The following is a 72,089-nucleotide window of genomic DNA, read 5'->3' as shown; positions in this document are numbered from 1 at the left end:
ATGTATAAGATGTTTTTTCTTTTTGCATATGAATGAAATTATGACTTTAACCCCGTTGTCTGTCATTCTCCTACCATGCAACACTGTAAAGAACATCTGTTCATCTCCAGAATGGTTATTCTCCAGAATAACCTCTCTGGAAGTTTTAGATAAAAACTACTTGGTTTCTCATAATGCACCCTTTCCCCAGGCTCAGCAAACCTTGAACTCACAGCTGCTCCTCACAAGCCAAATATTCCAACCCCCAGCCATCTTGGGTGCCATTTGTTGAACTCACAGGTTTCTTTGTGCCTGCCTGATATTGAAGGGCCCCATACTGGCCTCAGTAATTAAGATGTGGTCTAAAGGGTGCTGAGCAGAAGGTTTTTACCAAGCTGGTTTTCCATCAGTTCAGACCGGAACGCCGTAGTTTCAATAAAAAAATAGCATGAGAGACTCTTTTGAAGAATATTCTCTTTTAAGTGTCTCATTAAGCTCATTCTAAACAACGTTCACTGTTTCTCCCTCATCCAGAACCCAGTCACTTTGTCATAGAAGGGCTGCTTGGGCAAAGTCTACACTTGGCACATCTGTGATGATTGCTCCCAAATGAAACTGCTTTTGTGCACTCAGGAATGTGCTCCAAGAGAACACACTCCATGATGTTTCTAAGAATCAAAAGGAGGATGATAAATTTGGATTGGTCACAGGATTTTCTTTTTGACCTGTTTTTAAGATGAGAATAATATTTGCTGTTTTCAGGGTCACTCCACCCTTCCCAGTCACGACTGAAAGGAGCTGTGCAATGATACTAGGTAGGGTTCCCAGTAGCCTTGCCCAGGTTGGAGATGTGAGGTGAATTTATGGAGCTCTTGCTGAAGCTGACAGGTGAAGTCTCAGTCTCCACTTCTGATGGGCTCTCAGTGTCACCAGTCTTTATGTTCCTGCAGGTTTCATAAAAGCAGTACAAAGTTTTGCTGCATCTGCCTCAGGAATGTTTTCTACTGAAGTTCTCTTTCAGAGATCACCCACATTGAACCCGAACCACATGAACAATATGAGAGGAGTCATAATAAATTTAGAGGGGGCAAGAACTGATGGGAACCACTGCAAGAGTCTCTGACTGCCTTCTGAAATGATTATGTAGAGAACATACTGGTGTGGTACTTGAAGGGTCACACCTGGCATATACACATGATTGATGGACAAGCATCATTTGATGGAGAGAACAAATTTCACATGTGCTCATTGATGAGTGCTTGTCAAGGTGTGGTTATGACATTATCACACCTCAGTGCTACATCCCTATGCTTTGGTTAAGGGATGATAGGAGAGAGAAGGGAAAGAAGCAAAAGCACAGAGGAGACAGCAAGTTCTGAGCTTGTTTTTGGGAGGAGGTTTTGTCCCAACAACTCTTCACAAATTTCTCTCTCCAAGATGTTCCACACAGAGTCTTTCTGGATCCCTCAGCTGAGCGTCCCTCCATCCAAACACTGCTAAACTTGTCAGTGCATTTCTTGTAAGAAGCTGGGTAGGTCTAATAAAAATACAACAAAAGTAACTGATTAAATACATCCACTTAAGCCTCACTGATACAGCCTTGGAGATGATTAAATTTGTTGTGTAAGCTAGAATTTGATATTACCATTTCGCAAAGACTTGTACTTTTGTTTCCATTTGATGAACCAGAAACTAATTATTGGAAAATTTTACCAAGAAATTTTTCATCAGACTGATTCTAGCAGGATTTTATTAGGAAGTAGTAGAAAAAGAGAGGTCCTATAAAGCAGAGCATGTTGTAAAATCATGGATTTAAATGGTTTTGAAGGAATTGATAGACTTTTTCCACCAAGGAAGTGGTAGAATGATAAATGAGTAAAAAAAATCAAATATCAGCAGCCTTCAGAAAAAAAAAACAAAAAACAATATAATGATTTAACTGTACACAGAGTAATAAGTGTGCACTTGAAGTCGCTGGGGAAATTCTGCCTCTGCGTTATGACATTATAGGATTTCCAAACATTCCCTTTCTTGTGAAAAGGCATTTTTTCTGAATTACTGCATGAGTGACTCACGGGGTATGAGTAGAAGCCTCTATGATTCAGCAGAAATGTTCGGGCAATATAAGAGTAAATACAACAGAAAGCTGACTTTCATCCAGCAGGGCTGCTTTGATTTCACCATAAACAGGAAATCTGTTCAAGTGAAAATGCCCTCCTTCTGCTTCTTCCACTAATATTGTTGTCTGAGAGGATGTGTTATCTGAGGACTTACTCTCAAGGAATGATACTTTCAGAGTTTTGGATTATCAAACTGTGGGTTTTATGCCTGGAAACACAACCATCGCTTGAAGGAAGATTAGTTCCTCTGTATAGTGCTAGGGTAGCTATACTGCATTGTCAGCTAGAGTGAGCTGTAGGCTGATTTACACCTGCCGAGTTCTTAACTTACCAAAATATTCATAGAACCATGCCCAGAAGCCATACAGACTTTTTAAAATCTGATATAAACCAATTGCCAAAAAGTTACTCTTCTTGCCACAGTTCTCTCTAGGTGTTACCAAAATGCTTCCCTTTACAAAAGGGCATATTTTTCCAGGGAGCCCAGGCTCTTTTCTCTGCTCAACTGTATTGTACCGTGCATATATTGCAAATGCTTTTCACTATTTTCTCTTCCCATAACATCATTAGACTCTGTCAAATAAAATCTATTGAAAAGTAATCTAAGTTCATATGAAGGATGAAATGTGGAATTGAACTAAATAACAAACTTTGTACTTATTTAATTGCATTAGCAGGCAGTAGAACAGAAAATACCAGTTCTTAAATAGCCAGGACAAGAAAAGCTTTTGGATTTCTACCCTGCAAAACCCTTTGGAATTACCATTTTATTAAGGTATTCTGTCTGTAGGTTGGAAAACCAGATGAGATTGCATAGCCAGAGCTGAGATTGTCCTTCAAACCATTCTGTCAGCAATTTGCAAAGCAGAGCCACACAAATTTCTTTTCTGACTGGTTCTCTATCTCTCTGCAGTGGACATTTCAAACCACATGCCCATATAAAACTAGGCAAAACAGGATGTATATTAGGATGGTCATCAGCTGAAACCCGTGCATCTGCCAGAAATTCTTCTTAGTATTTTTCTACAGAAGGGAGCAAAGACAGTCTTTGTAATTTAAATTAATTGAAGCCAATATGAGGTCGATGATTTTTCAGACTCCAAAGAGAGTTAAATTGAATTGGGTGATACCCATTACTTGAGGAACACGATAACACAATTCCAAGAAATCTCTCATATAAAGATTTCTTCAACATAGTTAACAATAGCAGAAAATGTCAGGCAAAATTTCAATGGAAAATACTTCTATTTATCCTAATCCAGTGAAAAACTGGTCCTGAGGAGTTATAATAGAAACTGACAAAACCATAAACCATTTAATTTTCTAGACTGAAGAACACTGAAAATATTGAATCATTGACTTGCCTGAAAAAAAAATAGTATATGTGTACCAAAATCCTAATTTCAAAGCCAGTTTTCTCTGGAATTTTTTTTTAATATATTCCATACAATCTGAAGTCCACAGGGATGGGCCCAATGGAACTGGAAATGCTATACATGAGAATGCTTTTCTTTCTCCCCACAGAACTCAACTGTCCTAAGCAAACAGTAGACATATTTGACGTATTACCATGATGTTCTCAAGATTCCCAAAGACTGGAAAGTTTACGCAGGTAGAAAGAAAATCCAGTTGCAAAACCAAAAAATACCCCCAGAGAAATGGATGGTTATATAAATATACCACTCTGAGACAAAGCCAATAAAAAGTGTGTAAGGTTACAGAGTAATCTACTCAGCTAAAACTTTTCTTTGCATTTCCAAAATATACATTCATTTGCTCTGAAGTATCTGGTGTTGCTTATTATTGGAGACAGAATGCCAACCTAGATGGTCTGATCAGTACTTCAACTCTTATGTGCTTTCCAATATTTCATGATTTTTTTCTATAGGGACAATAAAACTTTACAGCAATATTTATTAACAAATATTTTTGGCAAGCTACTTGGCTTTACAGGATGAAAAGTGAGAAATGTTTCCTTCTACTCTCAGGATGCCTTCATGTGATGCATCAAAAGAATAGATACATTATATATATTTTACTCTTATGTTGAAAAACAAAAGTAAAACAGTTTATTATCTCAACAACAAACTAGAGTAACTCAATTAACTGGCTACTGCATTCATCTAACTTAACTCTGCAAATGGAAATATATCAAAATGCTGTAATTGGAAAATCCTTTTGTTAGTGCTTACTGGGTGACTGCAAATAGAGAAAGAGCACCTCAGTACATCTCAGTCTAGAACCTCAGCCAAAAATCCACCGACCATAGCACTGGGAGTAAAACAGTAGACCTGGATTAATGTCATCAGGTACTGTACCTGTCTCTAGTATGTAAAGTCTCCTATGTGACTGGAGCATGAATTCTCATAACAAAAGAGAAGCCAAATACATCTTTCACAAGAAAATGTTCATAATATTTTGACCTTGGTGCTGACAGGAAGTATTTCAGTAATAAGAAGCTAGTTTTTTCTCTCTGTGCTATAATCATGATTCACAGTAATTTTGCCTCTTGCAAAGGCACTGTCTTTGGACTCAAAATCCTGTAGCAAAATGGGACCAATTTAACTAGGTATAGCAGGAGCACTTCCTCTTAGCAACAGTGAATCTGAGTTGGACTTTCCACTGGCAAAGAGGAAACGTTCATTTGTTACATTCTGAATTATACAGGAAAATTTAAAGAAACTGGATTTCCATGGACAAACTGGGAAGGTCCTTTCATAGATTATTTTAATAGAAGTAAAAAAGTTTAAATTGAGAGAATTTAAAACACAGGTTCAGTCTGAAATGTGGGCTGTATGAATTAATCATCAAACAGAGTCTATAAAGAGTTTATCAGCAGATTTAGTACTGGTCTTTCCAGTGTAAAATAACCCAGTTTGCTCAAGGTTGGCTTCAAAATTAGCTATTACTAAGCAGGAAAGAAATCTTAAAATTATTGTTTTCTGAAATTTACACCCATTAACTTCATGCTCAGGGACTCGTAAATAGAAGAGTAGGAATGATAAAGAAATACATAGAGAATGAAACTGAAAGCATCATTGTGTTACTGCAGTGTGCCCACATCTTAAATGTTGCATGAAGTTCTTGGCAAACCTCTTCTAAAAACTTAATAGTGAAGTTAAAAAAGGACAGAGAAAGGTAACAAAGACTATCAGATTTGTGGAATACATTCTACATTGTATGAAAGTGTAAATACAAGGACTTTATGGTTTTAAAAAGTCAGTGAAGAGGATAAGATGTAGCTTAATAGAATTAGGAATTCTAGGGAGAAGGTCATTTATTGTTCTTCAGAGTACATGGAAGAAATGGAAATCAGCCCTTTCAAAATCATCAGGTGGCAAATTTAAAATAAGAACTACATTTTTCATATGGATCTATTTAAATTGGAAGCACATTGCAACTGACTTTACACAGAATTTCTCAGAGTCATAGAATAAATTGTTCAAAATACATAAAACAAATTTATAGAAGTTAAGGTCATTAGCAGCTTTTGAAAACAGTGTTCTAAATGCTATCTCAAGCTCAAGCAGGTCTTTAACTGCTGATTGCCTAAATACATTTTTAAAACATGTAAAGGTCACCTTATTATTATTGGAGTGCTCTGATCTGATAATGTGCTCTAAAAGTGTGCATTTTATTGATCTTCCCATCCCAAAGATACATATTAATCACTAGTCATGACAACACCGAGTTACTTCTGAGCACACATAGGTACCCGGAGAACTTTAAATGTGAAAAATAGAGACAGTTCCTCAATAAAACAGTATCTTTTTTATTAAGACTCTTCATACACTCACTTGAAGCACCCTAGTCATATATTAGGTATCACAGATCCTTTTAATAGTGAGGTTGGGGGAGCAGATTTTAGCTCAAAAGAAATCTATGAACTCTCCATGAGAAAAACAACAACAACAAAACAAAAAACAAAATCCCCCAAAATATTTACCCAAAAAGCACACAGAAAAAGGTCACATTCCTAGATATTTCTATTGAACAGACTAACCATATACAGTTTCACTTTTTTTTGTGCAAAGGTCATAGTTTCTTTACCTAAATGTTGAGTACAGTGACAGCCATTAATGCCAACTTTATAAGGGTTTTATTTTCTCTACTTACTAATGATACCACCCCTGTAATGAACTTTAAAAAGCTTATTCCTTGTGAAAAATTTTAAGCTTCTCCATGGATGGATTTTTCTCTCTTTACTTGAAGAAAATCCAGTGGAAAAAAATCTTCACATGGAAAAAAAAATAAAACATCTCAATAGTATAGTTCATATACTGCCTCTGCAGTTGAAGCTGATATTTGTTTTTACAAAATGGAAGGACCCATTCTCCAGGCATATGATACAGCATCCTGAAATACAATTTAAACACATGCTTATCTAGAAAATAAATAAATTATTGGAAGAAAGTTGTATGTATTTTCTTAAAAGAAAAGAAAACACAGAATCTTAGAGTTACAGCAACTCTGCTCAAATAGGTTCACCTAGAGCCAGTTGCCCAGTACTTTATGCAGATTTTGAATAACTCTGAGGATGATGACCCTACTGCCTTTCTGGACAACATGTGCAAGTGCTTGATCACCCTCAGCAAAACAAGTTTTGTCTTATATTTTAACCATTCTTCTTTGTTTCCATTTGTGACCATTGCCTCTTGTCCTGCCACTGGACACCACTGAGAAGAGGATATCTCTGTCTTCTGTACTCTCCTCTATCCACACAGATGGTGTTCCCTTTCCCGAGCCCTCCCTGCTGTCTCACCCGCTCTTTGCACATCAGGTGCTGCAGTCCCTTGAAAATATTTGTGCCCCTTTGCTGATCTTGTTCCAGAGTGTCCATGTCTTCCTGATAGTGAGGAGCTCAGAACTGGAGTTAGGACTCCAGGTGTCTTTCTCCAGTACGGAACAGATGGGAACAATCACCTTCCTTTATTTCTAGTGATGCTTCTCCTGATGCAGTCCAGGAGGTTGTTGGCTTTCTTTGCTGCAAAAGCACATTTCTAGCTCATGTTCAATTTGGTGTCCAACAGCACCCCCGGCCTCTTCTTAAAAGCTGATTTTCAGCTGTCTGGCTGAAGACGGATGAAGGGACTGTACTTTCATTGAATCACAAGATAAAGTTGCCCAGAAAATGGGATTTCAAGAGAATGTGGAAAAATTTAAGGAGAAAGAGTAGTAGAGAGGAGAGAAGGCAAGGAAAAAGGAAGGATAAAGTCCACACAATCTGGTTTCATTCTCCTTCTGAAATAGAAAATGCAAATTATTCTTCTTCCTAGATGTTCATCCTTTTTGATCTAAATGTGCATCTCATATTCTAATTTCTTCCCATCTTCTGCTTTATTCACCTATTTGTGGATGGGTTTTTTTTCTCAAATCATGTTATTTCCTCTTCCACTAAATTTACCTGCGAGTTATTTTTCCCCTCCCAAGTTGCAGACTGAGTTCTGTGATTTCTGTGATCATATCTAATACTTTTCCTTCCTCTGCTTTTTTCACTCCCATTAACTCTAAACTGTTATAGCACTGGTCTGTGCCTCTCTGTCCCTTAATGTGATGCTCTAGCAATGGGCATTCCATCTCTGATGCAGATTATTTGCTACAAATCTTTTTCTTCTTTTCTTAAAAGATCTGGTAACTCTTGCTAGGAAAAAGTTATGTTGAAAAAATGTTATATGTTATGCTAAAAAAAGCTTATGGTTTAGTGTTTTCTTTCTGTAGATAGGTAGGTGGGTGGGTAGCAAAGATTATAAACTTCTCCAAAATATTTGATCCTGTCACACTCTCCTCTAATTGCCCATGTCCTTTTGTATTTTAAGCTCCTCTCGTCCTCCCTCCCCTCAGTGTGTTTTTCTCAGGATTTGCCTCTTCACCACCCAGTTCTGTGGGATGAAGGCAGGGGAGAAGGGTCTATTAAAGGTCTGTCTCTTTGCTTCAGACCTAACTTGTGTGTTCACATGAGCTGTCTCTTCAAACCATCCAGTGCTGACAAGGAATCAGAATGTTTTCCTTTCCATGAAAACCTGGCAGGACCCAGGCTTAGAACGTCTTGCAGTCAAATTGTAGATCATAATATCTGCTGGTGAAAATAATAAATTCTGAATATTTTCAACCAATTTTATCACAAAACAGCTGAGCTTTCTTCCCCCTTTATTCCTGTACATAATACAAGCATAGTGTTTCCAATAGTAACGAAAAAAGATGGATTAATGACATTATAACTTCATTCATGCAAATGCTCATCACCATGACTGAAAAAATCTCCATGAAACTGACCATCTAGAGGACAGTCAGGGAACCAGCACTTTGAGACACAGGGTGGGAAATAATTTATCTGAAGTCACACAATAATCCTGTCAAAAGACGAAGATATGCAGACCCTAACCTCCTAGAAGTTCTTTCTTAATATAGAAAATAGCAAAATAAGTCATGGAGACTTGTCTGCAATCACATCTCATCCATGAGTGGCATTCCTGTGTGGGAGATCTGGTTCTGTCAGAGAACAGTCCTGCAAATGCCACTGCTTTCAGAATATTGCAAGTCATTACACTTGAAAAATTATTAGTTGGGAGCTTCTTAAAGCATTCACAGATAAATACTATTTTCCCCCTAATCTGGTTTCTTAGTTTCCTTTTTTTTCTGCTAATGTAGTCAGACATGGGAAATACACTTACTGAAAATCTGGGAGATAGAAATACTAGGTTAGATATAATTCAGAATACAATGGATGAAATGTTTGAAATCTCTCACTTAAGCCACTTAGTGGCTTACAGCAAAATTGAAAAAAAAATTGAGATAACACTTGATGAACATTGTGCTATCCATATGATGGTTCTTAGATTGCCATCTGACAAATCAAGCTGATGAACTGGAAATAAATTCATAATGGAAAATATTATATAGGTTCTGGTTCCTGAAGGCAAAACAGCCAGAGATGTTGAAATATAATCTCCTGCAAAAGATTGCAGATGGGCCAGGCATAGATAACTTTGAAATACATTTACAGTATTTCTTGGCCTATCAGATTTTCTCTTACAAATATAAATTATACAACATCTCAAACAATAGTGAAAAATCTTAGTCTGAAAAAAAAAATGTAGCCTGTAAGGGTGATGAATCACATTTTACTTTCACTATTTTTGGTAATCAGTATTGATAATGTAAAATTTAGGCGTTGAGAAACAGGAAAGGGAGAATATTAGTTATGCCTTAAATTTTAATTCTGAAGTCTGTGTTAAACTTAGAAATCATAAAATACTAAACTTCTGCCAGTAACTCCCATACCTATCACTAATGAGTATTGTTATCACTACCTTTCTAATCCTTACAGCACTATTTGTACTACGGCATTTCATCTCTTAGCTTTTGAACAGTCCATGAGAAATTATTTAATGCACACAAGCACACACACTCACATTTGAGAAAATCTGCAGACAACTCTGAGAAATCACCAGAAAATCCTGAACTGGAGTGAGGTGGGACCTGCTCCTTGGATGGAGTCCAGCAGAGTTCTCAGGGGGTCTGAGCTGCTCTGATATGGCTACAGCAATCTGCACCTGACCTTTACCTGAGGAGCAAGCAAATAGCACCCATTTATGCCCGCCCAGTCCTCTCTTCCCAACACCACGCTCAGTGCACCCTGCCTTGAGCACAGCATCGTGCAGGTCCGAATGCACCACGTCATCCTGGCCATCCATACCAATGCCATCAGCACTATGGGGGTCCCAATTACAGTCAGTGGGGTTTAATTCTAAAACACTATTTTTTTTTTTGTCAAAAGCCAAAGAATTTTAGAAAATTTTATTATTTACTAAGCTCTTTCTTGCCTCTCAGAACTCTGAAGTTAAAATAATTTATAACACTGACATTTCACCATCCATAATTTTCCAGCCAATTTCCATTTGCCCTTTGCATTACATTTATGAATAGTTGTTGGATTAAGTTTGATTCTTGCCTACTCCACTAACTGCATGAGCAAAACTGTGTTGAGCTGCAATTTGACTCACTGTTAATTGCTGACATATGGCATATTGAATAAGGAGAGGAGGGAAAAGCACTCCTGGGGGGTAAGTGATTAGCAGTCTAAACATGAGCATTACTGACATTCCATGATTTTCTGACAGTTCTTTCTAAAATCCCAGATTTCAGAATGTGCAGATTATCTGTTTATTTCAAAAGGAGGGTTCAGGAGACACTACAGTGAATTATTTCATAAGAAAGAAGTCAAAAAACTCATAAATCCTGCAAGTAAAGCAATGTGCTAGAGATGATCATGCATATTTAAAACTATTTACAAATGGAGCAAAGCATGAGCAGCTGCATCCAGTACTTTAAAGCTCTCAGATGGAGAACAGATCATTTACAAATGCCAATGAGCATTGCCTGGGAAACATGCTGTATATACACAGTGGACACCTGGAGGAGAAACTCCTCATTTACCACTCACACTTTCTCTAATGAGGAGGTTATTTGGAAATGAGAAAATAGTATATCACCTACACTCTCATATCAAATAGGTTCTGTTTGAAACATCCACCCACTACTAGTCACATCAAGAGCATAATAATGTGAAAAGCCAAAGAGCAATCCTTCTCTTAATCAAGAGAGTCAGTAGTTAGAATATTTTAAGAAATGACTATTTGTTCAGACATTTTTCATCCTTTTGGTGATACAGTTTCAATGGTAAAACATAGCAGAATCCTTGCAAACTACTGCTATATCTTGAGCAATTCTGTCTTTAAGGGCTGAGCTCTATCCATTCAAGAAGGATCAGATATACCTGTTAGACAAGGTTGGGTGTTTTACTACTATGGTAATCATCTGTAAATGTTGAAGTAGAAAACAAAATGGATTCTTCTCTAACATAATGAAACTGTCCCAGGAATTAACAGTGCTAAAACACTACCAGAAATTTATTTTAAATAAACTTATCCCCATTGTTAAGAGAAGGAAATTTCCTCACCTGCATAATGGCTTCTAATCTAAATTCTATGGCCTTCAATTTTGATTGCTGCAGGAAGTTGTCCCTGCCCTGGGGTATCACAACTCCTTACTGTCCTTTACTTTCCACAGTCTGAGGAAAAAATTTATCTGAGCACATAAGAGAAGAAGTGCATCTACAGGTGTGAAGACTGGACATTCAGGTCTACAGCTAGGCTCTACTAAATTTCAATAGCTTTAGTTCAAATAGGGTGATAAGAATAAGCCAGGTGCTTACTCAAAATGAAGAAGCTAGTTCTGCAGGTGTAATAGGCAATAAGCAGAAGGCCTTGTCAGAAAGAGAACTCACGTTCTCAGGGAAAAGAGGTATTGATATTTTGTTCATCTGCACGTATGAAGGAAATGAAAAATAAAGAAAATAAAAGGTAAAATAGGGACAAACAGAGAAATAGATGAAATTAATATAAAGCAGTAATTAAATTCTTCTTACAAAGTGGCAGGTTTTTGTCATACATGAACATGCTCCTTCTGGGAACTCCACAGATTCTCCTAGAATAGGATTTTTAAAAACTGAGAGGAAAAAGTGTCTTACCAGACTTGTCCTGTTCTATCAAAAATAATTGGAAAAAGAAACTGTCCCTACTAAAGTAAATTGCTTGGTGAGCTCCAGTGCCATCACCTGAACACAGGGACAGACACTGGGGTTATCTAAATGCAGGGGTCCTGCAGTCACTTGGCTGAAATCAGACCATTAAGGAAGAGTAGGTTTTAGGCCAGTTTTTCGATGATTAATTCACCCGTAGCCCAGTTAATAAATCTGTGCCTATGAATGATTGAAGAGCACAACAGAGCTTATCAAGGAAATGCAAAAACATACATACATACATACAAGTATGCAATACCTCAAAATTTCAGAGAAAAATTACTTTTCTCTGGAAGATTAAATCTGGGTTTGGCCTTATTTCCTGGGTAAAAAGAAATTCTAACAAAGGCATTTTTCAAATTTTCTATTCTCTTATGAACAATTCAGACCATTTAAAAGATTCCGAACACATTTTTAATACCCTGGTCTCACAAATACTCTCATTTAACTTATTGTTTTTTGTTTTAAAAACATACTTGCATGAAAGAATCTGCTAAGGATTATAAAATTTTAGGGTTTATTGCATCTGTCCCCGGCTACAACATGCTGTGGTAGTGTTGTCAAGACAGCAGCAGTCACCTGCTGGCCTTGCAGGCTGTGCTGTGGTGCTGCTCAAGGGAGATGTCAGCAGTGAAGGTACCAAGAGATTAAGTGGGTGGCAAAACCCCCAATCCCTGGGAAAGCCAGCTGAGCTCATTTCTGGGAAGACATCTAGGAAGCAATAATCTTGGAATATGGAGATAAACTTTACATTTTTCACTGTGTGGATCCCCTCAATTAAGAGGATTCAACATCAGTAAACCAGAATATAACCCTATTTCTGACTGGAATTCAACTGGAAAAGCCAAATCTACTCCTATCCCTGTAACACAGCCTGAATTGGACTTATTTTCCCTTTCAGCTGAAAAGCTACAACCAGTATATGTAATGATATGACTACTCTGTCTTGAGCCTTCAGATACAAAACATGAGTTTCTGCTCAGTGGCTCTCCTACATATACACACATGGTAGAAAAGGGAGCTTCTGCATCCAACTCATTGTAAAGCTGAACCTGCCTCTTTAAACCAAAAACATTTAGAATAAAATACAAAGCAATATTGAGGAAGAAGGAGAAAGCAAAATGGTCAAATAAGTGTCCCAGATCTATTAAATAAGCAACTTAAAGGAAACAAATTAACTGAAAGGAGATAAAGCCAAGGGTTAAATCTGACAGCTCTGTGCAAGCTACAGTCAAACTAAGACATGACTCCCAATCTTCTTGGATTGCAGTAAAGGACTCAGATGTTGGGCTTTGAAAGAGATCTCGTTAGCAGCAGGATCTGACTCACTGACAGACTTGTTGAACAATTTGGCTGGCAACCTTGAAGCTGCCTCTGTGCAGCAGCACAGAGCTCAGGGCAGGCTTATTTCCCTATACACCAATCCCTAGGACAATGACGGCTCTTTCTGATGAAGCTAAAGCACCAAACTAATGTCCAGTGTGGGCATTTTTTTTCAAAGAGTAAAAGCCATTCTTTTGTAAAAGTATTTTTTTGCAAAATTAGACAATTTTTTTCCAATTTCCTCACATATGTGACATGTTGAGTTGCTCACAAAGTCAGTGACATAACATATACAGCAGCCTTGGCTATGAGGTAAATACTGCAAACTATTTGGTAACAAATAGTTTTGGTAACAACCTATAAATTATGGAAGTAATATTTGTGTCAGCTGCAAATTGCATGGAGAGCAACTTCAAGCAAATCCATTACTTTTTTTACTTACTGCAAACAAGGAAGAATATGTATTATATCATGAAAGGTGTCCCCAAATAACACTTCAAGTCTAATTTGCTTGGTTATTTTTCTAACATCAAAGTGAATATGTAGTTTCATGAAGATACAGTGTGCAGCTGATTTGACTTAACTAGAGGTGTGAGTTGGCAAAGAGAAAAAGAACTCATTGCAGTCTTTTCTGTTCTTTTTCTATGATCAGAATTAAAATTATTCCTTACATAAAAAAAACAAACAGCAACTCTTTTACAATTTTCTTTACATAATGTAAGCAGAACACAAATGTAAGGAAAGTAAGCTCCATTTTAAATATATTGGTGCTCTTTCTCGTCTCCTGTGCTGCAAAGCCACAGACTGACAGACTCTAAATATCATGCAGGATTAATTGCACAGCATTATAGCTGGCTAGAAGCTAATTGCCTAGTCTAAGCTGTCCAGTCAGTCTAGTTATCTCTGCTCCCCACAGAGTTATCAGTGAAAGACAGGTACATATCTGAGTGCCATTCATCTGTCTCCCAGGGCTTAACCTGGAATGGTGTGTCTCCTTCTCAGTGGTGACTGTAGAGGAAGCCTGTATAACTTAGGGCAGACATCTACATTTTATTTAGGCAGTTCTCCTCAGCTGAGAAGGCCACCAGCTTCCCTCCCACATGGTGAGCTGACTGGGTGGTTATCAAATGTGAAGTATTTGGAGTGTCCAATCCTAGGCTGCCTCAGGCTGGTTGGTAAATTGGTTTTGAAAATAGTAGGGAACTGCACTGCCTATTTCCAAAAGAAAAAAAAAATCTGCATGCCATTGGGATAGAAAGGCACTCCCACATGGGTTTGGGCAGGTATCAAGCCATTTTATTGTCTGATTTTAAAACCTGTAAGTATACTCAGGACTAGTTAGTACACTCTTTCTTGCTGCAGTTCCAAAAGGTTCAGCCAGTCACAGCCCACAAGGCAGCCCCTCCAAACAGCCCAGGGAGCTGGGCTCCCACAGACATCCTTAGATAGGGCTGGTAGCCTGAGCAGAGGCTTCAGAGTCCTGAGAGCACTGCTTGCTAACAACCATGTAGGAGCAGGCTGAAGACATGCTTTTTTGTTGTTGTTGTTGGGTTTTTTGGTGTTTTATTGTTTTGGTTTAGGTTTTGGTTTTTTTTTTTTTTTTTGTTTTCTGTTTTTGTTTTTTTTTTTTTTTTTTTTTTTTTTTTTTTTTTTTAATTTCCATTGCAGTTTGGGCTCAGGGTAGTTATCATCCTGTGAATTCCTTGGATAATCAAATTTTAGAGGGAAACTTCTATGTTCAGGGTAATTGAACTCTAGTTTTACATTGGCTTAGTTTCTAAAGCAATGTGATCACCATCTGAAACAGGAGGGCATTCAACAACAATTTGATAATGACACTCCTTGAATAAATGGGTTTTAGGGAGAAAGGAAAAAAAAGTCAAGAGAGGACTCTGGAAAAAAAACCAAAGGTGAGACAGCATTCTCCAACAAAATTAAGAAAAAAAGGGCCTTAAGATCATGGCCAAAAGACACACTGTGCAAAAACGAACTGCAACAAAAAAACAAACATGCAAAACAAAAAGAGAAGAAAAAAACCCCAAAAACAGGCAAGCAGGCACAGAGATACAGAGATTAAGGATGAAAAAAACAATTTCTTTCCGCCTTGCACCCTGTCCTGAAAGAACCTTCTGCTGGAGAGACACACCTGGTTACAATCTGCGCATTAAGATAATTTGTCCTCCACCAGATAAAAACCAGCAGGACAATAAATAGTTACTTCTGGTCTTGAACAAGAATCAACAGGAGTTGTGGGAAATACCTCTAAGTAAAGTACTTCTTCCAGCTTCACAAAATTGACAATAAAAACACAACCATCAAGTCTAAACTGTAGTACAGACCCAGGTAATTACCAACCTGAATAACCCAAATCAAAACAGTAAACAGAAGAAATTTCTGCAAAAAGGGGAAAACTAAAATGGATCAGTTGGATGAGCAAACACAGATTTTGGAAATACCCAACTGCTTCAGAGAAAATAGGTTATTCTGTAGCACATTTCCTGGATAGAGAATGTATTCAGTGGCTTCAAGAACCTGCACTAGGAAAGACCACAAAACCTTGCTGCTTTGACAGGAAAACCTGCACAGTAGTTGGGAGCTGTCCAGACTGTCACAGCATGAGGGACTTGCAATATATTATGCAGCATCTATGGAAGACTTTAATTTTAAATAGGTCACCCCAAATATGAAAAGAAATACAAGGGCCTATGCAACTGAATTGTCACTGAATACAGTAATGATCACAGTACACTTCTGGACCTCTAGCTACTTCTTAATTGGATGAAACAGTCACTGTAAGTTATTTTGTATAAAAACTCTACAATTTTTTAATGCTTTAGTTTTCTTCAGTACTTATGTAAAGATTTGACTTTTAAAAGCCATCCCAAACAAAATGCATTCTTGTTTATATTTCAAAAAGAACGCTTACTTTTTCCACAAAAGTATTTCTTCCCTAGGCAAAGTGCCCTTACTACTGTTCACCTGACACATGCCCTGCACCTTACATGGAACTGTCAAAAGGAAGAATTTAGCTAGGAAATGGACAAAGCTACAAGTCAGCTAGGAAGGTATTACAAGATGTTCTTAAAACACCAATAACTAAAACAGCTAATATGGGATTTTTCCATCAGTCCTTCTGAGTGCCCAATTTCAAGCTCTTTTCCCAGCCAGAACAAAAAGAAGTGCTGAGCTGCTGAAAATTAAATCCAAGACTGCCATGTTATTACTTGGCTCCAGAACCTTTTAGAACAGCTGAATACGAGAAAACTCTTGATAAAATCATGAAAATTTGCAATATTGACAGTGAACCTGCAGCACCTTGAATGTGGGGCTGGTCTTTGATAACTGGGTAAGAGAGATATCTCAAGCTTCTCTCTGTGAGAAGGAAATTATCAGCCTTGGGCTTTTCTGAGTAGACACACTGGCTTCTGCAGAGCCTTGCAGTGAGTCCTGTATGTTTTGGGTTAAGCAGAACTGAAGTGATTTTCCTAAATGCCTCCTTAGGCAACGAGAAAACAGCAACTGAAGTTTTTTGTCCTGTCTTCCCTCATCAACTTGGTGCCCTCAACCCCAGCCATCTTTAGGGGGACAACTTAGAGAAATTCTTACTTCCAGGTTCAAACATTTTCTTACCTTATAAACATTTGTCTAAAGGGAAACTCTATGTGTTGAGAATATGAGATGAGCTTGAGGAACAGAAAAGAGTTTGAAGATTGTCCTTCCTGTTTTAAAGCTGTGGGTTTGGTCATGACATGAGATTGGTAGATGTGAAGCACATCCAGTACTGCAGAATTAACTCCTTTTGTTTCTTTACATTTCCTGCCTGCTTAGCGACTCTACAGAATTAACAGACAATGTGGTTAGTTTAGCTAGACAAAGAAGCTTAGGTTTCTTTATTCACATAGCAAATAGGTGTCAAACAACTCTAGCAGCTGGTGCAGAAGTTTGTTGCCATGCTGGAGCCATCCAGTATTTTGTTAGCTTGCTTTTCTAGCTGGCAGGAACAGAACAAGCTGGTAGGGGATACACTTTCTATCCAGACAGAGATGATTATGGTCATCCATCATTTCTCTGTCAGACCAGCTCCTACCACATCTTCTGCTGCACCAGCCGCAGAGAAAAATTATCTGACTGCTTTGGGTGACAGAAAGATGCCAGGTGGCAAAATGGTTTCATGCACAATGGCCATTAATAGAGTCGAGCCAACACTATGGCATTAGTAACAGGAGTGGCATCACGTGAACTCAGCAAAAGGGAAAGAACAAATCACACTCCCCAATGACACTGCAATATGGGGAAGCATTTAAAAATGAAAATAAAGTATCTCAGACCTCAAAGAACTGAGAGAAAAATCTCATTTGCCATTCCTTCCAAAATAAATCTGATTCCTTATTGATAAAAGAACTGTATTCTTTTTCTAGTTAGAGGTGCATCTTTATTTTCCATTTGGTTTAAAGCAGTAAAATGTTTCTCCAGTCTCCAAAAGGAAATTTTTATATCAAAAATCTTTGACCTTTACTGCAGCAAGAAATACCAGGCATTGGACACAGCAGTTATCTTCACCTTGGAAAGGAGGAGGGTTATTTTCTGCCATATTTGCCAATTCCACATCCTCCAGATTAACAAAAAAAAAACCAAACCAAAACAAAACAAAACAAACAAAAAAAAAGCAATTAAATAGAAATAGCAGCACCTTTGTCTATAGACGACAAAATCACAGAATAATCTGTGTTGAAAGGGACCCATAAGGGTCATCAAGTCCAACTCCTAGCTCTGGACAGCACCATCTCCAAGAGTTACACCATGTGCCCAAGAGTATAGTCCAAGTGTTTCTTGAACTCTGTCAGGCTTGCTGCTGTGACCCCTTCCCTGGGGAGCCTGATGTACCACCACACAATATTTCTTTAATCACAAATTGAAGTTTTCTGCTCTTGGCCTCTTCAACCAGTGAAACGAGCTGAAAAGTTAGTTAGCTGATCAAGAAATTTTGTTTCCAAAACACAGCCTGTCAAAACATTTATGGCTCTGCAGTGGTAGGCCAGAGCAGGAGGTTCTAATTGCACTGCTTGTTTTAGGTCAGCTCCTCATCCGTACCCACCTGCAGATTAAGGTTCTAGTCTATGTGCCAGTACAGCAGCTATACTGGGCCAGGATTACAAAAGATCAAGGCTTCAAGATCTTTTTTGTTAATTACACAAAACTTTTCTGTTCTACTTTACTTCCTTTTCATTGTTATTAATGGAGTCGAGCTAACATTACGGCTTAGTAAAAAGCTTGTCTAGTCCAAGTCGATCACCTTGACTCTTTTAATGACTGGACATAGACTCACCCTAGGTGATCACACTGGTCCTAAACACTCAAGGGAGGGTGGGATAAGCTGGCTTCCTAAGCCCTTTTGCTCTTGGCCTAAACTCTTCTACTGTCGACCAAAGAAAAAGCATAGAAGTTTAGATTGCAATACACATTTTAGTTTGTTAAAAGAGGCATGATACACTCCACCTGCTGTTTGCAACCTGTTTCAATCTTTTTTTGGTAGAGACTTTAAAACTGAGAGGATTGTTGAGGGAAGGGGTAGGAACAGAGCTAGAAAGGAAACAAAAATCATTTCTCGGAAAGACTAAGTCTTGAGTCTGCTGGGGGACCAGCTTGAAGAAAAAAGAAAAACCCAACCTTCTCTGTTTCTACCCCTTCCAGTCTTCAATTATTCATGAACAGTCCTGAGTTAACTTATTAAAGCATGTCTATTGAGGAGGGCAACATATGGTAAGATAATTAAATATGCCTGGAGTTCACCAGGGGTGGTATGTGGAATAAGAAGAACAACTCAGTAAAGGATAGCCTCTGCTATATTATTTTTCATCTCAGAGTTACTCTGAACTGGCAAAATATTTATAGATACAGCCTTCTTTCTGTTTTGGTGAATCTGCACCGTGTCAGCTGAGGATCTGATCCATGCTGAGTAATTTTCCTTAGGCAGTAAGGAAGACAAACTTACCATAATTACCTAATGTGCATCACTTTGTTATTTTGTATCAGACCCATTTAGCCTTCTCTTTCATTTACATTTCACACAAGAAATAGGGTGTGTTTGATATTTTCTGGTGCAACAACCAGAAACTTTGAGGAAACCACATTAAAAAAAAATCATAGAGTTACTTTACATGCATCTTTGTGCACAGGTATGCCATTTCTTTGGCACTGCTTAATGTGTCATGGCTAGAGTATCATCTGGTATTAGGAAAGCATGGATATAATTGTCACAGACTGTCAACAATGATCTAGCCCTCACTCAGCAGCAGAGCCAATCCCACCCCCACAGGTTAGTTGAACTCAGAAATGTCAAGCATCTGCTCTTAGTCTAGAATCCCTTGACAGCAAAGGGACAGTGACACATCCAGTACTTATCTAAAAAAAGTGAAAATTAAGTTTCCCAGGTGCCTTGAGTGCAGAGGGAGCACACTAGCAGACAGTAGTCTTCAGGGCAACAGATGGTAGGATGATGGACCCCAAGCATGGGAACATTAACAGACAAGAATTTCTCAGGAATATGGTAGATGAGGATCAGTAATTTATTTGTAGCATCTCTCTTTCTGCTGCTACATGCAAATCCCACAGCTTTTTCTTGTAGTACCCTGTTTGTGGTGCTGGCAGGTAATATGCAGCATTCCCTTGGACAGCTGCCTCTGCAAGCAAAAAAAACCTTCAAAACTCATCTCTGTATTTGAGTAAGAGCTAGTTATCATTTTATAATAATTTTCTCTTACCCTGACATAAACTGTGCTATTCTTTTTCAGCTCTATTTCCACATTTCTTTCTTGTTTTCCTTGTGATCTTTTTGTGATGTTCTAACAGAACTGTAACTGCCTATCATACCACTGAAATTCAGCAGACTGAATATTCTGAATTAATCCCACTTGGTGAGTTTACCTAAGTAATATAGATAACTGATTTATTTAAGATAAAATTATAGTTTGCATATTAATAAAAATAGAACTGTAATATGCAAAATCAGCCTCAAACACTTATATAACAAGCACATGTATTTCTTACAGAAATTAAACAATTTAAATTAAAAAAAATTCTCAGACCCTGCTCTTTTTAGAAGATAAAAGGAAGTCTTATTTCAAGCAGATAGGGTTCACTATTTCAGTAGAGGACAAAGAATGGTTTTTAAAATATTAATGTAAGGAACAACAGTTTTTCTGCTGCTTATGAACCTAAAAACTAGATGGCAGCAAGAGAGAGAAAGAGAGCTTTGAAAAATAAGTTTGATCATTTTGGCATCATCCTTCAAATTGCTGTTTTACTAACAAAGACTTAAACCATAACTCGGGAATGTTACAGGGTAGAATTAGAAAGAACTATTACCTGCTCAATAAATCAAAGACAAGTCTCTCGAGTTCTCTACCGGCTCTGTTAAAACATTAATTTTAATCATCTATGGCTCTTTGCTTAAAACCTCCATGTTAAAAAGGCTGGTGCATTTTGAGAGGTTTCAATGAGAACACAATTTGGCTAGTAGAATGCACAGTAATGATATTGAAAGTTTCTCTAGGACATGTAGTCTGATAGGCTGGAGAGCGGGGAAGTGCAGGGTCCTGCACCTGGGGAGGAATAACCACAAGTACAACAGGCTGGAGGCTGACCTGCTGCAGAACAGCTCTGCTGAGAAGGAAGTGACAGTATTGGAGGGTAACCAGCTGATCATGAGCTGGCAGTGTGTCCTTGTGGTCAGGAGGGCCAGTGGTATCCTGGGGTGCATCAGGAAGAGTGTGGCCAGCAGGTCAAGGGAGGTGAGGCCACACTTGGAGTGCTTTTTCCAGTTCTGGACTCTGCAGTGAAAGGAAGACATGGAACTATTGGAGAAGGTCCAACAAAGACCACAAAGATCATGAGGGGTCTGGACCATCTCTCTTATGAGGAGAAACTCCTTATGAGGAGGTAGGCCGGTTTAGTCTGGAGAAGAGAGACTGAGAGGGTGGTGCCCAGCAGCAATTTATGACAAATACAGTTGCCATAAACCAAAACACAAGACGCACCTCAAGGTCAGGAAGAACTTCCTTACACTGGGGGTGGCAGAGCACTGCCCAGGGAAGCTGCCCAGGGAGGTCATGGAGTGTCCCTCTGGAGACATTCAAACCTACCAGGACACATTCCTGTGTCACCTGCTCCAGGAGACCCTGCCTTGGCTGGGAAGTTGAACTGGTTGGTCTCTAGACGCCCCTTACAACCCTAACAATTTTGGGATTCTGTGATTTTTTTTCCTGATAAGTAAAATTAAGTGCTCCTATATAAGAAAATATTTCACTATATAAAAGATTCAGCACAGGATTGCAACCAGGTCTTCTAGACTTATCATCTAGTATTCCAGTGGTCAATAAACCATTAATTTCACTTATTTATAGATTTATTAGCTAAACAGGTACTAAAACTATTTCTGCAGATGACTTGGAATTAAGTCTTTCAGTCCCCAAGGAATTCTGAAATTTCATAATGTGCAGGAAAAATTGGAAACAACTAAATGTCTGTGAGGAATTTGATTCATTAACAAAAGGTAGGAATCTAGACAATACCTGAACTTGATGTGGAGGAAACAGCCAAACATGAGATGTAAGTGTTTAAAGTGTAAAATTAGTCAGAAAGGCTGACCATCACGTCACAACTGTAGACATCAGAATATTGATTATTACAAACTCTAATTTTCTACCAAGATACCAAGTGCTCTGCTGACTTATGATGTCAGGGAAAGTTAAATAATGACATAATCCCAGTCCATAACTAAAAAGAGGAACAATGTTTTTTTTTTTAATCTAACAGGGAAAAAAAAAAAAAAAAAAAAAAAAAAAAACAAACAGAAAAAAACACAGTGGCTGGAGACTAAGGAAAACTAGATTTGCATTGGCAATGAGGCATAAATTTGCAACATTGAAAGTAATTATAAGGGGCAATATAGCATGATTTACAGAGGGTTTGCTATATTAAATCACATTCTAAGCACTAGGCTTTTTTTAAAACAGGAGTTGCTCAAGTGACATTCTATTATGCAAAGGACTGAGCTAGAGGATTGTAGCCAGCTCTTTCTAATTTGTAATCTATTACTTCAGTGTTTAAGAAATGGAGTTATTAATTTTTGAATCAACTAGCTAGAAAATGTTAGAAGTTATTTCTGTACATGACTTGGAATCAGTTCTTCCCTTCCACAAGGAATTCTGAAATTTCATGTTGTTCACTTCAGTCAAAAAAACTGAAGAAAAATAAACATCTCAGAAGAATTCAAATAATTAATAAAACCTTTCATTTCAATACTGTCCAGGTATCTCAGATTTCAGAATTCTGCCTCAATTTACTTCAACTCTTATATTAAAATGTTAAAAAGACTATATTATCTTTACTAAATTAGTCAAATCAAATTTATATAAATATTTTAACACTGTAAAAGAGAAAGATGAGATATTCCCATGCTTCCATCACAGAAAGTTCCATGAAACATTAGATTTCAAAAGAACTATTGTTCTGGAGAAAACTGTTCTTCATCAATCTTGTCTGATGCAGTTAGTTAACAGCTTATTAAATTCTTGCCAAACTAATACTTTTCAAATCTAACCATTGTTAATAGAGACACTAAGTCTAAGAAGAATTTACAACATCAACAGGACAACAGAAAAACAATAGACTGACCCATGACTAAAGTGTACAGAATAATTCTAGTTTCCCTTAGCAATTTTCCCTATTTCTCAATTGTTTTCTTTTTTTCTGCATTTGAATATTTTCCTTTTATCTGTAATTTTGTCTTTTTTGCCATTTCTCTATTCTCTCATTATGCAATAAGTTCTAATATATCCTATATATTTCTCTTGCCTTCCTGTCTTCCCCAAACACTCTTCCTGTTCATCCTTTTCCCAAATCTTGCTAATCTCCTGCTTTCCCCCAGCCTTTCCCATTGTCATTCCACCATTTCACTTAAATTCCTTTCTTTCCTACTGTCATCCCACGGGCTAATATGTCATTCCATAGGTTTTCCCTCCTCCCTCTGTGCCAGCTGGTGTCTGTTTTGCTTCCCATTTTCTAGAAGAACCAGTCTGACTCTCCTGCTGGGCAGCAGCACACCAGCAAAAGATGCACATAACACTGCGGGTCAGTGACTGGGATAAATCCAGTGCTCCTGCAGCACAACAGCTTGAGCTGAACTGGCACACATTTATCAGCTGAAAACCAGCACAGAGCAAAGAGACAAATGACCGGTTTTCAGGAGCACTGGACAACAGTTTCATCTGAGTGTTTTAGTTGGTTTGGATTATTTAATGTGCTGTTGAATGTGTGTGCTGTCCTTGCTCTGTAATTGGCACCTATAGCCCCTCCCACAAAATCTTGCAAGGCAGTGTGAGAAGGGATCAGCTGAGAACACGCCAGACTGCTATGAGGAGGACAGTAAGGGAGTCAGAAATTATTCTAGAAGACACATTTTATAGATATAAGCAGAAAGGAAGCCTCTGCCATCTCAGAAGTACCTAAAGAATGAGAGGCTCAGCAAAGCTTGGGATTGGAAGGTGCAGAGAGTTCTTGGACAGTACAGGAAAGACTTGGCACTTGTCTTTTGGAGGAGGATGCTAAAATGCAGGTCAAACTGCTCTACAGTGTTTTGGTGGAGGCCAACCTGTGACACAGGAGACAGAAACAAATGGAGGGAGCTGCAGCCCAAGTTCTAGTATTGAGAATAAAACCTGAGCTGTTGGACATGAGCATTTCTGAGGTTGGCTGTAGCTCCTAAGTGACCAGCAGGTTCTTAAGGTTTGTTGATAGCTTGCCCTAGAGGCAGAATGTTTGAAAGGGACTGATACTAGCCTTCAAAGAAGCACAATCACAGCCCAAATAGCTGTTTAGTTATGAGACATTACTGGCAGAGATTCATAAGCAGGTGATAGGTCTCACCAAAAAGAGCAAGGACAAGCAGGAGCTGAACCAGTGTACTGCTGCTCCTCCCTCAAAGGCAGGGAAGCATATATATATATATATAATATAAAATAACATTTTTTCATGTCTACGGATTCTGGTTTTAATGTGAAGCTTGGATAAAGCCCCTTATCAATAAAGCAGAGGAATAAAGTAAAGCAAACTATAAATAATGCCTCGGACTTTCCTGTCCTCTAAATAATTTCCTGAGCTTGCTCCTACGAATTGGTACTCCATGGTCCCCAAAGACCTTACTAGAAGAAAAGAGAATAGACGAATATTAAAACCAGAAGTCAAGATAATGGTTTTATGATATGAGCTCAGGCCGCGGTCGTGGGTTGACACTGTTCAGATGCCAGGCACTCACCAAAGCTGCTCACTCACTCCCCTCTGCAGCTGGAGAAAATTTAGCCAAGGGTTCATGAGCTGAGATAAGAACCAGGAGAGGTCACCCTCAAAGGCAGGGAAGCAGGGCCAGAGGGCCAGTGTAGGAGCAATTGCAGTTGCATCACTGTTAAAGCATGCTAAGAATCAGGCAACCGGTCAAACCAGAACATGCTATTTGACTGCCAGGACAGGCTGCTCCAGCCTGGGAGCAGGACCCCTCTCCATGGGTCTCCCACAGGATCACGACCTCCTCCCAGGCATCCACGTGCTCCGGCCTGGGGCTCCTCCAAGGGCTGTGGTGGATTCCTGCATCCCCATGGACTCCATGGGCTGCAGGGGCACAGCTGCACCACGGCCTGAGGGGAATCTCGGCCCCAGCGCCTGGAGCACCTCCTGCCCCTCCTGCGCTGCCCGTGGTGTCTGCAGGGCTGTTCCTCTCACGTTCTCACTCTGCTCTTCTCTGGCCATAGTTACAACTGTGCAACCACTTCTTGTTTATTGTCCTTCGTTAATCTGTTACCACAGAGGTGTTACTACCATTTCTAATCCACCTGGCCTTGCCCAATGGCCATCTCACACCCATCTCTGGAGCCACCAGGGATTGGCTCTGCCAGACATGGTGAAAGAGTCTGGCAGCTTCTCATGGAAGTCACCTCTTTGGCTGCCCACTACCATAAACCAGGCCATGAAAAACCAATACAGCCACTAAATCCAGATCTCAAACATGGTGTCCATGCCCTCCCCTTGCAGCCAGCAAAGAAAAACTGTCTTAGGAAATTTCTTCACTAATGGATTTCAGTTGACATGTTAAGTTATTGAGTAGTTTCAGATTTCAGAAAAGCCTTAAAACACAACATATTTTTTAATGGAAGAGTTTCTTCCACTGTCCACTCTGCCCCCCTGGAAGATAACTAATGTTACTTACAAAAAATTTCACTTCAAAGAAAATAATAATAAAAAAATATGGTCATGAGCCAGCGTACCATTAATAATATCCTTTAAGTGTTTTCAAATTTCTTTCTTTTGCTAATAATACTGTTTCTAATGTAATATATTAATATTTCAGCCAGAAATAAACACTGAGGACAGCTAATAAATTATGTTCTGGAAAAAAACCCCAATTTATAAAATTCTAGATATACTTTATAAGTGAAGGCAATAGATGCCAGTATGATACCATTTCTGTAGTTTCTAGCTGATATTTATTGCTTTCCCACAGTTTAGGTAGCATATTTTATTCAATTTATTTTCTTTTCTTTATATAATTTAATTATATCTCATAGACCAGATGCAAAATATCTTTATTAATTTCACTCTTTGCTATTAAGTAGCTCTATTGCACTCCCTTTTTAAAAGATTATTAAAACAAAATGGATGATGAATTGGCCTGCTGGAAATAAATCTCAGCATAGAAACCCACAGATTAAGGCATCTTTAGAAGACAAGCTCAAGCAAATTGAAATCTTCCTGTTTTGCAGTCTTAATCCAGTTAATCTCTATCAATCAAGAAGTGGAATTTAGCTATATAAAATCCATTGTTCATATTTTTGAAACAAACTACAAGCTGATGGATTTTAATAAACCAGAGTAGTGCTACCAGCTGTACTTGTGGACATAAAACCAAAGGACAGCATCACTTTCTGTGTGTACAGGCTGTAGAATTTTTTAAATAATCTCAGTTAGAGTATATTCATTAGAAAGAAGTGGAAGAAAACAAAGTTTTATGAAGGCATTAATTTTTAATTGTATCATATCACAACATATATAATGTCATATTTCAAAATTTGATTACTGAAATTTAAATATTCAGCCACTGAAATCAGTCATATCCTCCTGCAGACAGCTGAAAAGTCTCTTTTTCACATCAAATTTCTTTTCCCTGTGAAGAAACTATATGTAAGCCCCAGTCTCCTGCAGCCAGCTTCCAGTACCTTTTTGTCAAACTGCTTAGGCTGGACTCCGTAAACATCACAAGGCTTGCTTCCCTGCTCCTGAATCCTTTCTTTACCTGACTGTTTACTGAGTGTTCTCCTGTATTTCAGTGTCTTTCTTAAGGGCAGATAAAAACACTTGGTTCTACTAAGGTTGGGTACAATAGGTATGAATCATTTCAGAATTAAATGCCATACTGCTTTGTGGAGGTTACAGGGCTGATAATGCAAGCTTATGTTTCTGCTTGAGTGCTATATCTCATGATGCAATATTTTTCTCCCTTTTGATCCAAGAGCATGACACGGGCTAGTATACACATTATTGTTCACCTCTATTACTTTAGAGAAAGTAAAAGCATCCAGATATCCAGCTTCAAATGCCAGGAGGTCAAATTCAGGCATGGTGGTGTTCAATTGTGATGTTTAGCTGGATGAACAAGGCTGTTTGATAACCTTCAGCCAAACATAAAATTTATGTCCTGGGATTTTAAAATGCAGAATTTTAAAGACAACATTGTAAGCACAATGTACCATTACTTTTTAAAAAAAAATTAATCAAATTCTAAAATGTTTGTGGTTTTATTTTTTTCTCCCATCTTATCAAAACAAGACAAATATTAGACATTTCCTTCTAAATGAAAAGGCTGGTTTCTGTTTATGGCTTGTTCCAACTAATTATAGTTTAAAGTGACAGGTACAGTAAATTACTTGCCATGCCCTTTACAAATCTGGGATGAAGCAGCACTCCTGTGCACAACTGGTGCAGGACAGCCTCGGTACCACTGGGCATAGAGATTGAATTTTTGTTCTATCTCCGAAAAGTCTCACCTCTGAAGAGTCTCACTGGCCAGATCTGCTAGATGTAAAATTTGGATAGCTGAGTAGGTTGGTCCAACACAGAATGCAATTACAGAGCCAGTACCATGGAACATGGATATGCCTGTATGTTCTTATGACAAGGCAACTGGTCTTAATTTATCTCTGTTTCTTATTCCTGTGGGTTTGGGCTTTTTATACAACAAAAGGATGTGATGATTTCCCTTGAAAATGTGATGAAAAGGTTTGGAAATGCTGGTACTCAGAAGACTATGGGGCTCCTTTGTTCCAGCCAGCTTTCTCTCCTCTCCCACCCTGCCTCAAGGATTTTAGCCTGAGTATTTGTGATCCAGGATGAGGGATGTGCTAAAAATAAGGCCAAGCAAAACACAACTGGGCAAAGCTTGCAATTTGAGAACAAAAAGGTGTGAGAAAATTATAAACCCATGAAAATCATGCAAACATTGAAAGTTTAAATAAAAGCTAACAAAATTTTTTAGCAAATATCGTTAACTTCAAATACTGTGTTCTGTGAAGAAAAATTTTATTCACACTGGGTATTTTATTTAATTTGTGCAACCAAAATTGTATCCACATATTAGAAATGCAATTTTGTCAATATTTACTAACCAGAAACCTTTTAATGTTTCAGCGATTTTAAGAGGGAATGCCTACACAAATCCATGCATAAATCATAGTATTTAATTCTACAGTATTTCATACCCTACTGAGAAAAGAAGGGGAAAGGAAGATAAAACAGGTAAAATGAGTTTTAAAAAGGCTATTGACCAGACAGCTTACAACCCCCTGTTCAAGTGCTCATGTACCTATACCATGGTTTCCCTCAGTAAAGAGAGAAGCTGGGGTGACTTTGCGGCTGCACTGTCCGGGTGTGGGGCAGGAGGTTGGGGCGCATCCCTGGGATCAGATCTCTGGTTCATGTCAGGCAGACCCAGGGAAGGGAATAAGGATGTTCTAAGCGGGCCCCAATGTGGGTCTCAAACAAACAAACAAATGAACAAACATAAAAAGCTGAATTTCAGACTCTGGACCATCACTTCATGCTGCTTGAAAGAAGATACCAATTCATTTTGGAGTCCCCATGGACACAGATCTGCCTTATGTGACACAGGCACGCAGGTCTACCGGGGGGAAGGCTGGGCTTGGCATGGCTCCATGGGTCTCCCTCAATGTGGGGATAGGCCCACATTATCAGTGAAGGTTTTCTCTGATGAGAAAAATAAAATATGGAGAACTCTCCACAGCACATTTTAAAAAATAGCAAGAAAATCAGCACTTCAATTTAGGATAGGATATATCTGGCTTTTTAATAATCTACTTTAGCCCACTGAGACACATAGAACTTTTTGCTTTGTAAATAACAGCAGTAAAAAATGAGAGATTAACTCAAACTTTCATTCCAAAGAGAACTAAAAACTTTATTTTATATGCAGACAATGCATCTAAAGGAAGGCTTTAGCTATTTATGGTTCCTGACCTTTAAGCTGAATTACCATTTTGTTTTTAAAAAAATCTTATAATAATGATGATAAAATAGCTAGCAATTTCAAAGAAATTATCGAGACATTGGCAATGCAAAGAAGGTTTTTTCATACAGAATTTTCAGAACACCATTGTTTCTCAGTAAGCTTTATCTTATATGTTATTATGATATCCTTCATGGTTGGTTTTTATTAGTTACCTTAGTCATTTCTACTTATGAGCTAGCCTTGGATTGCTTGCAGTTTTATCTGTGGCATTTTTACTGAGAGAGAAAATCAGAGTTACTCTGATTACTTATATTCATGTAAGCAGACTCTTAGAAATAGGGTAATGTAATGATTATAAACATTTTAATGACTGCTGAGGTGTGTCTTTCATGTTGTGATTGATGAAAAATTGATAACCATAGATAGTCAACAGTGACTTGTTTATAAACTAAAGAAAATAATATCTCCAGAAATCCACTACTGTTTTCTTATATTGCATAGATGATGAATATAAACATTACAGTGTCCTACCTCATTGCAAAGAATGATGAAAAATAAAATCTCAATACACATGCTCTCATTATTCCACCAAACACTCGGTTGCAAAACAAATGCCACTCTGGTTTACTGCAAGATTAAGGGCCCACTAGGGCAAGTTCTCCATGCTCAGAACACCCATCAATTTCAATGGCAGCTCCATACACAAAGCATTTCCAGGATTAGCCCTAAATTATTTATCAAAACCATGCCCTGGAGCTCTGAGTGCATTGCAAAGACAAATGGAAGGATTCATGCAGTAGATAATAGGGTGCATTTTTCTGCTCTCACAAGATATGTGAATGCTTTTATAACAGCAACTCACCTGCAGCCTGGTGAAAAAGGAGTTTATTGCTGAATGAAATTGCCTGGGCAGGTAAAAGAGTGGGCTGGCAAGAACAGCATGAAGTTTAAAAAAACCCCAAATTCTAAGTCCTGAACTTGGGACAAAATAACCAAAGATCTCAGTACAGGTTAGGATCTGTGTGGTTCAGCCTTGCTGAAAGAGACTTGTGGGTGCTGGTGGACACCAAACTGTATGTGAGCAAGTAGTGCATCACTGCAGCAACAAAGGCAAACTGGCTCCTGGGCTGCACCTGCAGAGGGCTACCAGCAAGAATAGAAATGTGAAACCTCTACTCAACCCAACATTTTTTAGGTGTGCCTGGAGTACTGTGTCCATTTACGGTCCCCAGAATTCAAGAAAGATGCAGACTGACTAGAGAAGGTCCAAATGAAGATCCCGAAGGTGATCCAAGGGATGGGAGATCAAAGGAATGGGGAACCTGAGGAAACATTGAAGGCATTCAGTCTTTTCTCCCTGAGGAAGTGAAGCTCTGGGGAGGACTTGATCAGTTTTCTAGTGAAAACTGATCCGTTTTCTGTCATCTAAATGACAGCTCCAGAGAAGACAGATGCTTTATGAGGAGCCACATTGAGAAGACAAGGAGTAAGTACAAGTTGTGGCAGAAGAGGTTTCATTTCAATGTATGAATATTTTTTGCCATGAGAACATTTGATCACTGGTGCAACCTCCCCGGGGGTGGGGTAGAGCTCCCACCCCTGTGGGTTTTCAAGATGCGGTTGCACAGGATACCAGAAAACCTCATGTAGTCTCCCTTTCCCAAGAAAGTCTGGACCAGATGATCTTTTGAGGTCCCCTCCAACTAGGGCAGTTCTTCAGTTCTGTGAAGCTTATTGCACTGAATATGCAAACTGCAGTAAGGTGCCAGGCATTTGAGGACGCCAATCAAGGTTCATACCTCCCTCCAATGTCTTTATGGTGATAAGGCAGGGTTTTCAATTTTTTTAATTTCACAATTTCACAACTGTTTTTTTTTTTTTACTTCTCATTAAATGCTCTGCTGGAACACAGCTTAAAATAACAGGACAAGCAGGATCATTTAAAGTGGGGTTTGAATGATATTGTGTGGACAGAGAAAGATTTTCTTTAGTCAGGTAAAACACTTCATTAGCTACCTCAGAGTAGAACCTTTCTTGAAAAACAGCTGCAACTGCAACAGACAAACTTTTCTTTCCAGAGGATTTAAAGAATATATACAATGTTATTACAAGGTTTACAAGCAGGATTTGCATGAGGATGTACTATTGATGTCTGTAATACATAAAGCTAAAAACTTATTGCAGTCAACAAGTGGTTTATTTTAATATAATGCTTTTCCCTTAATGAATACAAGAAAATGTAAATTACATAGACCTTAATCCCCTTGATTCTCTTTTGTTTCCATGGAAATTTAGAGTATTTAGAAGAGCACACAACTCATCAATACCAGGCAGGAAGGGGTCACCAGCACCCGGTCATCAAAGACTATTATTGTCACTTGGTCTTTGGTGCAATGGTTAAAGTGTCTGCATCTTTTGGTAGTTAAAGATGTCAGAGATGTCCAAGATGATTTAAAATCATTTTGAACCAGATTACAGATCCTGCATTTTTTCAGATGCATTTGAAGGACTTATACACAGTCAGAGATGTACACAAAGCACTGGGTTGCTGAGTTGTAAGAGACAAAAGAGAATCCCCAGGGATCCTCTCCATAAAACAGCAAGTAATAGCAGTACACAGAACTGTGTACCCAAGATACAGAAAAAAACCCCATCATTTCCAGCTGTCCATCATGCCCGACATGGGCTGTTTAATTATGAGAAGAACTGCATGCTCAGTTCATTTGTCTCATGGGAACAATTATTTGCCAATACACAGCAGCCAGATCAGCTGTCTCCCACTTTGCTGAATTACACATTTTAAACATAGAACAATGACTTCCATTTGCACCTTAGCCTTACTTTAATGGACCAGTATATAGCATGGGTGAACCTAACCATGGATGCTGACATACTAGTACACTACCATAGTAATACACTCTTATTTAGTCATTAAGAAGAAATCAACCCTCACAATGCACTGATTTATGGATCTGAATCTTGAGAATTGTAAAGATCTTCCATTCTAGACAGGAAAAATTAAACTTAAGTCTGCTATCTCAGACCAGCTTCTCTTCTGCTTCTTTTGTTGACTCACAGTGCACATCCACAGAGGACATAAGGATTCCTCCTCTATGTGATCTTCTCAAAGATGTTCCCCTCTCTGACATTAGTTGTAATAGATTTTTTAAAGTCAGGTTCTTTTGGACACAGTCTCATCTCTCTAGGCTGTCATGCACTTCATAAAGTCAGGCTGACATGAAGTCTTGCACTCCCATTTACATCTCTTGATGTGATCTCAGCAAAAATGTAGGTGAAGTAAAAGGAAAGCTCTAATTTCCCCTCAGTGGGTATCGGATCAGATCCCACCTACAGGACTTCAGTTTTCCAGCAAAGGTCATCGAGCTAAAAGAGACTACATGAGATACCAAATGCCACGTCAGATTACTTGTGCAGAACTATCTAGGATCCTGCTGCTGCTACTATTTATTTATTTATTTATTTACTTACTTATTTATCTTTTATTAAAGTCAGCATCTATAGATTCATTAGCCAAAGGGAGAAAAGAACTCATGGGCTCCATTCCCTAGGGATGCCTTGAAAATTCCATTTTATTCATCATCAGCAGCAGCAAGGACAGTTAATATTTACTTGATGAATGTAGGAAATCAGTGGCATAAAGAAGTTAGTCTTAGAACAGTTCACTGCTGTAATTTGAAAAGGATTTGTTCTTCACTTTTCTCAGTGGGTCATTTCTGAAGTGATCAGCTGTAGGACTAGAAAACTACCTTTACGGTCATCAGAGGAGCTATCAGTCTGTTGGTTTAGTAATTAAAGCAATTAATTCTAACATGGATTTTGTAAAACCAAAGCCAAGGCCTTATAAATTACTCATTCAGCTTTAATGTAACAGACAGCCCTCCCCAGGGTTTGATTCTGTTTATCAATAGTTTCATGCAGAGAAGGACCACAGAAATGCATATATTTAGGTAAGAGTCTGTGGATGTTTTGCACCTATTCCTAAATTATTCTAATGCCAGCATAAACCAAACATTTAATTCAGAGCAATAACCTATGCCCTTTCTACTGTTAATGAAATATTTCTGCAAGACACTAAATCATGCAGAAAAAATTTCCAGGTTCTCATGATACAACACATTTGTTATCCCATGGCTAAATCCTGCATGTTAACCAAACAACAAGCCCTTTGATACAAATTTTACTCACTGAAGTGGGTTTTTTTTCCTCCCAGAAATCAGCCCTTTCTCAGGAAAAATCCCAGCTTTGGCTTGTTTTGGAAGGAACAGCTCTCTCTGAGAATATTTTTCCCTTCCTGCATTGAAGATCTATAGCTGAGCACATATTTTTTCTCATTCCTCAATGGCAATATGCCTGAAGACAATTTACTTTGCATCTTGTCCTCTCTAGAACCACTTCATTGGGAACAACTAAAGAGGTTGACACCTGAGAAATTTCCTGTCTGCAGAGCTCTTGGTAGCATTCAATGCAGAGGCAGAGATCCTCACACAATTTCTGGCATTGGACATTTAATATCCTTACCCTTTGCAAAAAACCCATAATTTTTGTTTCTTCAGGGGAGGAGGGAAGGAGAAGGTTATGTAAGTATGTTTAGTTGCAAAGCACATGAAAGGGGAAATGGGGGAAAAAGATAAGAGAGTGATGGCAGATTAATAAATAATTATTCTAGCATCAGGTTGGCAAGTCAAAAACACTATGTACTAAATATTAATTTTTTGATTGATTGGATATAGTCTTCATCTTTGTCTCTGCCATCCATTCTAAATGAGGCAGATATTTTTATACTGAACAGTCTCTAATAGGAGGCACCACTGAAGAGATTCTGTTAAACCTTGTGGGATTAGAACACACACAAAACTGGAAATTCTGAAGGAAAAAAGAAAAGGAAAGGAAAAAAAATATTATATCTTTCTAGGCACCAGAAGATTTTGAATGAATTCCAAGGAGAATGAGGCAAGTTTTCTGAACAGCATGCAATACTCAAAAACCTTTTCTTCAATAACTGGTACATAAATCTCTACTTACCCCAAGTAATAATGGTTCTGGTATGAATTAGGTGATTTTAATAACAAACACATATTACTGATATGCTGGTAACACAATGTAAATGAGACTAGGAAAAATCTATGTAAATTTATTTTTTTAAAAAAGACACTGACCTCAAGGAAATCTACAGTGGAGGGATATAGACATCCTTTTGCAAAGAGGCTGATATACTTTTAGATGCTCTCATCCTTAGACTCCTACCTCACCTCTGCCAAAGTGCAAGTTCACTTACACTTCCATTACTGGGGTAATGGGAAGTGATGAACTAAAAGGGCTACAAAGGACAATTGACTGGACTGCAGAAGCTTCAAGGAGAGAGACATTTTTTTTTTTTGCTAAGTCTGCTGCAGTAGCACTACTTTGGATGGAGGGAGAGAGTGGGAAGTTGCAGGGAATACAATATTAAACAACTTCATGCATATTCACCATATTCCTTCTGTCACTGCTCATCCGTGCCTGCTTGCTCACCTCCCTGATGAGCAGCTGTGCTGCCCATGAGTAACCATGAGAAAATTTCAGCAGCAGTTCACTGATGGTTGATACCAGTAAAAATACAGTAGCCAGTCTCCTGCTCACACAGTATTTTGTAATTGTTTTCCTAACTACACAAAACTGTATCCCTTTAAAATCATGCCATGAGAATGGTCTATTTCCAGTGCCCAAAAGGAGCAGGAGAGGACATAAGACTTACGAGTATTCACCTGAAAAGCAGATGCAGCCATGGAGCACTCAAATGAAACAGATAACACTTGGGACTGGGAGAAGGAGTGGAGAATGAAAGTGGGGGCAACATCAAACAGCCATCACTCCTGTTGTCTTGAAAGTAAAGATTAATAAATAGAAAAGCAGAACAGGGGAAAAACCTCTATGAGAGCTAATGGGTCTTGGTCAGAATAGTGACAATTCTGCCTCTCTTTTTTCAAATTGATTGAGAACTACCCAGAGAAAATTAAATTCACCAGAGACATTTATTTGCAACTCTCAAAATATGAATTCTTGTTTAGACTACAAAAGCAGATAATGTTAAACATAACTATTATTTACTAACACAAATCTGAGCAATGTCTACTTGACTCTTTGCTTGCTTAGGAAATCTTCACCCCCTATAGTTAACAATTGACAAAAATAATAACAGATGTAAATTAATAAAAATTACTTTAAATCAAGGCAAGTTAACTAATCACTCACATTTAGGGTCAAGAAGAGATTTTTCTCCCAGTGCAGACTGAGATGTTTTTTTGAAAATTGTTCACAACCAGCAGCACAGGTTGTGAGGAAACTGCTCAAATCCCATGGTTTCAAGGTTTGAACCCTTGTGATACAGCCTCCATTGCATGTTTTTAGCCTTCTAGCACCACTTAATCTAACCTGGTGATAAACAAAATAGATAAATGTCATGGGATTTATACAGGGCCTGAATTGAGAGCTGTGTTATTCTGTGTTGACTGCAGCACCTATAAGTGCCAGTTCGAAAAAGTGTGAAGGGATCTGTGGCAATCAGCAAATGTTCCCAAGAAGCTCTAAAACTTAATTTCAAAATCAAATTATTTTCAATTCAATAGCAAACATTGGTTTATTGGGATTGGCCTTTGTTTCCTCTTCCCACCATTTCAAAGCAGAAAGAATTTTGGTGGAAAGTATTTGACCAATCAGTCTCTACACTGACACATCACTGAGAGCTCTTTTTTCTCTCATTTCACTTTGGTTTCCAGTATCCACTACTGAGCATTGAAAAGATGCTTAGGTCTTATTTCACACACACATAGCAATTTTCACCACAGTCTATGCACATGGCTTGTGAAAGGCTTAAAAGTTTTGAATTTTTAGCCAGGTCATGAAATTCAGGCATAAATTTCCTGGTAGGAGTGAGGGCATCATCATGTCCTGCTTCCTCAGAAGGCAGGAACTATTCAGGAAAGCTCCTCAGGATACTGGATGGTTGAAAAACACACTGATGTCACTTTATGGGCACCTTTTACAGATTTTTTTTTCCCAAGGCTTTTTTGTGTTTTTCCCTGGGCAAATTATGGAACAGATTTTCTCCTCCCAGAACAGATGATTGTCTAGAAGCAAGGATACTCATTTAGGACACAGAAGCCTCACGCTCACCTACAGCAGTCCAAGCAAAGGCTAAAACTTGCTTCATCTATATCTCGGCATCCCTTAAACATGACAGTACTAACCATTCCTAGGAATGCTTATTATCCACAAGAAGGCTGCTATTTTCCACTCATTATATTATCTAGCAAATTTGCATTATCTTCAAATTAAAGGAGAATGTGATTTTGCACCACACTGGAACAGACACTGAAGATGAAAGCTCTACATTTTGTGGAAAATGGTAGGTTGGGATGGTTCATAACACTGCAGCTCTCACCAGCCCATCCAACCCCACAGCTGAATCCACCACTCAGCAGAGTTTATGCAGCCTTTCAAGATAAACAAATGTGCAGATTTTTATAAAGGCCCTACCACAGTAAGCCAACATGGCACGTACAGACCCCTCTGCAACAGCTGTGGCTGCTCTGTACTTCTGTGCTTACAACAGACTTGATCTGGCAACCAGGATTTTTCACTCTAGATCAGTCCTTTCTTTTTATTCACACCCCTGACTTCTATTGACAGAATTTAAATTTCTTCCTTTTAATATTTCCTTATGAATCAGCTTCACTGCTTAGGACTCAAATTTTCTGTCCACTTACTCTAGAATGCTGAATGCTTCAGAGGAAGCCAGATGATTTGCCAAGCACTTCTGAGCATGTTCTTCAAGATTGCAATATTTTAATTATGACACTGGAAAAAACATTCATAAGAGGGAGCTTTGTCAGCACTGTGAGGCAACAGAGGAGCCATTTTGTTAAATGTCTTTCTCAATAAAATTAGGAAAAAAATTTCCCAGCATCAATTTGGAAAGCAAAATGCCAACATAGATAAGCATGAATACATGTGCACATGTGCACAACAGTTAACATATTGATTTGCTTATATGTGTCCATATTCACACATATTATTACAAATATGTGTATAACTACACATTTTATATTTATATTTATATCTATACACACACATATATTTGTGTGTGCCTATCGTGAGCTCATTAAGGATGTATCTATTACTGCCTGGCCAAGTACTTCAGAAAAAGCCATAGAGCTGTGGCCTTCACTCACTGAGATGTGCATATATTTCTCATCATGCAACGGTCCCCCACATCCCACATGGCCTTTGTGGTGGGAATTTCATATCCAGTAACTGTAAAGAGCTGTTAGGGAGGGAAAGAAATCCGTGCTGAATCTGTCAGTCCAGCAGTCTTCAGATAGCTGGAATTGCAATCGATAACTAACGAATGGCCATTCCACTTACAGTATAATGAGCCTTGTCTCAGCCTGCTTTTCCTACAGAGTTGCAGGCACTAATTCTAAGACCATTATCTTCTTCAGCTGGTCATAATGACAGTTAAAACATGTAATAACATTTAAAACATAGACTGTAATTTCTTTTTCTCTGTTCAGAATTTGTACTTGGACAGCAAATGTCTTAATGAACCAGTTTTGGAGACTTTCTAATTACCAGCTGACCCTGGAGGATTTTGTTGTTGTTGTTGTTGTTTAATTTTATTATGGTAAAAGTCACTAGACTAGCATCTATTTTCCCTGCTCTTGGAAATATTTTTCCTTCTGCAGCTGAAATAGATTGCATCTCACAATAGGTACTAAGGCAGCACACTAAACAGATTCAAAGTCACTCTTACTGGCTTTCCCGTAAACTCTGTCAGAGTGTCGGTGGGTCAGTTCACTAAGTTGGACTAAATTGTTTGTCTTTGGTAATATTTTAGTTCTGGGTCATAAAATATACTTGGAATCTCCAGTTTTTATCGGTTCAACAACAGTCCATTAAATTCTCAGAGAGAGAGGAGGAATCAGTACATATGGTACATTAGGTCTATTTTAAACTTGACTCCCTTCCAAGGGTCAGACTGAACTCCGGGTTTTAGTCTGAGCCTGCTTTTTTAGGTTTTTTTTAGTTAGTTGCTGATTTTCCATCACATATAAGAAGTAAAATTAAAAATCAAAACTCCCTGCGATTAGGATCAAATCACAATCCTTGTATGAGTGGCAGCAATTTTCTTTTTATCCCTTCCGGCTTAATGCTGACAATCTGCTTGCTCTTGGGATGCAGGCTCTGCTCCTTTCAAGCTGCAGAGGGCTGGAGCACAGTTTTGAACTCTTCTCCTGCACATTCCTGTCTGTAGCCTTCCACCATGGCTGGGGCTGGGGAAATGGGCTCCTTGCCTGCAGGAGGACTGTGCCGGGCAAGGGTCTGTGTAGGAGCTGCACAAAGGAGCTTCAGGAGCTCAGCAGGTTATGCAGCATCAGAGATGCCAGTAAGAAGGTCAGTTCTCCTTTGACACCCTGCAGCTTCACCAGCTCAAGCTTCAAATTGTACTGAAGGAGGGGCAGGCAAAGCCTGTGCACATGTTGGAAAATTGAGACTTCTCTGATGGTGAAGGCTGGGAACTTGTGGCGTTTGCCACCAAAGGATGCATGTGCAACAAATAGGAGGATTTCAGCATGGAGTTATAGGACAGTGATCTCATTGGGATCACAGAGATGTGAGTTAACTCACATGACCAGAGTGCTGGCGTGAGTGGATATAGCTCCTTTTGCAAGGACAGGACAGTATGGTGAACAGAGCAAGGTGCACTTTGTGTGACAGAGCAGAGAGGACACAGGGTATTCTGCCTTGGGACTGGTGATGAGCCAGATGAGCAGTGCCATCGTTGCAGCACCTGTCACAGGCCTCCCAGTCAGGAACAAGCAGGTAAGGACTTTTTCAGACAGCTGGAAGTCTTTTGCTCTCAGGTCCTGGTTCTTGTGGAAGCTTTAACCACTCCTTTGTCAGATGAAAGGTCAGCACAGCAGGCCACAGGCAGTCCAGGAGGTCTCTGGATAGTGCTGGTGGGAACATCCTAACCTAGGTGATTAAGAAGCTGGTCAGTGGAGATGCTCTGCCAAATCTCACAAATAAGGGATAACTTCTTAGAGATGTGGAGGGTGGGGGTGTCCTTAAGTGCAGTGGTCATGAAATTATGGAGTTCAGGATCTTCAAAGAAGAGAGCAAAAGGAAAAAAGCATCATCACTCTGTACTTCAGGAGAGCAGATTTCATTAATCTTCTTCATGAACATATAGCCTCAAAAAGATGAGTGGTTCAGTACAGCTGGTTGATTTTCAAAGATGCCTCTTCACAGCTCAGGAACTGTCTGTCCCAATGAGCAGGAAATCAAGCAGTGAAGTCAGGAGGCCTGAGTGGATGAACAAGGAGTTTCTGATTAAAGTGAAATATTAAAAGCAAGCATACAAGACACAGGGTCAGATCACCCAGAAGAAATATGAAGATATAGTCTGAGGGAGCAGGAACTGTGATTGCTGCCAGCCAGGATTTAGTAAGGAGTTTTCTCCTTCTGCCTGAACTGAAGAGTGCATCATAATTAATATTAACTATAGGCCTGTATCCTCACTATTTTTCTGCAGTCTATTGTACCTTGAAACAGGATCCTGAAACTACAGCCTTGGCCACCACAGGTGACCTGTGTTGTCTCAGGTACCTAATCATGTTCAAACGCTGTGGCTTGAATAACCAGAGCATATCCACAGTGTATTATTTCAACTGTTCCTTTGCAAAGCCACAGTGGCTTTTTAATTTTAGATTCTACGTAAACCTACAATCTTTCCATCTTAAGTTCAAATACCTCATCAACCATTACTCTAAACATTATCTAATTTAATTATTTCATAGATTAGCAGTGAGATGCAAGTGTTGAGTACCATTAACACTAATTTCAAGGGGTGTAACAGACTGTTACATTGTGGCCTTGTTTTGGTTATATCCTTCGTTGTATTGTAATCCTACACTGGACTAGAATTTGTACAGTTTGTTAGACTAATACAATTGGAAAAATTGTAAGTTTTGCAGCAGACAGAACTGTTGTCTTCTGCTCCAGTAAATTCCAAAAAAATTTGGGATATCTTACAAAGTAAGGAAAATCAAACAGTTCCTTCTTCCCTATTTCACTAAGGCAGCAAAATTCTCCTTGATTAAAATACGGTAATGTCAATATAACCAGATGTAAACATTTCCAGCAGGTACTCAGTTATGAAGACTACTGTTTGTATTTCAGACCTATAAAAGTCTGCCCCAAACAGCTTGGATTTTTTTGGTTGTATGTATTGATCTAATAAAAGATTAAATTTCTTCCTAGAAACCTGAAGTCACACATTCTTAGGGAATAATGTTTAGGTAGACATCTTGGTCTTATCAAAGTATCTGCATTTTTCATGCTACACTGAATTATCTTTCCATCTAAAATCAAACTCTCCTTACCCTCTTGTATGAATTCCTTCACTAATGTACTCATTGGATAGTGGAGCTGTAAAAAGAGTTCTGCCTGAAAGTCTGGACTTGGAAATCAGGATCTTCATGAGACAAGACACAACATCATCGTCTTTTCCAACTGATCCTCATATGTTCTGAAAATCCCAACAATTTTAGGTCAAAATTAAAATAAGGTGGAGATTTCAAATGTCCCAAACTTTGTACATTTTGTGAAAGCTAGCAGGGGGGCTGAAGACCTTTGTGAGCATCATACTGAGGGACAGGCAACTGTGAATCACTTTCAAGATGCAGCCATCTGCCACTGGCTCCTTTTTGCAGGATTAAAAATGTAGAGCAAATGGAAAAGCCTAGGAAGAAAGGAAGTGGAAATGATTCAGAGGTCTTGCATTAAAAACTTGGGAGAATTTGATGACCATATGGACAGAAGCTTCAGATTTTCGTCACGTGATCTGTTGTCCTCACTGGTAATGGCAGGTTCACGTCTCAGGCAGTGCATATAGCCCAGAGAAGCTTCTTTAGCTCTGCTCGTGGCAAGAAATATTGAGAAGTCAGTATTTTACAGTCTGATAAATAATTTGTGGCCAGACATGCATTGATGCACAGAGGTTTCTGAATTTTGGTTTGTATTTTGATTGTCAGATCACTGTGTGATCTTGGAGAATGGCTTGTAGTAGGCAGTGTTAATAAGTATACAGGAAGAAGAATCACCGTCAACAGCTATGATCGTGACCCAGGCAAGTGCCTTGTGATACTAAAGAAGAAAGCTGGCAGGAAGGTCAAGAAATATTCCCCACATTCTGATGCCTCCAGATTATTTTCAACAAGACAATTTATTTATGGCTGTTGATCTTTGTTTAGAGGGCAAAGTTTTTACAAAGCGTAGAATTTCCTTTTTATTCATGGTCTCTACTCTTTGACAAAGCTGATGCTGGCACCTGCAACATAACCAGCATAAATTTAAAGACAATATTTAGAAGCCTGTAAAAAGGTGACCCTGAGACTCTCTCATGACCCATGAATAACAAGTTAGTGTTTGTACCATATTTAATAAGAAGATTGTGACCAAGCCATTAACCTTTAGTAGTGGGCACTGAGTAAATGTGTCACATCATACGGAAGGCTCAGTAAATCTGTGCAAACAGTGCACAGTATGTGGAGTGGCTTCTCAGCTGCAAGCTAAGAGAAATGGAAAAATATCTATCCATTTATCTCTATTCCTTTAAAGTTTGGGACTTAATAAAGCAGACTCTCTGAATCTTATCTCATAACTTTACCCTTACAATGGCTTTTTTTTGATTGCCAATATTTTATATAAAAATGGGGATTTATCTTTACATTTTAACTTCTTTTTCTGCTAATTCTACATAACTGTAGTAGCTATTGCTCAAGTACTGATTGCTGTTGAAAAGCACACTACAGTAGATCTGAAAATTGAGAATTTAATATGCAAATGTTCATTCTAACACCTTGGCCTAGGAAACCTGGTGTTATATGTTTTGATGTCCAGCTCCCACAGTTTGTCCTTCCTCAGACTGTTTATATATATTTTTTTATATATATATATATATATTTACAAACTTTCCATCCACACTTCTGTTTCTAAACTGCAGTCTGAAGGCAGCCTCAGATCCAGCTTTCTTTTAAATACATAATGCCCTAATTTAATTGACAAGATAATCAGTCAGTTTAGGTAATGCACACTTCTATGTGAACTATTACTGTCAAAAATTTAGGAAATGTTCAGAAGTACAACACTGAAATTTAGCTGTGTTGTTCTGAGATATATATTTGCATCCCAGAAAACATAGCCGAACTGTCCACTTGAAATCTATAGACAGGTCTCAAAAAATTTCCTTTTTTTGTGTTCATCTAAGTTCCATCCATGTCAACACTTCAAAATTTTTTTCTGCAAAATAGATGAATTCATGCATTCATAAATGTGTGAATTCACTTAAATGAGCAAGTTACAATGCTGAATTGCAGGCTTTAAAGTTTCCCATGTTGCAGGAACATGGTATTCATCTTTTTTTTTCAGGCAGCAGACAGATTAGTGCTCCTTTTTTGAATCTTTTTGCTTATACTCCCTTTGGGCCATGTCTTGCCATTCAGCAACATTTGTTAAACAAAAAAGTCCATTTTGACTGTGACTTTTCCTCATAAAAGGAAAAACCTTTAAAAGAAAAACCTTTAAAAGCTGTATTTAGTTCTAGAAAATATTAAATACATCATCATAGACTAGATACTTTAACTGGCAAGATGAAGTCAACATATTTAGAGAGAAATAAGCTATGTTTAGAAGCAGAAGGGCACTCCTGTGTTTATGGCATTAAACAAAAGGAGAACAATGGTCTGGCTCATCAAATGTGTCCACTGCCTACAAAACTTTTCTGAAGGTGTCAGTCTGATTTAAGAGACTTGGAGTTACAGAGAGGATATTTGTCACGTTGAGGGGGGAATGTCAGCACACACATCTCTGGGTAGAAAGGGCAGTTTGTCCTCCTAGGTAAGACCCTATGTACAACACCTACTGCATACATGCTTTGTTGTATTTCCTCCATTAGGTTATTCTTAGATGAAACCTGAGAACTACACAAAGACTTTTATTTATCAAATATGAGCTTTGACTGACACTACCTCATAAAATCCATAACTCCAAACCACTACATTAATATAATACTTAAAACAGGATGCATAAAAACACACACATGAAGTATGAGACACATAAGTTAATTATTAAAAAGAAACCAGTGGCCGAGGTGACATATCCTTTTGATTCTTTCCTTGGACAGAACAGCAGGGAAAAACATTTGTAAAATCCAGATTCAAAGATCCAGGCAATTCATCTCACAAAGATCTTTCCTTGCTTCCCCTTGGTAAGCAACAGCTTCTTTCTAGCCCTTGCTTGAGTCTGAGGTTTTTCAGAGTTTGCAAAACCAACTTTTCATACAAGAAATGAAAACCCCAAGTGCTATGGTAGGAAGATTAAATGATGCAATTCAATGTTCATTGCCATAAATTATTCAAATGCATGTTATGTTTCAAGTTGGATTTTACAATATTTTATTGTGTAATTAGCTATCTGCTATTTTGTAATTGCTATCATTTTATAGCCAAGCAAGTGTCAAATGATCCTATTGCTTAAGTCCTGCATCACAGGAAGCTTAGCATGAAATTTATGTTCTATTTTCCACAAAGTCATTGTGAACATAAATCCACCTCATAAAATAGGACTGTGCAAAAACTGGAAAATTTCCTGCATTTGTTGCTTCTAGTAACTTTCAGTATTTCTTAATGCTTTAAGCAAGTTCTACATCCAGATAATTTTTGTCCTCCCTATTATGGCCTTATGTTCAACTAGAGAGTATTTATGCTCCTTTCAAATTTTCTCATTTGAACAAGTCTTCCATTTATTTTGGAATCATGACTTTTAATTCTAACAGTCTCTGAGGTTAATGATGTTAGAATTTTATTTATCATTTTGATTTTATGTGGTTCTTTCACACTCTTTTCTTTTGATAAGTAATACATATATATTTACTCAACAATTCCACTGTGATATCTGAAATCTCCATGCCACCTACAAGAATTTTATGCTTTCCACACTCTTATTCAGGCCCTTTTAATCAAACCATATACTTTTTTTTTTCTCTTCTAATAATGCTGAATTTTAGTGTATTTTTATACTGATGTTTAAGAAACTTTCATTGTGATTATGCCTTGAATTTTGCTCTATCTGTTCAGGACTTTATCTGAAACAATCTTACCTTACCTAAAGGTAAGTAGCTTTTCTGTTGTAGCTTTTTGAAATAATTGTTCCAAGAAACTCTGTTTATGTTGCCTAAAGTTGTTCTCTGTTCACACTGCATTGTGATGAGTATACTGCCTGTGCATAACATAAATGAAACTTCCTACTATTAGTTCGGTTTCTGCTCTTCAAGCACACAGATTTCCTTAAATGTAACAAAATTAGTGCCCCTATTATGATTGGGTTATCCTGGCTAAAGCTGTATGCTAACACCACATTCATTCTCCTTATGTCTGTGAATTCAGTCCTGGCAGTTCAGTTGGTAAAGAAGCTGTAGTTCTGATATTACTCAGATTTGTCTTCTCTAAGGTGTAATATCTCTTTGACATCAATAATATTTATTTCATCACTTGATCAAAAGGTTTAAAACAACCAGTCAGATATAATAAGGAATTATAATGGATCAAGCCTAAGATTAAAGCTGATCTGAAATTTTATGGTGTGATTTCAATAGAAACTTCAGGTTTTTTGTCATTTATTTCATTTATTAGAATGTTACATGAACTGTTGATTGAAAGAAAGTTCTCAGTTTCTAAACTGAATAGATTCTGGTGAAAAAAGGTAAAATGCTAACTCACAAGAATCAAGACAAGCATGCAAAACTGGCCATCCTCAGCATTGCTGCATCTAACAAATCTCACCATACCTGCCTCAGACCCGAGTCATACACACTGGTGCTCTGTAACTCACATATGCCTTATTTCAACTTTCAGCTGTTCTACTGCACCTCACTATAAAACATGGAAAAAACCTTAAATGTAAGAAGATGGCAGCACTTGAGAATTGGTTCTTACTTTGGTCTTTCTATGGTTGGTTGCCAGATACTCCTCTGACTGCCTATGCCTTTTCCCCTTGCTTCTGCCTTTCAGGCCTTTGAATCAGACTCTGTACACATGAGGTAGAGAGACCAGGAAGCTGCTTAGAGAGAATAATAAATAGCATGAGTCACAAGAACTGTCAACACTGCATTTGTGGAAAGGGTTTTGGAGGTTGGCCTAATAGGCTTAACTGCTTATTACTGTAAGAGAAAGTAGTGGCAATATTTACTTGGGCAAAATTCTGTTCTGTTTCTTGTATATGACTCATGTAGGTATTAATATTATTCATCCCCTCATTTCTGCAGGTGATCTATTTTACAAAACATTTAATACATCAATATGCATTAAGGAAAATGTTTCTGTAATTTATTCTTACCAGGAAAAACACAGTCTGGCTTAGTCATTGTTCTCGATTTTCTCCAGACATTCTGAAAAACTGTAAAGTGTAAAATGTTCCTAAGCGAGAATTAAATCTACCTTGTATTCATTTGGTAAGAAGGAGATAATCAATTCTGTTTCTTGACTAGAAACTCAGAGAGGAAAATAGAATAGATGGTGGCAGATCTAAAAGGAATTCATGAGTCGGCATTGTTGAATGGTACAGGGACTCCATGAACAGAACCAGGAAAGGTCAAGATTACCTTGACAAAAAAGTAAATCAGGTTTTTGAAAGGAGAATTGGTGGTCAACATGAAGTATGTGCTCTGATCACTAAATCCAGTGTGTGTGATGCTGACTGTTTGATGCTATTTAAAATGTAATATTTAACACTGGCACGGAGGAGGATCAAGATTTCTTTTTACATATTTCCTTGGAATCGATTGTAATGTGGTTGCCCTTGTTAGCTCTGCCCAGAATCTTTTTCACTGTAATAAATCAAGATAAATTTATAAGGCATCATGATTATAATATTGCATTAACATGACACAATGCATTTTGTACATGAACTCTAAATCGGCAAATTTTGTAAGTGTGGTTCTGTGTGTATGCCCATTCAGGAAAATGCTTGAGCATATGCTTAGCCACAAATATGCAGTACAATCCTGTATAGCAGTAGGAAGTGAATATGTCATACATGTTCCCAAATGACTGAATTTTCAAATTTGGACCTGTAACATATTACTCAAGATAAATAAGTATCTGGTTCATAGATATCAGTGTTGACAAGTAATAAATGGAGAAGTAAAGTTCTCCTGTGAGTATAATACTTATTTCAAAAAATGTATTGTTTGGAAAAAGCCCCAAACTTTATTTGCCTGTTATGAAGTGTTCCAAATCCTGTGATATTTAATTTTCTCTTAAGGCACATTAATCCAAACCCAATAACTATAGCAATTAATCTTAACTTTTGCTCATCTGAAACCAAGAAATTAAATATCTAATATTTCTCTAAAGTAATTTTAGTCACCTGTCCTTATCTGTAGAGGGTTTTTTTGCTAGAGACACCCAGGGACCAGGTGAGGCTGTTTTTCAAGCCTTGGGGTGAGAAGGCTGCTCTCTGCTGTTTGCATGTCAGGGCAGACCCTCTTCCTGCCCAGACCCCCAGTGGGTTACTGCATGGGAAGGCTCTGAAGGCTGCCTGCAACTTTGGTTTGCTCTCATTTGCAGGCAATCTCAGATCTGTGGAGTCTTTGGCACCATTGGGTACTATTAGGAGCAACAAGGCTTACTCTTTGAGCACTGTAAAATCATCAGCACCAAGGAAAACACCCAGCTTGTGTTATCACCCTCTCAAGGACAACAAGCTGGCAAGATCCCAGCTAGTGACCAGCTACTTAGGTCAGAGATACCCTACACTAATATTGTAGCTTTTGAAAATGCTTACAAGATTTTGATTTCAATGATTCGTGTTTATGTGCTAAAGTACAGTAATGCACAAAGAGGAGCTGGGTCCTTGGAGAGAAAAATCCACTTTGACAGTAAGAAATGTATTCACCATTTAATATTTAACTGTTATGATGTAAAACACAAAAAAACCTGAGGAAAGGTGAATGACTACTTGAGAGGCTACAATTTTCTAAGATTAAGTTTTCTGGTAGTAATACTGAATTTAAATGTTCCTGCCATCAGTATCTCCCTTTCAAATACACTGGCACTATGAACTGGATTTGAGAAGTGACATGCCTAAAACTAAATAGAAAAGTAATCTTTCTGTCTCAGTAATTTTCATGCCAGAAATTTTCTGTTCCTTAGTCCAGGTCAGAGAAAGAATCCAGTTTCTGCATACTAGGGGAGAACAAAATTGTCATCTGTAGTACATCAAGGGCAAAATGTAGAATGATTCACGCCAAAAAAAAACACCTATACTATACCTTAAACTGCCAGTGTAGATGTACTCAGAACAGATGAGTTTTTCTTCCACCAGATCATTCCAAACTCATGCAAATCCAATTGGCTTCCTGTGAGCAGAGACCCTTTACCCCAAATATTATTTTGATCAATAAATAATTTATGAAACACCCCAATGTGTTGCAGTACTAAGTGGTTAATAGGTACACTGACTATAAGGCTCAGTGTTAGTCTATAGTTGCCTGATATCCCATGAGACAAAAATATCATTTAAAAAAGTTTGCATTACACATCAGAAATTGTTTACTGGCAATAAAGTAAACCTGTTAAAATTATATTCTCCTATATTTAATGTTTTATATATTCAATATGCATTTTATCTTAAATGTTTTATAACACATAAAACATGGAAAGAGGAAGTTATGGCAATGCCATCGCTGATAATTTTTCATTTCATACTGAAACAACACAATAATTTCAGGGAATGCACTACCAAACAATGTTATGTGAAGGACATCTGAATTCCAAGAATACTGCTTGTAAAAAAGTCCATCCATGTCACTTCTGCCACATTTCTGATTTGATTTGTTGGCTTGAATTTGGGACATATGACAGTGTGAGTAAAGAGAGAACAGCTCCATCAATGAACAAGCAGAAGAGGAATTAAGGCTTAAAACCTTCAAAAAAAAAATTAAAAGACATCTTGAAAATGCAGCCCCAGTTGAGTGTCTAAGGTGCATTCTGCTGACTGGCAGGAGAAGTGAGAGAGGAGGAGACCAAAACAGTGACCTAGAAGACGGCATTTGTGATCTGATACTCTGTTTTTCTTATAACATTAAATAAAGTTTAGGAGATTCAGCGGCACTGGGAAATGTTAACCAGATTTCTCAATTTTATACTGCAAGATGGTAAGCAATCTTATTGCAGACCCGTGCTGGGAAAATGTCAGCCAGGATGAGACCACCACCTGGTTCCCATCCTGGGTCCAAGGGAATGAAATTCTTCCACATCCAGAAATTGAATTCAATTGTGTAGGTGGACTGAAAATCTTTTGTGACAGTGCTGGTCATATTATTGCTAAACCCCACTAAAATCTTGGAAATGAAGCAATTTTTAATAACTTCAGAAGAGTAGCAAGGACAGCATCACCTCTTAGTAAGGTTACTCAGCCCTTTTCATTCTGTCTCAGAAGGTGTTTGAGCTGCTAGTGGTGCAGTGCAATGGCAGGCTGTTTTTTTTGTCTGCATCATGCTTTATGTTAACATCAAAATATTTCTACATAAATCGGTCTTAATTATTATTCCTAAAAAAACATAAATTTGGAGAGTAAGGTATCTAAAACCAAGAAACTAAATTCAGATGGCTGAAAATAGACATGAAGGAAATATTTTGCATTTTATAACTTAAGTTCATACTTAGCAACAGAACATAGAGTTCAGCCCTTATGGAAATGGAAATTGAAAATTACATGCTTCTGTATAGCAGGAATCACCTGTAAACAATTTGGCTTTTTTGCCACAATTTGACTTCTCATGAATACTTTTGATAGCAAATTTCGTGCTCCAAAGAGCAAAAAATTTCTTTTTATGGAATAGGATTTTTTATTGGCTAACTTTTTGTGTATGGTCTTTGATCCAAATCAATACATTTATAAGGTGTTTTATTGTTTGCAAGAAGATAAACTGATTGATGAACAAGCCAGTCATGTGATGCCAAAAAACGAGTAAATGGAAGTAAGAAATATCATGATTTATAACTTGGAAATAATACTTTTCACTTACTATTTTCTCTCAGTGTGCAATACACTTGAATCAGAAATATTGATTGCATTTTGCAAGTGAGACTGAAAACCTGGTTTCTTTCTAAGTTGTTCAGGGCTATTACAGGTCCAGACTAGAGGAGAAATCCATAATGGGCATCCTATGGATGTGAGTTTTCTGATCAGAGCAGTGTACCTGAGTGAGGTGAGCAGAGTGCAGAGTGGGTCAGGTGGTTGTGACAGACTCCACCAACAACCCAGTAACCATCAGAGAAATGTGAGATGGTAGGTGAAGGATCATCAGTCTCAGGCAACAAGCCAGATCCACCTGCCATTGCTACGAGGAGATCCCTGAGAGCGCACCTCTAGAATTCGGTGTTCCTCAATCCTACCCCAACTCCTCAGTCCCATGCAGCCCATCCTGTGCAGCTAGGAGAAAACCACAGGGTCCAGGTGGCTTGGGGACGATGCTGGATCTGCGTCCAAGCTGAAGAATGGATGGTACTCATACCCTCAAGATTTTTGATGTAGGACAAATGAAACCTCAGCTACTCCCACAAGACAACACAGCTACTCTGTATTGGCAGAGCTGAGACTTAGCTCACATGCAAGTATCCACTGGTGCTGCCAGTTGTTTAGTCTTCAATCATAAAGCTGCTATTGCCAAAACAGGGGGAGCAGTTTAAGGGTTGTTAAGAAATCTTGTGCTGGGAGGTGTCAGGAACTGACACTTTATCTCCCACTCAAAGCTAAAACAACTTTACCACTTTTGAAAAAATACTGCACAACCTCCAGCCTTTCACAAGGCAAAGAACTATATGAAGATAAAAAGGTATTTTCTGTCCAAAACTGCAGCAGGTAGGAAAGAAGCTTTTGCTTATAACAAAGCTTTGCATTAGTTAACCAGGTTCATGCCACTTTTTGCTCTCTGCTGCGCTGCCAGGGTTTTCATAGGCAACAGAGTAGCACGTTGTGAGTCTGGGTTGAATATAAGTGTAACTGGTTACAGATATTCCATAAATCCAGTTGGATGCATCAGGATGACTGACGAACATGCCCCATATATTGCCTATTAGTAGTGCAGGCCATGAGGGATGGGTAGTGGAGGAAGCATTTTTAAAGGTTTCTGTGTTTTTCCTGCTCCTGAGCCTGGCAGTATCTGAATTCATCTTTGGTGCAATCTCAAATCTCCTTGCAGATTCTTTCACCTTTTTGAGGTTGCCCACAAGCCACAGGACAATAGCTCAAATCAAAACCTTTTTTCTATTTTTTTCTATCTGCCTTTTCAAGATGAATCTTCCCCATAAAACTCAGGCTAGCCCCAAACTCTGTGTGACTGGAGCCATAGGTACTGTCTGCATTGGTTTCCTTGGCAAATATTAAATAGTTCCAGAACAAACAAAAAGACAAAAGCAATTAAAAATAAAACAATAATAATAATAATAAAGCCTAATCAAAATGAATGTAATGTGTTCTACCTAGAATGGAAAAAAGAAAGATTATTTGGAGATAGGTAGAAAAGAGTGAACAGAGCCAAAACTGTTGCTTCCCAGGCCTTGCAGGCAGTCCACAGTTAGAGATGCAAACAAGAGATATGATCCAGCTCTTCAGTCCCAGCTACTACTCATATAAGATTATAATGTTTGCAAACACAACATAAACTTAGAAACTATGTGGGAAATAAGGTTGGTACTTTTACCCAAAAGAAATCACAAGCTTCTCACTGATAGCTGAAGAGCAGAAATAGAAGTAAAATTTCCCATGGATTTGTCATTCGGCTCCAGTTAACAGTATGACAGCATGTTAGTAATGGCTGCTTTGCTCATTTCTGCCAAGGGAATTCCACAATCTGTTCTACATGGGCCTCAGAGTCCTCCAGGTTAATCTAATGCATGATCTCCAGCCTGAAAAGCTTAAATACTTACAGCTCTTCTCCCCAAGAAACAAACACATAATCAAATCTTATGCTTCAGGGAATAAGCTGATGGCTGCAGGCTTGGCAAGGAATACTTCTATTTTATGGCTTTGCACAAATTGTGGGGTTTGCCTTTCCTCTGAAGCATGACACATTAGCTACTGCTGGATGCAGAACACCAGGGTTAATAAAGCAATGTTCAGAGCTAGCTAGCAGAGTCTGTGCTTTTATGTTTCTGTCAGCAGCACTCTGGCTTTTTTCTCAGAATTTTGAGGCAAGGGAAAACTAATAATTGGCAGCACTGTTTGCAGTGTTATGTCTGAGAGCAGATGCACCAAAAATGACACCCGTTGTAAAGCAAAGGTGATTGATTATCTATGGATCTTACCTATGCTTGGGATCTCCTTCAGGATCAGAGGGTGTGCTGCATGTAAATAGAAGCACAGCTTTCATGAAATGAGCAGATCACAGATGAACAGATCTCTCAGAGCATTTTATAGCTCTCCCATTATTATTTTATGGGCCAGCAACCAGCTTGTCCTTATAGCACAGAAGTCATGCAGTTGCTGTTTGGCTTCCAGACATCTGACACAGTACAAGAACACAAAAGGTTTTTCCATGGGAATAGAAATGCAGTTGTAAAAATGCCTGGTGCACAGGTGGGCTCTCCTGAGTGAGGCAGCCTGCCCTCTTTGTCTCAAAACTGGTGCTCAGAAGATAGAAATTCTGACTCATTTCCTCAAAATTAGGTTTCATTCCACCTTTACCCCTTCCCTATAAATTCTACACTGTGTCAGGACAAAATGTGGAGCCCAGGAAAGACACTGCAGCTAAATTATCTCAAGCAAGGGAAAAGCCTTGAATATTTTACAGGACTGAGTGGCCCTGCAGATCTTGTTAGTCATAAACAAGCACAATGCAAACTCACATCTGGGTTCTCAGCTTCTAAATATACTGAAAGTGCCAAGGCAACAGATGAGATTTCCCCATCAATAGCCATTGAGCAGACACTTATTCTGTGATCAGTTTTAGACCAAGAAGAAGTAATATGGCCTTGTCACATGTAAAGCTTGCGATTAGAAATAAACAGCCTCCATTTTATGCCAGTCTTTTTAAAGAAGCATGGCCACTGAAGCTGACAGCAATAACAAAAGAGCAGAGTAATGAGTTGAACTGCAGGTTCATGTAATACTTGAGTAAATACAGGGGCAGCTTTTTGGTAGAAAGCCAGGTTTGCTACAAGAAAATGGCAACTGAGCATGTTCAAACTATCTCTTCAGCTGCTTTTAAACTGATTTTCCTTTTAAATTCTAAATGTTTGGTGTAGTTAATTAATCTACTAGTTCCCTCTCAGCTGTCATCTTTGGAGGTAGAACTAGGAATCAAACATCTCCCTGAAACTCTAGTGAGCCCCTTAGGAGATTATCTAATGATCTTGACTCCCTATAGATGGTTACTGAGGAACCTCTGAATCTTGCATTTCAAAGGACTGATAGGGCCCCAAGCACATCTCTGCAACAGCCAGAACAGCCATCAGGAACCTCAGCTCAGGGAGTGCTCCAGCAGGAAGGTGATTACCTTGCATTTCACCTGTCTAGTTCATTTATGCGTCTGATGTCTCTCATTGCACACTTGATGCTGTAAGTTGCATAGAACAGGTGAGGTTCCCAAGGCAGATGTGAGCAGCAGCAGCCACAGAGCAGCTCCGACACTGGAGTGGAGCTCTGCAGCACACAGGGGAGAGAGGTCATAACAACGGCAAAGAGAAACAGAGTGAATTGCCAAAAGACACAGCCGAGAGCAAAACACCGTGGACAATCCAAAGCACCTCATAAGAGCAACATAAGAGTAAGAAAATGTATAAGAATTAAAAATATAGCTTCTAATCTCCTGGTTTGCAGTGGGAAAAAAAGAGGAGGAATTAAGACAGCAACACGCAAAGGACAGAATGCAATTCCAAGAGCAGGACCCAGGACATGAAAAACAAAAGCAAGTGATTTATGGTTCTGATTGCCAAGTGATAAGAATGAACATAATAAAAGTAGAACAGTAAAACTAGTTAGACAAGAGAACAAATCACCTTGATACCAATTTGTAAAATAAATAACTTTTTCAATAAAAATTGAAACTGGAAAAAAGTGCATTTTCACACATAGCTCAGAGATCACATAAATGCCAAGTGACATGACAGTTGCTGAAATAAATGCTCTTTTTATGAACAGCAGAGCAGTAAAGCAGGCAAAATAGATGCATAAAATGGGTAAATTTCCAGTGTATTAGTTATTGTTGCCTCTGAGCTGCAGTAAATTACAAATTCATTTTTAACTTTTTTTGTGTTCATGAATACATTTTTGGGACTGGTTTTCCACCCCCTTCTTTCACAATTCATTTCTTCAGAGATTTATATTCTTCTTTAAAGTCTATAAATAAGAAGTACCCAGGTCTCTTCCACGGGAAGGAAATGGGCTGAAAACTCAGAAGAAACTATTTATTATACATTTCTGAACTTTCATTGCATAAATTCTGCTATCTGTGAACACACTGTTTCCATAAAATTTGTTTTTGTCTGGATATTTTTCCCTTTATAAATGAAATCTAAAATAAGTTTAAAAAAAATCATGGACCTATCCACCCTGTGGTTTTCTCCTTCATTTTTTTGTTTCTTGTTTATAGTACAAAATCACAGTATGTTGTCTTTATTTACTGCTCACTATACCTATAAATAAAGGATGTTAGATTATCCAGACAGAATGGACTGGAGTAAAAAAGATGAAAGATTTATTTGAAATACAAGTTGGCTCCCAGCTGAAAGGAGGAAACTAGACAGTGACTCTGAAAGTGAATAAAGTACCACAGAGAAAATGTTAAACTCTGACTCTAATTGCATCCTCTACTATCACTCTCAAAAATAAAACACCAAACCCACACCTTGAAAAAAGAAGATTAAAGTTGAGGGCCATTAAGTTCAGATAGACCTTTGTTTTCATCACCTGGGTGCAAAGGTCTATCCTGCTTTGCATCCACATGGTGCTCATTTTGCACTGAGATCAACAAGCGTGCAGAGAGGACGGCAAACAGGAACCAGAGACAGAGTTTTTCAGCACATTTATGAGTTCATAAATACAAGGGGGATTAACTATTTACTGTGATTATATATGATACTGTTTAAAACTACAACACAGGGACATGATTATAACTAATGTCTGAAATTAATGTCTCAGGTGTAATCCAAAAATACTTGCCAATATCTACTCTTATTTTCAAGTCAAAGCAAGGGACTTAAATCCTATGACACTCCATTAATGCAGAAGAGCAACTGCCCATTTAACCACCCATATGTACCTGTTTTACAGAGTAGATTCCTGGTACAGATTCCTTCAACTTCCTTGACTTCTGTGGGCTCATAGTCATCAAGATGTATTACCTAAACTGGATAAATCTATATTTTAATTGAATTTCTAAATCACACCATTCAAAACTGATCCAGAACAGATTAATATACTCAAGCCCTATTCAATCTAGACCCTGAGTAATGTGTAGTTCTGTGACTTTCGCAAGAAATTCAAAACAGGCATTCCAAATTATCCAGCAACAGAAAATAATTCCAGCAATATTAAAAACATCTTGCTAATTTTCATTAAAAATCTCATTCACATTGGCACAAAATTAATCAAGTAAAATAAGAAGTACATCAAACTTCAAGGACTTGGGTTTCTTTTTCCTCCCAAACCACTGTCCCCCAGTGTTTTTTTACCTTTAATGATCATTAAATGTGAAAAATGTGCTGACAGTCGTCTACCCATGGAGCTGATAGAGGTGAAAAAGAGAAGAGCAAGGTCTAAGAACACTTTTAATTGAAGAGTCACTAGTCACTCTTTGATGGGCTCTGCATCAAACACACATCCAAAGGCATCCCAGTCCAGACAGCCACTGAAGGACAACTGATTGTTTGCCTTTTCTTTTCCCTGGCCATAGAGCACAAGCATAGCTGAGACTTGACATTAGAGCCAGGCTGGTAGCAGTTTTCAGTCACTGTGGATTCTGGCTACATCCTATTAAGGGCAAACAGTGGACTCTGGTACCCACACAATTTTGCTGCTTAGCAGTTTAAGGTTTTTCTTACGTGCTCATTCCTCTAATCCTAAGTCTAGTGTGCTATGAATTATAAATCTTATAGGAAAGGCCATCTAGGAAATTGAGAGCTTTGCTTGGGTATTATTTAGACTGCACTTTCAAATTTTACTGGTTTGTTTTTGTCTTTTTAAATAGAAAACAAACAGTTTCACTGACTGAAATTTACAACAAGACAATTTTTTTTTCTTTATGTGACTCAAAAAAGTAAAATTTTATTTCCTCCTGACAGCTATGAATCACACAAGCCACGAAATTTTTCCAACAATATGACTGTCAATCATAAGGTAAGCTAGATGTAGGAATCTACAGATCCAGTAAAGTTGATTCCCAGAAGATTTAAATTCATCATAGCCTTAAAATAACATTACAATCTAATTTTTTTTTAAATCTTTTTTTTTCCTGAACCAGATGACTGTTACCTCTTATATTATTTAAAGAAAATTTATAAGAAATTGAAACATCCTTCAACCTCATTGTTTTCAATTGTTGTTTTAAATATGTTTTAGTCTTTTAATTAGCTGTCTTTAGCCATATCATTCAGTTCATTCTTCCTTTCTCAAATCCTGAAACTACACAGCAAAGCAGCTACTTGATTGGTAGCATTGTAAAATTCATGATCTGGGATGTACTAATAATGCCTCTCAGGTCATCATTATCAAGATTTAGAAGCACCCTAAGGTCTTAAAGGTAACTCCACTGGCAAAAAAAAAAAAAAAAAAACAGTCATTTTAGGATATGTTTGTATGTAAAACGACATCTCCATTCACACTGAAATTTCTGGACACTGGACAGTACTGGAAAGTACTGGCAATATATTTGAAGTTCACAAGATTTGTCTCTGTTATCTTTTCTCACCATATTTAAAATAATTAAATGTCTTGGACATTTAATCTACAGTGAAAGATAAGAAACAGACAAGAAACTTTACAAGTTACAGATTCTCCTTCAGGGACGCATAATGAAAGTCCAGACTATCTAAGATATATGGATCTGTCATTTCAGGAAAATATTCAAAATATACTTCCTTAAAAGTTTCAAACTTTATTAATTCAGTATTGAGTGATAATAGATGGACAGAACCTAAGAGCTTTTCATGAAAATTGCAAGATCAGTTGGGAATAGCTTGTGTTGTTCAGTAATTGGATGTTCCTTAGGAGAGGAGGCATCTTTAGACATAATTCTATCAGGTACTTTTTAACACAAAGTTTGAAATTGAATGGAAATGGCAAGATAGAGCAATTTCAGTACTTCTTGAATAATCTTTTCAAAACCATGTTCTATTTGGTGTGATGCTACCTATTTTCAAAAAAAAAAGAAAAAAAAAAGAAAGAGGAAAAGGAGTGAGAAAAGATTGTGGCTGAAGAGATGAAAAATAATTTTGTTCAATTTCTAGAATCTGATTCAATGAAAATAGCAAATTAGATCAACCCATCCCAGCATGATTCTTTATTAGTTGGAACTGCAGTGCCACTGTGAACAATATAAAGGGAAGCAGAGAAAGACTATCCATAATTACAGTGAAGAAAGATTGACAGTCATTGAATGATTATTACATAATACCTGATTCCTATGCATTGCACAAAATCAGACATCACTCCCTTTTTGTTTTCCTTCATTACTGGACAGAGACATGTGCATAACTTCAATTAGATCTTATTTCACACTTTTAAGATAATGTTCTCCCATGACATCCAAAGGTAAACTAGATAAGGTTTCTAGTTCAGAGTTTCTACCTCAGAGTTGGTTTGCCACCTAAACCAGATCTAACCAGAACACTGGTTTGTTGCTGTGTACCCTATGCTGGGATGAAGGGTGTCCTGAAAACATGTGAGGGAATGAAAATAATTTGGTTTCCTTCTCATTTCTTTCACATACTTGAAGTGTCAATCACATCAGCAGATGTAAGGGATGAATGACTAAAGAAGAATAAATGACATATATTCAGTTTTATTCAGGGTTTTCTTGTTTTACATATTTATAAAGTTACTAAGAATTTCTTAAGTAATTTCTCCCTGTTTTACTTTAGAAATTAAAATCTGCAATTTTAAAGGCTAAAGAACTGAGAAAATGAGATCATAAGAATGAGGGAATGAGAAATTAGCCCTTCCTCAGAATGATTACACTTGTGTTTTGACACGACTTTGCTAGCAACAAATGATTTTTAATGACAGGCTTTTGAAAAAATATTAGAGTGAACATTCTCTAGTAGGAGACACTGGAAATCATAAAACACATTCTGTAGGGCCTCATACAGGCACGAAAACAAAGGCACATAATGCAATAATTGACATACCACTATTTGCAGGAGAAAACTGAACATGGTATTTTTCTTCTTCTGCTACTGCTTTATGCGTTAAAGGAATCCAAAATCTGACAGTAAATACCATACCAATCTTAAATAAATGAGACTACCTGAAAAGAAGGAGTCAGGTATTCACATCTAAAACAGATGCTAAAACAAGGAGAAATCTTAAGCAGAATGGTTTTGCTGGGGTCAGCTCTGATGAGAGTTTTTTGCGGCAGTCGTGACTTCTCATTGATGGTGGAAGAAAAAAGAACAATTGTTACATGTGCCCTTCAAGGAAGACATGACAGGCTAATTTAGGAACAGTTTCAATAGAAAAGAAAACAGCAGACAGCCATTGATCACTACTACAAGAGAAACTAAATTAGACATTCTGAGAAGCAGAGAACACGTGCAGGGAACGAGAGGACCAGGAGACTGACAGGTTGATTTGCTTTAGGCCAATTTTCAGACGGGATTAGCAAGTGCAATGAGGTAAGCAAACAGTCTCTGCAGAAACTTGACCATTGAAAGATCTACAGTTCACCTTGTCCCAGGAATATGGACATGAAAGTATGAGATTCCTTAATTATTCATAAACAAGTGGCCATGATCACACATGGCATGAAATAAAAACAAGGAGACCTCTTCCCCATATACTGTCAAGGGGAAAACCTACTCAGCTTGGCAACTTAGCTTATTTTACTGCTGAGTTATGTAAATATTGAAGTACTTATTCAGATATCAGAGAGGGGGAAAACATATAAAATATTTTTTTAAATTAGAACACTTAAGGAAAACGCACCCCTCCTCCTTTCCCAGGCTCAAAGTGACTCCTTTCCTTCCACGTGTTATGGTTGCAGGTAACGCTCAGTCACCTCAATAAAGCAACAAGGGGGGTTGTGCTCAGGTTACAGCAGTTTACCTCCATTGCTGGTCCTCCAGGGGCTACAGTGCCTTCAACAATATCTAGAGGAAGATGGCTGAGTCTCAGTCGACCATAAGAACAAATAGATATTTTCCCAAAGTTTGTTTTTGTGGAGTTTTTAGTGGGATGATTTTTTTTTTGGTTGGTTGTTTTTTGGGGGTTTTTTGTTTGTTTGTTTGTTTGTTTTTTATTTTTTTGGCAAGGGGAGATTGTTTTGGTTTTGGTTTTCGTTTTTGTTGGGTTTTTTTTTTTTTTGGCAAGGGGAGATTGTTTTGTTTTTGGTTTTCGTTTTTGTTGGGGTTTTTTTTTTTTTTTGCAAAGGGAGAAAGGAGTTGGGTGGGTCTGGCGTTTCTTTTGGCGGTGGGGTGGAGTTTTGGGGAAGTTATGTTCGGGTTTTTTTGTTTGTTTTCTTGCTTTTGATAGATGTTCTTTTTTGAGACAAGTTTTTCTTTAAGAACTGAAAAGTCTCAGCCTACCTAGATTTCATGAAGTCATGCTATGGTTCACTTTAAAGCTGCATATGTATGACGTACTATTAACTCCCTTCCTATCACCCTTATCATCACCCTTGAAATTATAAAAACGCATTTCAAGACAGGTCATTTTTAAAAATGTCAAGAATAGTCCAACCATTTTAGTGGTCGTCAGGTCTTTTAATTCCTAAATAGCAAGTGATGAAAATTACAGAACAAGCTGCCTCTATCTTCAATTAAAAGACATTGAATCAGAATTACAGTCTGGAAGTAGAATTTTACTAATGCATGTGGGTGAAAACAAATGACAAGAAATTCTGATTTTCCTGACAATTTTAAGGTCTTGAGAACAAAGCTCAAGGTTCTGAATGCAAATAATTTATGTTAAAATACTTTAAACACTTAGAAACCATCAGTGTTGAAACTGCATTCTACTCACAGCAGAAAAATAGGCAAAAAAAAAAAAAGGCTTGTAGAAATGAAGACATTACATAAATTTGATACCAAATGCAAATGTTTTTTGGAGGATTTCAGATCTATTCTTTAATTTTTGGCTAATCATTTGTACATGGATTTCTGTGTGAAATATGCACAGATGGCCAGGTATCCCATTTGCAAAAATAGCACCAAGTAATAAGTGTAAAAATATCCTCCCATGGAGAAATATAAACTAAATGGCACAAAGTCATTTAACATTTAAAGCATAACTTTTACAGTATTTGTAATAACTACCAGGTACAAAAGTTCTCAGATGTTTTCATCACTGAATGTTTATATCAGACCCACTCAATACTTGCATTTCTCTGAGAACAAAATAATAAATCAACATCAAGTACAGATTTGAAGACATTCTTAAGACTACAGTTTAATTTGTGCCATTCAAGTAGTGTCTTATTTCAAAAATTTGTTAGGAAAGTTTGCCTAGTCCACTGGACATTACTACTTTTCAACACCTGGCTGACATTGGAGTACATGGAGTAATCAAAATGAGGAAACACTTTGAGGGCCTCTTCCGCATATTTTGTTCAGTGCAGCAGAAGAAATACTGGACTTTGTGAGTAATTCTGGCATTTTTCACTACAGTATTTATTGAATATTCTCAGTTCCAGTGAAATACTAAGGAATGAATTAAGGTGGATCAGTACTCAGGAGGGACACAAGAGAAATGGAAAGGGTTTATATCCAGGTCTAAATGTTTTGTAATAACATCCTCGTAATCCACCCATCTTCTCCTAATCCACCCGTCTTAAAAAGTGTCTAATATCTCTGCCTTCCTGACTCTGTTTTCTCTCTGTATTAAATAAGTGCAGAAATCCCTCTCAAGGAGGTAAAGATTGAGAGTGAAATCATGAATCCTTTCAAATTCACAGCAGAATTCCCACAGACATAGCACAACAGGATATTAAGGCTGCATACGTAACATAGAACATCAAGTAAGTAAAGTTGTGAGAGTCATTAATTTGCCCTATCTGCACCCTATAAATTCTCCCAATCTCCTCTCCTTCATGAATAAAAAAAGTTTCTACTTTGCATCATCCTCAAAGAATGTATGTTTCATTTCATAGAAAAAAAAAATTCATAGACGATAAAGGCATTTTCAATTTGAAACTCTTTCAAAATGAAAATTTAATCTTTTTAATTAAAAAAAAACGGCAAGGAAAACATTTTCACCTTTTTTTAATCTTATCTACTTTTTTCATTTTAAGTTTTTCTATTTACAAATATTGCTCTAATGCGTAAGTACGTTCCTTTACTGAGGTTCATTACTAATAAATTTACTATCTGCAATTCATCCACTCCTGTAATTTTTTCTCTTTTCTCAGACTATTGTCTCAGAAATAAAAATATAGTCTTCTTTGTCTTCAAATGTATAAATATGTCTATTATGCAGTAGCTGAACCATTTTTGCATATTCTAAATAAAAGTGAAAAAGCTGTGCTGTAGATCTCAAAGGCAACTAACATTTCATGCTTTAAGTAACAGTCCCTCCCCTGTCATTGCTTTCACCTTAGCTCTTGATAATGATTTTCTATTCTTATGATGGAGTTCATAGAAACATATACATCCAACTGCCATATAAACAGCTCTTCTAAAAATATGCTTATTGAATATGTTAACAAGTGACAAATATAGAAGTTCTATTGTTTTGAGAAATATCCAGCCAGAAACAGTTTTCCTCGAAGTACGCAAACTACTAATAACTGAGAAAGTTCAGTTTTCCCAAACCAAGTGATTTTTGAATTGTATGAAGTCAATAATTTGCTGCAATGACTCCTGAAGGTTTACAAAAATTACACGGTATGTTATAAACATCCAATCAGCCACAAAAATTTCTCATTAAAATTCTGCATTGCTTTCTGTGGTACATTCTAGCATAAAGCGATGCATTTGTCCATTGATAAAACACAATATTTATGTAAATAGAGCTAATGGTTGCATAGTACCATAATTCTACTACACACATTGATTACACAGCTCTATAAACAAGCACATTTATCTAGATTAAACATCAAGGTTTCAGGAGCTGGCAAGCTTTATGTTGTTAAGTCATTAACATCCTTCTGTGACAGGATGATTTTTTAAAACAGCACCCAAGTGTCAGGATGCAATATAACAACTTAGTAAATTTTTTTTAACAGTCTTTATTATTGATCAGCAAAACACTGTATAAGTATTCTGTAATTAATTAAAGTACTTTCATTCTCTGAAATGTATGGTAGTTGTTCAAACAATGGGATCTGTATAAAGAGAAACTTATTTTTTACAAGCACATTTTTTTAATCTTTTTCCTCACTTTTCTTTCTCCTGCAATAAAATCAGATTATATTATCCTTCCTCCCTTCCTTGCCTTCTATTTTCCTCAAAATAAAGTAATATTAATTTATTACTGAACACTAAATCAGGAGGAATCACTGAGGAGGCATTTTTACTTTATTTATGCAAATAAATACAATAAATATTTATTTTTACTTTATTTTGCTATCTGCCAGATGAGACTGATTAAAGACCCACTGGGGCCAGAACACTTTTATTCATTTCATGGAGCATTGGCCTTATGCAGTTTTATAATCAAGGGCAAGTAATTTTTCATGTACAAGGTAGTTTGCATTAAGAAAATGAAAGGAAGACAGGTTAGTTGTGTCCAACTTAAAGACACTCATAATTGATGCAAATACTGAAGCATTAACTTCTGAAGAATGACCTTTTGGTAAGACACAGAAATGGCCAGCAAGGAACCTGCAACATGCAAAATGAGCCAGAGTCCAATTTTAGAAGGTGCTGGTGCTCATCTCCTAGTCCAGCTCATCTGATCATCAGTCCAGTTGGTGTTTGAAAAGGTGCTATAGACTAATGGACCAAAAGAGACACTGCTCACAGTAGCCAGTCTCCTGACACAAAAATGTTCATCAGAACATTCTTAATCAGTCACCTAAGGATGCTCAAAATTAGTTTAGTTGGGTCACTATTTAAACCAACCAAACCCTTTTTCCTGTTGAGATAAATGCCAGCTGTATTCACTCGTGGACTGTGCGGGCCTGCAGCTGTGTGGTGTATTACAATCCAGCCTTCAGCATGATACTTCAGTTTGGAGATCAGTGGAATGCATGCACTCTGACTCGACTCCCAAGCCTTCTGATTCTACAGCAGAGGCACAGTAGCTTCCTGTGCTCAGCGTGTGCAACCTATTTATTATTTGGTCAGCACACTCTTGTGCCTGTGTAAGGTGTTTTTAGCACCAAAATATGGACAAATTTTACATAATAGGTACATATAATATGGGTGTAACTCTTCAAATTCATTTCACTGTAACTGGAATCTATTCAATATTCAAAGGCATTGCACAGCTTGTTTGAATTCAGAATCCTGTTAAAAATAACTTTAGCTCGTACCTGTAGGAGTCCTTTTCACCTCTCTGATTAACAGTTTTTTGGTTCTGTTGTGGAATGAGTTGGCCACCAGAGATGACAATCCCCAAAGAAGTCTTCATGGGACATCATTTCAAAACCAGGAACAGTCATAATTCCTATACCAGATAACATTCTTCCAAATAGGAAATTCACATCTCATGGATTAGGGAGAAATGCCACAACAGAGTATAGGACTCCTGAGTTTGTGTGCCTCAGGACATGTCTTTTTCCACACAGAAACCTTTTTGGAAAAACCTGAGGACTCTGGCTTTGCCTACATCCATGGTGTGGAGATGCACAGGGCAGCTGGGACTCTGGGGCACGTGCAGTGCAGACTGTCACAGCAGAGCAGGCACACTGACCCTTGCCCCTGAGGCCATGGCAACAAACATGGCATTCCCTGGGACAATGGCAACAAATATGGCAATCTCTTGGGACAGTGGCAACAAATATGGCATCTCTTGGGACAGTGGCAACAAACATGGTGTGCCTTGGGGCCATGTCAACAAACAGGGCACCCATGGGGGCAGGGCTAAAGCTGTTTGGGCACGGCCATGTCCTTGTTCCACGCCATTATGTCATCATGGGGGCATAGCTTCAGGGGCAATAACACACCCAGGTAGTGGCACCATTTTGCCCTTTCTTCCTCAGGGAAGTTGCTGGGAGCATCCTTGTGGACTCTGTTCTCCCACCACTGCCCATCCATTCCCATCCCCTCTAGCCCTTTGGGAGAGAGCACAGCCGAGTTGCGGATGCTTCTCTGAAACAACAAACCAAGCTGAAAGGAGCCAAGCCCAAGCCAAGACGAGAGGAGCAGAGCTGAGCCCAAGCCAAGAGGCAGGGTTGGGTTGAACCAAATACTGCCAACCACAGCCGAGCCCAGCCCTCTGGGAGCAGGCAGCACAGTGTGGACAGTCTGGATTGTGGGGGGGTTGTCAGTCACTGTTTTCTGTTACCTTGGGCTCATCAACAGAGAGAGCCAGCCACAGAAGTTATCATGGTTGCCTGTCCTGGCAGTCATGCAGAACTAAGTCAAGGGGTGAACACCCTTTGTGTGTAAAACACCTTGGCTTTTGCACATTTCTGTTATTAATATTGTTGTCACTGTGCATTTCTCATTCCATTGCTGTTTGCTTCCAGTAAATTGCTATCTCAACCCATTATCTCTGCCTTTGTCCCTTTCACACTGGAGTGGGGCAGGTCAAGGCGAGAGGCTTGTTTGGGGTTTAATTCCCTTCTGATGTCAAACCAGCATCTACAGTACCTAAAAAAATACCAGGGAGCAGAATTGTGTCCAAGAAAGAGCAATATAACTAAGGAATATGACACAAGAGAAGGATTCACAGGGAGCATTTTGAGTGAAATAAGTAACATTCAACTCAGCTGAGATACAGGTAATCTTAAACTGGGTGCAGCCAAACACTATAAGGATATTCCTTGATTCCATCAGTACTGTCTAGCCTTTTAAATTGATTTCTTGTCACTAGACTGATTTTTATACCAATTTCAGGTGCTTTTTTATAAGCAATATTACTATTATTATAACACTTTGGTTGTACAGACGGATTGTATCTGCAGTCTACAATTTAGGATTTCAGGTAGGTGATGTACAAAATAGAGCTGGAAGAATTTTTCTGAAAGGGTTTAATGGCTATCAGCAAGTGAGTCATTGATCTTGAATGAGCACAGGTGCCTGTGTACAATCCCCAGACATTTCTTGATGTGAAGGCAATAAGTGAAGGCAGTGGGAAGTCTCAAGTCAGCAAATTCCATCCAAGTCTAAGCCACACTAACCAAAATGAGCTGGAATTATGTGTTATGTTTTGGAATTTGGTACTGCCCATGTGAAAGAGGACAACAAACCAGTTCCTGAGCTCTTCCTTCTCTCAGTGTCAAGTGATCCAACAGTCCTTTCATTTGATATCAACTACCCTCACTTGAAAGTATCTACCAGCATGGGATGAAATGGCTTCCTGGTTATAGTCTGTGCTGCTGCTCTTGGCTGAAAAAAAAAGCAATTGCAAGGGAAAGAACAGTCATGAGGCTGCCCCTGACAAGACAAGGATGCATGCAGCCATACAGGGAATATGGGAACAGGGAAATCAGTACAGCATCGCAGGATGGGAACACTCCTGCTAGAGCAGCCTTGAAAATGCTTAGCTCCCTGGTAACTGCAACCCTGCAAGGGGTAGAGCAGGACATACAAAGGACAACTTGTGCAAGAGTGAACAGCTTCCATTGCATTCAGAAATCCATGTGCAGTCTTTTAAACAGGAACAGATTGTGGCAGAGAATTACCTGACTCAGATCAGCAGTTTCCCTTCAGCAGAAATAATTCATCATGGTCTTGTGTATTGGCCAAAAGATATAGATTTAGTGACACTTAAAAGAAAAAACAAAAAAGAAAAAAAAAACCTCTCCCCCCACCAAAAAAAAAAATAAAAAAGAAAAAAAAAGAAATTAAAAAACCCCAAACAAAACAGCAAAAGAAAAGAGAAAGAAAAACAATCTCACTACACACACATACACATAAAACAAAGCAGAAACCAAAAATAGCCCCCAAAAAAGACACCAAACCTGCTGGATGTGTCTGGTTTGGATAATACAGAAAAGACAAGAACCAGGAAAAAACAATCTGTATTGTTCTGTTAATTAAGAAAGCAAGCACAAAATCCAGGGAAGGGCTGTACTGCTGACATTGTATTAAACCAGAAGTAAAAAAACAAAGCTACAAATGTACATTTCATAGCCACCTAAATACAGGGAGAACACATAAAACACTGGATAAAGGGTATAACATGTTTTTTAAAGATGCTATACTGCAGCTGGCCAATACTTGTCTAGCAGGGTTTAGTTCAGCACTGAAGACACTGGAGATGTGAGCAGTATTTGAGTCCCTCACACCTGAACAGATGTGTGTGGGAACTGCCTCGTAGGAAATATCTAGCCTGTCAGAATCTAAATTTGCATGGGAAATTGAAACACTGCTCAGGCGCAAGATTATTTTTGTGGTAAATTAGAAGAAGAAGGAAACTTGTCAGATTAACCTACTGGTTTGGACATGTAACTGAGACACATTGAGGACCGAATCCCTCAACTAGGCACCACAACAGCTAGTTCTGATCCTCTACTTGCTTAGTATTCAGGTCATCCACATCCAGGACAAATGCTGCAGATTATGAAGCAGGAACAGTCCTAGGACAGGATAAAAAGAACATTAGAGACTTTGATGGATAAACCCACCTCATCCTGGACAGCCTTATACATCACTGTACACAGATACAGATTTATTGAAGGTCAAGGAGAAATTTGTATTGAAAACTTCAAATAGAACAACATGGCATTGAAGTGACCTAGCTCAGTTTTCCTCAAACAGGATTCTAGTTTATGCACAACAAAACCTCTCTGTAAAGAAGCCAAGAAACAAGAGGAGATCTGAAGCAGAACACCTGTGTAGATTCAATCAGCACTGTTTCCATTAGATTTTATGCTTCCTGTGGTTCCTGATACATACCTGTTGCCTGTCAGGACATTTGCAAGTGAGGTGTCCAAAGCTACTGCTTCTCACCTTGGCATACATGGGATTAAGGTCAAAACAAGCCTGGCACAAACAAAATAGTGATGGGAGGAAAAAACCCCACCATTTATTTAAACACAGTGAGTACAGGCTGTCATTCAGGAGTTACCAAAAGTGGTTTTGATGGTTTCACAGTTAAGTCACCAGCAGACAAACACTGTGTGAGCTGGACTTACCATCCAGGAAGCCCCTGAACCATAGGGAACACGACATACTGAATGCTGTAGTTGCTTTTCAAGACAGTCAGAAAATGTTGGCTGAAAATGGCTCTTCAGCTGTGAGATACCTAGACAAAACTACACGTGGAGAAAGCACCACATATGTGAGCTCCAGAAAAAGTAACTCTGTGCTCAAATTCAGCAAATGCCCTTGCACATTTCTTTAAAATTTGTTTTGTGTTCTTGCCTTAGCACTTTGCATGCAGAATCTTTCATCTTCCATCACCTACTTCTTTTATCCAAGAAGGAAAATGTCATTCTAAACCATTTGGACTCAAAGTAGCTGCCAATGTTGCTGGTTTCAAAAAGTATAATAATTTTCATTAAGCTTAAGTAGAACTACTTCCTGAGAAAGAAATGGGACATCTTACAATGGGCACCTGGCACATCTGAGTTATATCACCTGCACTACAGGCTTATAACGCACAGGGAAAGGGAAGTTTATTTTCCAGGAGTGGAGAGAACATGTTTTCAATACCATTGCTGCTAGGGCTCTACCAAGCCCAGTGAGATAATCAAGCTCCTTGCTCTGTTTCCTTGCTCAGCCAGGGTTTCCCAGCTGAGGGATTCACAATGCTCTATTGGAGGTACCACTCTATCCTGTTTAAATGCTGAAGAATCAGAAGCTTCAAATATCACTATCATTTAAAAAACAAATTTCCAAAGGTCAAATATGTTCTTTCACCTTAAACGTGGTCATTTGATCTTCTACCTCAAACAACTTCTGCAGATGCAAAGTCATGATTCAATGGCTTTTTTATCAGCAGTCTTATTTTTGGAACCTAATTTTCTGGAATAGTCACCCTTCAAGAAGTCTTCAGTGAATCCTAGTGACTGAGCATCTGCAGATTTTCTTTATGACACCAATCCTTCATCATGTCAAATCTTACCTAGAAACTGCAACTGTTCTAAGGATCACATATTCTTTTTTTGGGGTTGGTTTGTTTTTTTATAAGAAGAAGTCTTTTGCCTTTCCCGCTCTGCCATGTTTTCCTGGACTCACCCCAGCAATAAAGTGGCAGTGCATGACATGGATTCCTCTTGCCAGATCATCTCAACCCCAGCTGCTGTGGCTGTGACTCTGACAGCGAACTGCTCCATTTTCTGGGGCTGGTCTGATGACAGGTTTGTCAGTTTTTCTTAACAAAGAGTCCCCAGTCACACAGATCTTTCTCTTTCTGATGGTGTGTATCTACAGTCCTTTCCCTTCTGCTCTGCCTTCTGTCTGCAGATCTTTTACCCTTCTGTTCCCATCATGTCACACAGCCTTCTGCACACTGGCCTCATTTTCCCTCAGACTCCTCACTCTCTATTCTTTCTTGTGTTTCGGGCTTTTGCTTGTCTTTGGTGGGAGATTTATTAATTTATTTATTAGCATAAGTGTTCTTCCTTTCTTCCTTTCCACTGTAATATTTTCTCAGATTCTTCAACAAATCTTTTTGTTGGCTGTTGCTTTCTCTTTTTTTCTTTATCACAGCATTTCCCTCACTTCCCACCAAGGAACCTGTCTCCCACAGGGAAGTTCCAACTTGTGGTAGCACTCTCAGAGTTATTATTTAGATAGCCCAGGCACTGATATTTATTTTACAGTGGATTTCCATGAATTGTCTTTAATAGCTGTTAAACTAGGATAAATAATTAGTCATTTGTATACATCTGTTAAATTTACAACAATATACATTATTTAGATTTCTGGTGTCTTGGTGTCCCAGGGCAATACTAGCTTACAGATTGAAGCATTCTTGCGCACTGCTACAGGATTACATCATCAAGTTTTTTTTGGAGGTGAGCATTTTCATGTCTCAGTATTGAGCAACATTTCATAATGGGCCAAATCTTCCTAGCTTTATTCTCTTAGTACGAGCATGTCAGTGTTTGCAGGAAGAACACTTTGCATTCCAATACAAATCCAAATGCAATTCAACACTTTGCATTCCAGAAAAACAGTTAAACATTTGATACCATGATATGCATCAATAAACTCTAAAAATAACATATACTTTCTCCACTTTCTCTTTCTGTCTTGCATTGGTGCAATTGTGTTCTGTTTCTAAGGAAAAATCTCAACAGAAAATTTGTTCAAATGTCCATAGATTTGATACTGAATTTTGCCTAAAATTAGTGAAAATATTATGATGCCAATTCAAAGCCATGAAATTTTAAATGTTTCTTTCTTTTGTTTTGAAAATAACTATCTAGTTTCATACAAAAAATCACTTAATTGCTGCTGTCTTTTAGAAAAAACATTTTTATTTTTTCATAATAAGAAAATAGATCAATAGTCCATCATAAGCCAGTCTAATTTTGAACAAGATACCCAAGACAATTCTAGAGTGCATCAGTAGGAAAAGGGAAAAATTCTTTTCAGCAAGAAAGGAGACATCCTTGACTGCTGTTTCTATCCAGAAACTTGGGTACAGCTGAGCATGCATTTTTTTCTTTTCCTGCAGGCCTCTTTATGAAATCAGAGACATTGGCCTTTACATATGTGAGCAAACAGCTCCTTCCCCAGCTTCTCAACCAGAGAGTGCACCTCCATCTTCCTGCACTGGTTCATTTCTGCTGACTTCATCAACCATTAGGTGAGACACCTCCTGGCATCTGAGACCCCTGTGCTGCCTGACTGTCGCAGAGATAGGTAGCATAGATGTCACTGGTAACAGAGGCATCCAGTGTGTCAGCAACTCATGGTGCAGCTTCCCCATTTTCCAGAGTTTTGATTTGGCCTCATCAGCCAAATCACAGGAGCCTTTCTCTCGGGGGAATACACTCCTGGCAACTTTAAAACCAAGCTCCTTAAGAATCAGCTTTAACCATTGAAAGTGCCTGTGCTGTCCACTTATTTTGTCCTTTGGTTCAAAGAAATAGAAAAATATAGGGAAAGGAAGAGCTTTTAAGATAGATTATGTAGGGCTAAGGAACAGACAGAGGCTTAATAGGGTCAGTCCTGAGAGATGTTGGGTGTGGATAGCATGGAAAGAGATTGGTTTGTGCCTAGATGAAGGATAAAGGAAAGGTGGAGATAGACCTGATTATAAATGGAACCAATTTAAAAATGGAAATCAAATACAGAACTCAGTTAAAATTATGTCTCAACTTCATTTCCTAGAACTTAACCTATTAAACAATGTGACAGATTCTTATCAGCTTCATAAATCTGTCTTGTGGAGTTCACGCTAGTACTTATAATGCAATTGCTATTGCAGAGTCATCTTGCATTCTCCTCACTAACCAAAGCAATCCCTGTCCATAATAAAATATCAGGTCTCTATTTTCTTTTCTAAATAACAAAACAGGTTATCGTTCCTATTCTACATAATTGGTCAGCTTCTTTATAGCAACATATCAACAATGCTACTTATCTAGGGCTTCTCTTGCAAAACCGAAATATCTAGTAGAGTCAACAGAGTGTGTAGAGAACACTGGCACAGTTCTTCCCCAGAGAAGAGAGGAATGGTGCTCATGCCATATAGCTCATGTGCCCCAAAACAAACCACATGGATTTCAGTGTTAGATTCAGTAACCTCTTCAATATCATCCATAACATATGATCATCCCATATCACAATTATAATGTTCTAATTGCACGGGAACTTCTAAAAAAGGTTAACTTTGGAACAGATTCTCTCTACACAGAGGTGAGACATGAATCACTGTAAGTCTGGTTAGTCCTGTAGATATTCTGCTCCAACCTTTAATAATTATGCACTTTAAAAAAATGACATTGCAGCAATTCAGTTTCAGCCAGAATGAGGTAGGTATTTTCAAGATGACGAAAAATCAGAGTTGACTTTACATCTACTTGACTCTACCCTTCTGCAATTGTGATAGACCTGTGGCTGAAAAGGAAACCAGACTTTGTCTTGCTTTCCACATAGAAACAAACTCTGTCAGAATTTTAAGCTCACTGACTGAGAACTGACAATTTCATCACATTGTGTGTTCTCTAGAAAATAACAGTTTCTCACGAATGAGGAATCTGTTTGTTGGATGGAAGCAAAAAAAAGTTTCTTTTCCTGAACCAAAACAATGATAAAATATTTAGAAGGAAAGCCCTGATGTTCTCAGCAACGACATTTGGTAAGAGAACTAACCCAGCTCCTTTCATTTTTCTGTGGTTATCTGATGGTGGAGAGGATGAACTCTTCGATGAGGACCTCAGAGGGAAAATAATCTGAGTTCAGACATAAATGAAAGAGGAAAATTCTCTTCATATAAGACACTTCTGCAAGAATGCCACTAACATCTAAATTCATTTGATATCAGGTATGTATCATGACAGCAATTTGGAGGACAGAATGATGCCTTTTAGTGAGGTTTTTTTTAGTTACCCTTGAAGATTCAAGTAGCAGTGATGTAGCTTTTATTTCTTTCCATGCTTAATGACAGTAAATTCAAGATTTATTTTAACAACAAAAATGTGTTAAAAAGTAACAAGAAAATAGACTAATTACTTTTGGAATACGTGTTAGAGTTCAGAATGTATTCACAGAGAATAGAAAGATTTTTTTAAATGCAGAATTATGGTAATTGTGTCTTATTACCTGGTGTGTGTTTTTCATGGTGAGTTATCAATGCTTAAAAACGTGGATTGGCTGGAGCAGCCCTCATTACAAGAGTAAAACTAGTCATGAATGTACTGGTATAAATTAAAGGAGAGACATACATACCATCTCAAGAGTCTGAAAAATTGTGAGATGCCCTTCTTTATAATTTTTCAAAAAACAGACATTTTCTACGATGACAGCTTTCTAAAGAGAACACTGTGATGTTCACTTCCAGCTGTGTAGTAAGCTCAGTGAGATCAGCCCAGCTTTGCAAGCAATTCTCTTGGATTTTAAATGAAGAACTGGTGAGCCCAGTTCTGTTCCACTGCACCCCCATAACCCCCCCCCAAACATACAGACAAGTGCACACTGCAGGAAACACTAGATCTCCAGCTGTGCTCTCACCTGGGGAGTCATGACCCTATGTCAATCTGAAAGCCACATGATCATGTTACCAGATCATCAGGACAGAACTAATATATTTTGTCTCTCAGCAGAATTTATTATCTTAGCTCGAATACAGAGTTCTGAAAATTTTGCTTTTCCAGGAGTGCAGCAGTGCAAAGTTATGTTTGTATCTCTGGCCACATGCAAATATATAAAACACTGCTGCATTTCACACTGGTCACCTAAGGACAGAGCACCTCTGGCCACAAAGGTATGAGTCCATGTTTCCTAAAGGTTTACAATTCCTTTTTCTCTGTGCTAGATGTTACATCCTTCGGTTTTTTCCAATTGCACTATTGCAGTTGCCCTACAACTTGTTTGATTAAATCTTTCATCTTTTTCCTTCAGAAAGGAAAACTACCACAGAAATCATTTTTGCTTCAACAGACTGCCCTCTACTTTTTGCACAAGCTTTTTTCTAATGTTTAAAATTACATCACATGCTCAAAATAGATGAAGGAAGAGTTTCCCTGCCTTTGGACATCTTGGAAATTTTTTCTTCCAAACAAAGAAAATATTCCTCAGTCTTTTATATTAGGTTCTTCAGACCTATCAAAGCATTCTGTTGTGATGTTTACCTCTGTCACAGAGAGTACTGAATATCAGAGAGATGTCTTCTACCATCACATGTTCTATAGATATTGTGATCTTACTAGAAGCTGGTTTTAATTTTCTGTAAAATACACTGCTGTACTGATTTGTTCCAGGAATTTCTCTCAGGATTCTCTATGTAGCATGTATTTACAAAGGGAAAAATATTTTTCATTTCTTTTCATTGATTTATGTGCATTTACAATCTGCTGCTAGCAGTAACTGGATAAACAGCATGTTTTTGAATTCTTTGTGCTCTTTTAGTTGCTTGTATCAACATTGGCTAAATGCTTTGTGGGACTTCTGAACTTGATTCACCTCATCTGCACGGGGGGAATATGGCAAAGGAACTTGTTACAGCTCTACAG

Source organism: Onychostruthus taczanowskii, unplaced genomic scaffold (assembly GCF_017590055.1).
Source record: "Onychostruthus taczanowskii isolate IOZ18803 unplaced genomic scaffold, ASM1759005v1 scaffold3, whole genome shotgun sequence".
NCBI classification, from domain to species: Eukaryota; Metazoa; Chordata; class Aves; order Passeriformes; family Passeridae; genus Onychostruthus; species Onychostruthus taczanowskii.
This window is presented reverse-complemented; position numbering follows the sequence as displayed.